The following is a 72,089-nucleotide window of genomic DNA, read 5'->3' on the forward strand; positions in this document are numbered from 1 at the left end:
GATTACATTTTGTATGATGAATTATGCAGAAAAAGTAGAATTGGGCTGAAAGATCTATCGCTTTATCACCTATTCAGGTTGTAAATCGTGTTTTTAAAAAGTAACTAAGTAACTAAGTAACTAAGTAATTGATTACTTTTGAAAATAAGTAATCAGTAAAGTAACGGGATTACTTTTTGGGGGAAGTAATCAGTAATTAGTAACTGATTACTTTTTTCAAGTAACTTGACCAACACTGCTAGTAACTATAATTGAATTACTTTTTCAAAGTAACTTTCCCAACACTGCTAATAAACCTAGGAGCTTAAGATGACACGATGAACTTGAACACAAACCATGAATATCAAAATATAAGGAAACTCAAAAAAACACTAGCTCACTCGACCCAGGACTGTGACAAATGGGAGGGAGAGCCTTCAGTTTTCAGGCCCCTCTTCTGTGGAACCAGCTTCCAGTTTGGATTCAGGAGACAGACACTATCTCTACTTTCAAGATTAGGCTTAAAACTTTCCTTTTTACTTTAAACATACTTAATTTTGGATCAGGTGACCCTGAATCCTACAATAGGTTTAGGCTGCTGTGGGATTCCCATGATGCATTGAGTTTTTCTTCTTCAGTCACCTTTCCCAATCAACATGTCTTAATAGACCTCTCTACATTGAATCATTACTTATTATTACTCCCTGGCTTTCTTCCGCAGCTGGTTGTGGCAGATGGCCGCCCCTCCCTGAGCCTGGTTCTGCCGGAGGTTTCTTCCTGTTAAGTTTTTTCTTCCCACTGTCAACAAAGTGCTGCTCATAGGGGATCATCATCAGTTATCAGGAGAGCAGACAGTCAAAGTACAAGAATTCAAACAAACACAGAGATTCTACTTACAGAGCAGACACAGCACAGATGTTTCCTTCATCGTCTTTCTCACTCATTTGAGCTTTTTTTCATTTCTGTCACTGACGCCAAGTAAAGCCCGCCCTCTTCCTCTGAGCACCAGCTTTTCTATTGGCTCAAACACAGAGGAGGTAACTCATGTTTTGCCTTGTCTAAAGATAGAAGTGAATAGAATTATTTAAATATACACTGCATCAGTGAAAAAGCTCAAGTGTAGTTTTTTTCCTGGAAATACTTTGAAATAAAATGCTGTGGCTTAAAGCTGCCACACCAACACACACGACCAGAAGATCATGAGTGTTTTAAGATCATCTGATTATATTTCATAACTGTGATGGAACATTTATTCTCCCAAATCATTTATATATATATATATATATATGGCCAGTAGAGGGCGGTGTTTGACCTTAAAGTCTATAAAGATACAAGCAAATTGTCAGTGATGCTTCTAGTTTGTTTTGCCTAGTTCTCATTAGCAGTCAGTTCCTTCATTTCTACATGTATTATATTGTATTACTTTTTAATTAGGTAATGGGGCTACATTAGAGAGCTTTTATTGTGAAAATGTTGCAGGTTGCACGATGATCCGATAGCAGACATGTAGATGAGGCTGATATAGAGAAATGATTTTAGAATATGTTCATGAAGTCTAATCAGGAGCTCTCCTATAGCAATTCATTGTTACGCTCCAGTACTTAAACACCACGTGCCTAACGATGACATCATCATCAAAACTGGAACCACTGGTTAGTCTAAGTTTTGAGATCAAACTCTGCTGAACTAAATTAAAAGAATTAAAAGAAAACATGTCATAAAAATGTTTTCAAAACTTTATTGTCGATAAACAGAGCCACAAAAAATAAATAAATTAATTAATTACTTAATCAATAACATTTGACCTGATTTTGAAATGTAAACTGCAGTAACAGAGATGCATTCATGGGATGAAAAGATCAGAAAAGATCAGAGAAAACATCTAAATCTGCAGTTACACTGAAAAATAACATAACACTGTACATTATAACACTGTACATTATAACATTCTTTCAGTTGAAGCTGATCAATAAATCCTAAACACTATCAGGCAGATCACTGATCATTTAAAATCCACAGTAATACATCTTTTCTTCACCACATACAGTGTTTATGGTGCAGGTTGGTTCAGTCAGTATCAATAATTATACTTTAACAGCTGATCTCTGCATGAGGATTAATTTGTGTTGTTCAAACCTCACAGAACCAGTTTGATCTCACAAACAGCTGAACCTGAAGATGAAACACACTCAGTGATTCTGTTATTGTAACATACAGGACACTGAACTGATAAATAATGGAGGGCAAACAAATGATGAACACAGCATGTTCTGCTGACAATCACAGATTTGTTTAAAATGAATTCACTCAGAAGCTGAATATTTTGTTTTGCAAACCTTGATCTTATTTGATGTGTATTTGTTTGATAATGTGACCTCCTGTGTGCTCCACATATGAAGTGAGGCTGAAATGAAAATAACTTGTTTTTTAAGACTTGAAACTCTTACACTGGGATCAGCATCTAACCTGATAAATTAAGTCACAGATTTCAATGCTGTAGGGTAATCATGTGAAATTTCATGTAACAGTCTAAACAAGTCTGATGGAAATCAGAGAAATGTGAAATCAAAGATAAATATGGACGTGTTTGATGTCCCTCTGATTGAGGTTCAGCATTATTAGTTTCTTTGTCTTAAAATCATCCTTCTTGATTTCAGTGAAACAGAATTTAGGACTGTGATGAGCAAGTAGATTCATAGTTCACCTTCTTAACCTTCTTGTGTTTTCGGTAGATCAAAACAGCAACAACAGCAACACACAGAAGAACAGCAGGAACTAACAGACCGATGATGACTCTCACAGACCATCCTGGCTGACCTGCAGGTGAGAAACAGGTGTGAGGTGTCAGCTGTCAGGTAGGTGATGAGTGAAGAACAGAACAGAATCCATTTCCTCTTCAAACTGCTGTCAGACATTATCTACTGCACTCTGATCACATCACTCAGACCAGCTGCTTTCTACAAAGTCTCATCAACAACATCTTTAGAAACAAACATCAACAACCAGGAAGCAGCTTCACCTCTGATCACACACACACTCAACTCTACTCACTCACCTGGAGGATCAACAACACTCAGGCTGATGATGAAGATGTGTTCATTGTGTGGTCCGCTCATGAAGACGTGACACTCGTATGTTCCAGTGTCATTAATCGTCACATTCTTCAGAATCAGAGACACGTCTCCATCCTTCATCTGTCTGTCCTGCAGATCCGACCGGTTCTTAAAAGATGGATGCTGGTTGGTGGTATCAAAGTGCCCGTCCCGGTACAAAAGGACTTGTTCAGGATTCTGTCTGTCAGGTTTGCTCCACTCTACAGCTGTGATGTTGTTGTTTGGAGCTCGACATGTCAGAGTGGCGTTCTGTCCAGACTCAGCTGTGATCGTTTTCTGGGCTGAAAGAGGAAACAACACAAAGCAGAGAGGTTAAAGGGGTCAATGTTTCTTTATTTGTTTGTTTTTTTTTTTTATTAACTTTTTAAACCTTAGATTGTTAATTGAAGAACTCTATTAATGATCCAAGTGTAGAGACTAAGCCGACGCTTGAATCCACTGAGGTGTTCGTTGGCGGGAGTTACACGATGTAACTAATATCCATGAACTTAATAAATTTGATATTGTCCAATAACTCCAGCCATACTTACCATAACAGCCCAGCGGTCACAAACTGTTTGCTTTCTCCTGATCAACAACACACCTGGGCAAATGAGTTTTCAGTTTTATTTGTCAGATGCAAGTTAGCACACGGTCAACATTGCAATGAAATGTATTTGAACAGAAGACAGTCACTCAGCAGAAAAAAAAGTAAAGAGAAAAAGAAAAAAGATTAACAGTTATCAGACTAAACATATCCATATATATGTGTGTGTGTGTGTGTGTGTGTGTGTGTGTGTGTGTATATATAAATATATATAAAACACTAGTGATTAAATAAAGAAAATCTTAAATAGGAATGTGACTACATTTTTCAGTGGCAGTTAGTGCAGTATTGCACTTTTTTAAAATCCTAATACCAATAAAGTGAAGTGACCAGTGCAGATTGTACAGAGCACTTGTGCAGCTGCAGGGCAGCTTCTGAGTGAGTCCTGTGCTGTGTGTGTTTAAGTGTTGTGGTTGAGGTGTCGTATGGCTTGATGGTAAAAACTGTTTTTAAGTCTTGTAGTCCGAGCAGACAGACTCCTGTAACGTCTGCCTGATGGTAACAAGGAGAAGAGCTGATGTGCTGGGTGGCTGTGGTCCTTGATGATGCTGTGTGCTTTCCAGAGGCATAGTTGAAGATGGATGTCCTGAATGGCAGGAAGCCTCGTGCCAGTGATGTGCTGGCAAATTATGTGTATCTACCTTAAAAACCTTCATATAAACACACCATACCAAAAAAAAAAAAACACTCAAAAGGTTACCTCTGGCAGCAGACATAAGGCACTAACCCAAAAATGACTCTTACACCAAGAAAAACACATCCTGATAATAAGTGAACATAATGTGTGAGAGAAAGCAGCCTCTCATTATAAGACACTGTGAGTCTCTGCATGCTGCCTTTATGGAGCTACAGCTGTTTGTATACACTGAACTAAAAGCTTTGTAGCTGTATACTGACTCCTGACACTACAACACATCACACTGACACACACATTACACTTCTTTGTCTCTGTCACAGGGCTGGATGTAATGAAATGTTCTTAGGGTGGCATGGAAATCAAATGGGCAAAATCAAAGTCATTTCTTTACACATATGCAGCTTTTACAATGTGTAATATGCCTTAAAATGTAACCAATGGTTCTGACCTTTTTGTACAACCATTTAAAACTCAGAGCAGATCTACAGAGGTGGCATGGAGTGGGTGGTGTCACCCCAAAATAATCTCTTGCCACTCCTTAATAAAGAACATTGTCATATACAAAACTATGGTGGCACTCGGTGTGGCAAGAGATTATATCAGTGTGACACATGCCACTCCATGCCACCTCTGTAGATCTGCTCCTGGCTGTATACTGACTCCTGAAACTACAACACATCACACTGACACACACATTATACTTCTTTGTCTCTGTGAGATCTGATCACAGCGCCATGTTACATCCACACAGGCTCCACCCAGCCTCGTGTCTCCGTCACAAACACGGAAAAACTGAATCAATATGAAAATAATTCTTCAGGAAATGTTGTTAACATGTAAAGCAGACTGATGCTTTTCCTCTCTGTCCCACAGAGTGAATCTCACCTGCAGAGACAAACACGAAGAGGCCGACAAACAGCAAAGTCGAGCAGAGCGACGCAGTCACAGCAGACATTTCCGTCTTCTTCAACTCCGACGCTTCGATTGTTCTAAATGTCTCAGGATGGTTTTAGTGAAATAACTGAACCTGAGTTTAAATCCTGACTACATGAGATTAAACTTAAGGTTTAAATGATCCTGAAAGTCTCTGACTGTGAGAACAGATCAGACTTTTTAGACACTCGTTCAAACTCAATACGTCCAATTCATCGTCTCTGAAGGAAGTAACGTCAGAGTCACGTGTGTTTACGCTGCTGTAGGGTGACCATAAATAAGTGCGTCATAACTAAAGCGGTGAAATCTAAAGCAGGTCTGAGTGTTTAACAGGTTCAGTTCTTGAACGATCTCCACAGAACAACACAAACATCTCATCATCAACCATCAGCTACATACTAAAGACCATCATCAGCCAAAGGACTTCAACATGACGTCACTGTATAAAATGTATATTGTACTATGGAGGAGGCAGCATTTAGCTGTAGCCTCCATCAAACCACAGAGAACTTTGTCCACCTTTGATTGTCTTTAAGTTGTGTTGGAGCCACAGAGAGCAAATCTTTGTTCTTTATGAACCAGTAAGGCTGTTTGGACTTTCCTATGAAATATTATGGCTGAAATATGTCATTTAACAAAACGCAAGTGACAAAGTCTCATCAACAACATCTTTAGAAACAAACATCAACAACCAGGAAGCAGCTTCACCTCTGATCACACACACACTCAACTCTACTCACTCACCTGGAGGATCAACAACACTCAGGTAGATGATGCTGACATGCTTCAAATTGTCTCCCTCTCTCTGCACGACAAGACACTCATATGTCCCATTATCAGCAGTCGTCACATCCTTCAGAATCAGAGACACGTCTCCATCCTTCATCTGTCTGTCCTTCAGATCCACCCGGTTCTTAAAAGATGGATGCTGTTGTTCTGGAACAAAGTGACCATCCCGGTAGAAAAAGAGATATTCATCTCCCAGGTCAGCTCTGCTCCACTCTACAGCTCTGATGTTGTTGTTTGGAGCTCGACATGTCAGAATGACGTTCTTCTGTCCAGACTTTGCTGTGATGGTTTCTGGCTCTGAAAGAGGAAATAACACAGAGCAGAGAGGTTAAAGGTCAAAGTTCAACTGTTCACTTCTACGGCAGCCAATCAGAATGAGGAGCTACAGAGAAAGATCATTGAGCTCACGCACACTTCAGTTTAATTCAGTTTTATTTACATAGCACCAATTCATAAGAATAGTGTTGTCAAGGTGTTTCATATTGTGATTTAAAGATCGTTCAATGCAAGAGACAAAACCCAAACAATGAGATAACTTCCTATAAGAAAACACCTGAACAGCCTTGCAGGGCGGGGCCTAACAGACACTGTGGCTCAGAGGAAATAAATATTGAAGTTAAGACAAACTGATAGTTTAGGTGTAAATTAGTGGATAATGTGTCATATAGAATTCATGCAGGTTATTGAGGGTGTGTTGAAAGATGATGTTGTGATTTGTTGCTATAGAAATAAAACTTAATTGAATCCAAATAAAATAAAGACTCTAACTTATTCAACACAATTTCCACTTCAGTTTATAGTTTATCTGATTGAAAATACACATTTGCTTGTTAAACTCTTTGACTTGATCCTTTCTTTTTTCAGAATAGCCAAAGTATCCAGAGTTGTTTACAATGAGGATGTAACACTGTAAACAAGATACCATGTTGGCACATGAAGAAGATAACAGTGGAGGAATTATATCATTAAACTTAGTTACAACATTTTCAAAAAGACATCGACTGTGATTAAATCTATTCCCCACTGCTGTGTAAGTTATTATTTTAAATTTAAATGTTATTTGGAAATGAAAAGACAAGAGACGGTTTTCAGGTAATAATGTTAATAATGCTGCCATTTTTAGTATCTACGTGGATGTTAAAATCAGCCACAATTATCATTTTATCTGATCTGAGCTCTAAATCAGATAAAAGTCTGAGAATCAGACAGAAACTGTGAGTAAGGCCCAGGTGGACGAGCAGCCCTCTCATTATAAGACACTGTGAGTCTCTGCATGCTGCCTTTATGTAGCTACAGCTGTTTGTATACACTGAACAAAAAGCTTTGTAGCTGTATACTGACTCCTGACACTACAACACATCACACTGACACACACATTACACTTCTTTGTCTCTGTCACAGGGCTGGATGTAATGAAATGTTCTTAGGGTGGCATGGAAATCAAATGGGCAAAATCAAAGTCAATAATTTACACATATGCAGCTTTTACAATGTGTAATATGCCTTAAAATGTAGCCAATGGTTCTGACCTTTTTGTACAACCATTTAAAACTCAGAGCAGATCTACAGAGGTGGCATGGAGTGGGTGGTGTCACCCCAAAATAATCTCTTGCCACACCGAGTGCCACCGTAGTTTTGTATATGACAATGTTCTTTATTAAGGAGGGACACATGCCACTCCATGCCACCTCTGTAGATCTGCTCCTGGCTGTATACTGACTCCTGAAACTACAACACATCACACTGACACACACATCACACTTCTTTGTCTCTGTGAGATCTGATCACACCGACATGTTAGGTCCACACAGACTCCACCCAGCCTCGTGTCTCCGTCACAAACACAGAAAAACTGAATCAATATGAAAATAATTCTTCAGGAAATGTTGTTAACATGTAAAGCAGACTGATGCTTTTCCTCTCTGTCCCACAGAGTGAATCTCACCTGCAGAGACAAACACGAAGAGGCCGACAAACAGCAAAGTCGAGCAGAGCGACGCAGTCACAGCAGACATTTCCGTCTTCTTGAACTCCGACGCTTCGATTGTTCTAAATGTCTCAGGATGGTTTTAGTGAAATAACTGAACCTGAGTTTAAATCCTGACTACATGAGATTAAATTTAAGGTTTAAATGATCCTGAAAGTCTCTGACTGTGAGAACAGATCTGACTTTTTAGACACTCGTTCAAACTCAATACGTCCAATTCATCGTCTCTGAAGGAAGTAACGTCAGAGTCACGTGTGTTTACGCTGCTGTAGGGTGACCATAAATAAGTGCGTCATAACTAAAGCGGTGAAATCTAAAGCAGGTCTGAGTGTTTAACAGGTTCAGTTCTTGAATGATCTCCACAGAACAACACAAACATCTCATCATCAACCATCAGCTACATACTAAAGACCATCATCAGCCAAAGGACTTCAACATGACGTCACTGTATAAATGTATATTGTACTATGGAGGAGGCAGCATTTAGCTGTAGCCTCCATCAAACCACAGAGAACTTTGTCCACCTTTGATTGTCTTTAAGTTGTGTTGGAGCCACAGAGAGCAAATCTTTGTTCTTTATGGAGAACCAGTGAGGCTGTTTGGACTTTACTATGAAACATCAGTGCAGGAGTCTCTCAGTACATCTGTTTACAGTGAGGACAAAGAAGCAGCAGAAACAGAGAAAACATGCATGACTGTAATCAGAGTACAGGACAGTAACTGAGTACACTTCCTGTTTGTGATTGACGTGATTTTCTTCTTTATATCATGTCAGATAAAGTCTGACAGCTTTTGGTTCTTCAGATGATAAAATACATTGAATTAATTTAATTTCATGTGTTTTTACAGAATAAACCAGGCAACAGTGAATCAAATGTTTTACACTAACATGACATGACGTTCATCTAACCAGCTGAACCAGTTAGTGGTTACAGTAACGGGTTAATCCACTAACGCTCACAGAGTTGAGTCAGCCTGTCAGATTACCTAGAAAACTGAAAGACGTCATTTTAAACACTTACTGTTGTTCTGAAGGATCTCTGAAACACTCAAACACTCTTCTGATCATCAGAGTGGAAAAAATAAAATTATCTACTGACAGATAAAAAAAACTGTGAGGTCAGTGTGTCCCATCAGTTTTTCAGTAGGTGAAAAGGAAGCTACTGAAGTTTTGTTACAAACAAGTGAAAAGTTGCTCAGATATAAATATTTGAGAAATAAAAAAAATCAAATCATAAAAAATGTAAAAGTTTAAAACCCCAAAGTAAAGGTATGTCTGTGTCAAACAGCTGCAGACTAAACTAACCTGTATTTTCTGTCAGCTGTTTTATATCAGACATCTGTGACCTGCGTCAACATTTTCACGCCCACCTTTGTTTGTCCTGTTTGAGCAGCTGCAAGTCCAGACATGTGACAAACAAATACCTCAAATTCAAAGGAAAAGAAAGAAGTATAAGAATGAGAACCGTTTTCCACTAACACAGGTAGAGATAAAGAGAAATTCCCACTCCACACTGTCTGTGAAATTACAGAAACTTGGTAAAATTATTACAAGCTCATGAACACTTACTGTTGATCTGAAGGGTCTCTGAAACCCCCAGACACTCTTCTGATCATCAGGATGGAAAAATTAAAATTATCCAGTGAAAGATGTTTTTTAAACTGTGTTAGGTCCATGTGCCCTGTTGTTGTTATTTGTGAGGTCAAGAGGAACTACCTTAACATTTTATCCTCACAATCAAAAATGTTTAAAAAATTAAAAATCTGAAAGTAAAGAGACGTCTGAATCAAACAGCCACCAACGAGGAAATGCACCTGTATTTCCTTGTTAACATGTTTTACAAGACAAATCTGAGTCAGCAGCATCACCATAGCAACCACATTGTCCTTCTTCTTATTGGCTGTTAGCTCATGTGTTTGACGAATCACAGTGAAAGCTCTTTCAGTGATCTTAGTTTGATCCAAACAAAAGAACTGGAAACGACAATCATACACAGTCCAGCAGCTGCTGTCAGCACATATTAATGATGATGATGATGATTTTTACTGTCAGGGCTCACAGACGCTCAGCAGTGAAGGTTTTAGTTGATATGGCTTTCAAAAGTCAAAGCTGTGTTTTCAGCAGAACTGTGTGGGTGGCAAAGAGGCGTGTGTGTGTCTCTGTCAGTATTCTGGACAAACTGGCTCAGCAGTGAGTGTCAGCACATGTTGCTCAGTACAGTTTCGTTTCTTATCTGTTGTTTCAGTTCATGAACTGATTAAATGATTTTATTCTAATCTCAGTGTAGCAAAAAGTCAAAGTCAAATTTGTTTAAATGGCACATTTAAAACAACAGGTGTTATTCTTATTATCTTATCCCAGTCCATTGTTTTTCTTCATTTTTGCTGCTGTAACTTGTGTGGGACTAATAAAGCTTATCTTATCTTACATGTGAGCTTTTAATGAAACCACAAAAGAGTTCAATGAGAAGATTCATTTTTACCAGTTCTCAGGAGGATGTGTGAATTAAGGAAATGGAAAAAAGACCATTCTGACCAGGTGGAGACCAGCAAACATTATAAAAAACTTAACAATAAACAATACAAGGTGTGTGGTTATCCAATGTTCCTTAGCAAAAAATTTAATTAAGGTGTGTGGCTGGCAAAGGAAGTAGCAGAGAGTTATTTTACAGTATTAAAATAGTTTTGTTTTTTTAAATTAAAACATTAGTCTGATTTATCATCATCATGTACAGGGGTTTAGACTTTTTAGTTCTTAGGGTTTGGACTGTGCTCCCTCTGTTTAGTGTCTGCCCGTGTGTTTCCTCTGTTCTCCGTCTGTACCGTGTCTTTAAATCCAGTCTGTTTTATGTCTTGTTTTACTCTGAAGGTCCGTGTCTGATGTCAGTGTGTTCCGTGCACCCTCCCTGTCTCATCATGTTAATTACGTTCAGCCGTGTCTCCCTCCTGTCTGCTATTTCTTCGTTTCCTTCTGTGGCTCTTTGTGCTCGTCCCTGGTCCGTCTGTGTTCCTTCATGCTGTGTTACGTCCCTGAGCTCCAACCGTGTCTTCTTGCAGATTCAGGCTTCAGTTCTGTTTTATTAGGTTTCACAGTTTTGAGTCTTTCTTTGTTCTGTTTCTTGCCACTCTCGCTTTTGGTCTTATGTCACCCTCCTGCAATAAAGCTCACTCACATCTGCCTGCGTTTTGGGTCCTTATCTGTCCTTCACACGGCTTGCCCAGAAAACCGTGACAGTGGGCGGGGCCAACTTTCACTTCTATCTAGTATGCCTTGTTAACGCCCCGCACTCAAACACAGGACTGAGACCGACAGTGATGACATGACCAGAGCAGATAGACTCAAACAAACAGAGACACAGAAACAGTTCGTTTCTTATTTTTTAAAAAAAAGCACATAAGGAATGTGTGATGTGTGTGTTTCCTTCATCTGGACCGAGATCTCTGAGAGATGTTTCAAGCATATTTTTGAATATATGACATGAAGAACTGAGGCAATTTTGAAGGTGGTCTAACTAGATGCACCTAAAGTGGCCAAAAGGGTCCATAAGCATATATGTAAACACATATTTGTGATTATATATTTTGTGAAAACATGTGTGACAGAGTTGGATTTTGTTTTTTTAAAGAAAGAAAGAAATAACTGAGCACCACTCAGCCTGTATGATGTCAGAAAATGAGTAGATTGGACCAGGTTGGTGTCTGGATGTGACACCACCTGAAATTAGCAGGTGTAAACTAATCTGTAAAAAGAATTTAAAGAAGACAATTTGTGAAGTTTCCTCCATATCAGATACATAAAGGCTGCTGCACATTCACAAAGTGGAGATTTTAAACTTTCAGTGGTGCAGACTCAGTTTGAGACCCTGTTGTTGCTCTTTAATGTCAGTAGATGGCAGCACCAGAGCAGAGGTTTAATCCCAGAAAGGTTGTACAACTAAGATTCATTTTCTAGTTTAATAAGCTTCTAAAAAAATGAAACTTAAAAAGCCTAACGTCACGCTATTATATTTCTGGTAGCAGGATTCACTTCTGGTGGAACCCCCCTGCAGCGCTGCCTGCTGACAGGACGCCTCCACATATAAACAATATCAATGAATACACTTTTTATAGTGCCGCGAATTTAAGTCCATGGAGGTTTGTGGTGCAGCTCATCCTGCATTAAAATCTGTGGGTCAGTGAAGAGAAACACTGAGCATGCGCAGTGGGCCACATATTCTAGAAACAGAAGCGCTGTTGAATCCGCTATCGAGGTTTGAACAGTGTTTATAGTCCAGTTCCACCAGAGGGCGCTTTAACACAATCAGATTTGTCTGTGATGCATTTACTGAGTTTTCATTTGATGACAGTTTCATCATTATGCTTAGAAGAAACTCCAACACATTGTACATAAAGGCAGTTTATAAATAAAGTTTCACCAAATCTTGATATGGATCTATTAAAATAAGAGTTTGACTTTGTTATGATCTATTCTGAGTCTCTTTATAAAGTTGCATCCTATGTTTTTTCTCTTACTTTATGGAAAGTTGTTGTTAAGCATTTTAGTCATAAAATAGTGTTACAAATGATGTTATATAATGAGTTATGATCCATCATGTAAATGCACATGAATGTCTTTCTGGGCTTTAAACTATTTTAGAGTTTAGCCCTGTCCATAAAATGAGTATAAAATCTGTAACGTTTGATAAGCAGATGACTCTCAGCTTTACTTGTCTGAAGTTATTTAACCATCAGTTTTTGGAAGTGGTCATTTGTTTCCAGTTTCCCTCAGACTGGATAAGGACAGATGTCAAAGATGCTCTGTTTATGACCCCTGAAAGATGACCAGCTATCAAACTGCACAGTAACTAAGTTTCATGTCTGCTTTTGATCTGTGGCTGAGATTTAGTTTGTTATCTGCTCTGAAGAGGACTGAAGTGTGTTTGTGTTCACCACAACAACTCAGTGTTTCCATAAGACATCTTGGTGAAACCCACAGAACCACACGAGAAGATCAGGTCAGACCAAAGTTTATTGACCCTGCAGAGAAACCAGATCACTGCTGTGGAGACGACAGCACACTTATAAAGTGGTGGTGAAGTTACCATAAATAAAATCTTTATGGTGCCATTCTTTTTATGCATCTTTATATAAAATAAAAACCTCTCCATTTGAATGTTCTGCCCCTGAGTGAGGGTAACTTTATGAGGAGAACAAAGACAATATAAACTAGTGTGTTTTACAGTTAATTTGTAGACCAGTTAGAAAACAGCAGCTGTATTCCAGAGGTTGGACTGGTGCACCACTTCAGTGATTAGATGACATTTGGCTCTGCCAAAAACAAAACAAGAAAAACACACACACACACACACACACACACACACACACACACACACACACACACACACACACACACACACACACACACACACACACACAGGAGGAGAATATGAGCACAAAGCCAAGCTTAGTTCTTCTGTTTATAAACAGCAAAGAATGAGGACATGTCAGTGAACGCATCACAGTTAAAATAATTTAACGTTCTGCTTTTGATCATGTAACGTATTTAACTTTTTTACATATTTTCTGGTGGTGTTTCAGATCACAGCATCTGCATCTGCATAGACATGCAGTGTTATTTTCATACATTTTAACCACAAGATAAAAATAAACGAATTAACATTCAATTAAATTGCACCATTTTAAGACAGTTTACAGTCACCAGAATGTTTACTCACTGCAAAAACTCAAAATATTACCAAATATATTTCTCTCATTTCTAGTCAAAAATATCTCTTTACACTAAGACGTAACATTTCAGTAAGATACAGCGGGATGCAAAAGTTTGGGCAGCCTTGTTAATAGTCATTATTTTCCTGCCTAAATCGATGGGTGTTAAATATATCGTATAGGAGACACACACGGTGATATTTGAGAAGTGAAATTAAGTTTATTGGATTTACAGAAAGTGTGCAATAATTGCTTAAACAAAGTCAGGCAGGTGCATAAATTGGGGCACTGTTGTCATTTTATTGATTCCAAAACCTTTAGAATAATTATTGGAACTCAAATTGGCTTTATTATTTAGTTATGAGTATTTAAGGGGTCAAGTGTAAGTTTCCCTTCTCTTTTAATTTTCTCTGAAGAGTAGCAACATGGGGGTCTCACAACAACTCTCAAAGGACCTGAAGACAAAGATTGTTCACCATCATAGTTTAGGGGAAGGATACAGAAAGCTGTCTCAGAGATTTAAGCTGTCTGTTTCCACAGTTAGGAACATATTGACAAAATGGAAGACCACAGGCTCAGTTCAAGTTAAGGCTCGAAGTGGCAGACCAAGAAAAATCTCAGAAAGACAGAAGTGACGAATGGTGAGAACAGTCAGAGTCAACCAACAGACCAGCACCAAAGACCTACAACATCATCTTGCAGCAGATGGAGTCACAGTGCATTGTTCAACCATTCGACGCACTTTACACAAGGAGATGCTGTATGTGAGAGTGATGCAGAGGAAGCCTTTTCTCCGCCCACAATACAAACAGAGCTGCTAAAGCACATTTGGACAAGCCAGCTTCATTCTGGAATAAGGGCATAACAAGGGGTGTTATGCATGGAGGAAAAAGAACACAGCATTCCAAGAAAAAAACCTGCTACCTACAGTAAAATATGGTGGTGGTTCCATCATGCTGTGGGGCTGTGTGGCCAGTGCAGGGACTGGGAATCTGGTCAAAGTTGAGGGACACATGGATTCCAGTCAGTATCAGCAGATTCTGGAGACCAATGTCCAGGAATCAGTGACAAAGCTGAAGCTGTGCCGGGGCTGGATCTTTCAACAAGACAATGACCCGAAACACTGCTCAAAGTCCACTAAGGCATTCATGCAGAGGAACAAGTACAACGTTCTGGAACGGCCATCTCAGTCGCCAGACCTGAATATTACTGAAAATCTGTGGTGTGAGTTAAAGAGAGCTGTCCATGCTCAGAAGCCATCAAACCTGAATGAACTAGAGATGTTTTGTACAGAGGAATGGTCCAAAATACCTTCAACCACAATCCAGACTCTCATTGGAACCTACAGGAAGCATTTAGAGGCTGTAATTTCTGCAAAAGGTGGATCTACTAAATATTGATTTCATTTCTTTTTTTGTGGTGCCCAAATTTTGCACCTGCCTGATTTTGTTTAAACAATTATTGCACACTTTCTGTAAATCCAATAAACTTCATTTCACTTTTCAAATATCATTGTGTTTGTCTCTCCTATATGATGTATTTACCTGACAGGAAAATGATGACTATTAACAAGGCTGCCCAAACGTTTGCATCCCACTGCATATTAACTTGTTTTAAGACAGTGAATCTAGTGAATGTCAACCTAAAATATCTTGTATTAAGTGAAAAAAATCTGCCATGGAAACAAGTGAAAATTCTCTAGTTTCAAGATTCACTGTCTTGAAACAAGTTTCTGTATCTTACAGAAATGTTGCTCTGTAGCTGATTGTGTCTTATTTTAAGTGTAATTAGATAATTTTGACATGAATATTTCCAAGCTTCAAAAGAAAAGAACTGTTCTGTTTCCTCTGGATGGCTAAAGGTTACTACAGAACATTTTGTAATAACTTCTGCTTTGAATGGCCTGATATGGTCTATTTGTCTTAAGGTAGAGTATAATATGATAATTGTATGAACATCACAATGAAAATCATCCTCCAATCTCATATATAACATATAACATGCTGATACTGTTTTCTGTAAAAATGCAAAGTATGTTTATCTGGAATAATTTCAACAATTAGGGCCAGAGTGTAAGAGTGAGTTATTAATTCCCTTCTCTCTTTTTTTAAGACATTTGGATGCTAGGGGGCAGTTAGTTTTGAGTGACTCCATTTATACAGAAAGGCATTCTCAGGCGTGTCACTTGAAAAGTTTGTTGACCTTGTTATCTACAACACTTATGTCAGAAATAATCATGTGAGGCTGGAGTACTAATGCTGAAATATTAATGAGGGGAAGATGTCAGTTTAAACAATAAAAAGAAGCAGTGGCAAGGTGATTACATGCTTTGCAGTTCAATCAGCACCCCCAGTTTCAACTTTTTGGATTCACAAGCTCCCAGTTAAAGGTTTATAAGTGTGAAGTGAGCTTTTATCTGATATAGAGCATGAGTCATGCTGTGGTTTGATTAGCTTAGGTTAGCATGATGGCTGGAAAAAAGGGTGAGCAGCTTGCTTGTCTCTGTCCATAGTCCAAGATAAGGAGAACCTGGGCCTTCTTGTTCTGATGGTTGTTTGTCCATAACCGACGTCTTCAGTTCTCACTGCTGAGTAGATCACAGCTGAATCACACTCTGAGAATGAAACATGTTAGATTAATGCATTATTTGTTTACCATGATGCACTGTGAAGAGATTAACTGATCATTTTATAAACCACAGCAGCTTTTCAGTGTTCCTAACACCTCTAATGACACAGCTTAAACAACAGAGAAGTGGGGGTGTTTCTGTGGAAAAGAAAACTGGACGACCACAAAGCTGCCACCTGCTTTCAGTGCAGATTGACTCTCTTTACTATACAGCACATAGCAAACACGTGTCGCAGCCTGAACAATATTTTAAAATTAAAATTTACTTTGGCTGAATTTCTGTGTGCAGGATTTAGAGAAATGCTTTTCCAGATCATGTCTCCATGTCCTTGGAGATATCTTTTTAAAATGAACAGCTCTGTGTTGAAACACCTGCAGCTGAAGTGTTTTCTTTCTATCAGAAACAGGATGCTGGACGACTGCAGAGCTGTTAGCTTCAGTTAACCACAGACCACAAACACACAGTCCAGCTCACAGTGAACAACACTCAGTAAGCACAGAGTGAAAGACTAAGTTTGCACATTTTACATAATGCGATTTCATAACAAAAGTATCAAGTGAAATATGTGATTTGCATCAAATCAGGAAATTATTTGTTTTACTGTAACAACAATCCACATTTCTACAGTTCTGATCATCCCTCACCTGCTCCGCAATGTGCTCATAATGCATCACATCATTAAAGTCAGCAACAGTCATTGTGAACTTAGTATGAAGGTTATTTCTTCATACAAATCTCAGTCTGAGACATTTGAAGAGGAAATATTCTCATCGATAAAATGATCCATATAATGTGTATTGCTATGAAAACATCTTCTCCTACCTTCCCTTTCAAAATTTTTTAGACATTTCTTATTTCCCTTTTTTATTATACAGTTAGAAAATTTTCAAAATCCAAAATATTGCGATAGTTCTTGTTGTCTTTCAATCAGTGAATTGCCACCATACTGTGGTGTTTGTGTGTCCCAGTGATCCCACAGACTGTGTTGTCAAGGACTGTTAGGGTTTCCTAAGACTGACTGGACCAGAGTGTGTGTTCATACAAAGAGCAATTCAAATGACCCCTATAAGAAGCAATAAACCAAAGGACCAGTTTACCCTTCCTGGGATTAGTTTACTATAGGGCCCACCCTGGAGCCAAGCCTGGGGAGGATGCTTGAGGGAGCACCTGGTGGCTGGGCCATAGGCCATGAGGGCCAGCTTCAACATATGTGCCATTTTTCTGTCAGTCCTCCACCCACAGAAACTGTCATAGGAGTGAGGTCTAATGTGTGGTGCAGTGAAGTGTGGCTGTATACTCAGCTATTAAGTCTTGCAACTGTTACATGTAACTTCACCTCATGGAATATTGTCCAATGCTACAACCACTTCAGTCCATGTAAAACAGTTAGAATAGCTCAGTCTATTCATTCTCCATGGGTCTAGTATCCTTTGTCACAGATGCTCTTCATAACTAAGGGCTTCATCAGGTGGTGTACTCAGTTCACAGCCAAGAGGGGAATAAGATTTAGCGCCTCTAAGTCTGAGGCCATGGTCCTCAGGTAAGGAGGAGAGTTCCTGCCCAAATGGAAGAATTTAAGTCTTGTTTACGAGGGTTAACCTACTATTATGATATCCAAAGATGTCTTAGAATATTTACAAATATCCTGACATAATAAAGTTTGAAACATTGCATTACCTTGAGTTTTTTTGATTGGTTGTTGCTGACACTTGGATATGTTGATGACACTGCACTTGATGTCAGTGATGATGTCATCTTCTCCATCATCTTGATCAGATAAAAATTAAACATTAATATAAATTATGTAAACAGAGATTACATGTAAGAAAGTTGTTACTGTGATCATAATGAATGTGAACTTTCAACTAAACAGATGAAAGATCAGGAAGTCTGAGTCTCACCTTCAGGTTTCCTGTGAATACATCGTCTCACCAGCAGAACCAGTAGCACCAGTAGAACCACAACACACACTGATCCAACACATGACAACACAGAGAGAACAGGAGGAGAGAGTGATGGAGGAAGAGTGATGGAGGTGGAACCAGGAGGAGGTGTGGATGTAGGTGGAGGTGTGGTGGTGTGTTTGTCTAAAATAAAGCAAACACAGTCATTAAGTTGTCGTCACATTGTGAATGTTGAAAGCTGCAGAAACACAGACAGGTGAGTGTGTCACCTGTGACAGTGATCCAGCTGGATGGAGACTCTCCATGACCGCTGATGTCACACTTGTAGAGGCCTTCATCAGACCTGGAAACATGCTGGATGGTCATGTGACCTGTAGGCTGCTTCCTGATGAGGGAGCCATCTTTATAGAAAGCAGCTGGGAGGTTGGAGGGAGTGGTCTTTGTTTTACAGAGCAGAGTGACGTCATCTCCCTCCATCACAGGGAGGACAGGACTCTGCAGGATCACTGATCCACCTCAACACAGAGACAAACTACAGCATTTCATCCATTTACACACAGCTTCATCAACACTAACTCCACACACTCAGCTTACCAGTGACTGTCAGGTTAACCATGTTACTGATGGGACCCTCTCTGGACTCACACCAGTAAACTCCAATGTCCCATGGATAAACATTGATGTCACAGGAAGAACCAACTGCCTCCCCCCACCCATCTCCACACGGACTCATCTGTTGTTTGCTTGTGTTTCTCCTCAGAGTCCATCCAGCAGAGCTGTCGTCCTCCTCACAGCTCAGAGACACAAAGTCTCCTCTAAAGAACTGAGAGCTGCTGGGACTCACAGTCAGACGAGCTGTGAGGGTTAAAATGAAAAAACAATTATCTGTTTATTTTACTCAAATGTGACACAAGTGTTAACATGTTTTGCTTAATCAGTTGTCTCATCAGTTTTATATCTTAGATCCATTCTGGAAGCATCAACTTAAGTTAAAAGCAATAAGAATATATATATATATATATAAAAAAGAAGAAGTTTGCAATACATAAAACCATTAATAACAGAGGATTACCAGCAGGTAAAATAAGTAAAAATAAGTAAAATAATTTTCTCAGTAAATTTTTTTCTAAGGGTGCTACTGACACCAGATGGAAGTGACAACCCATCCAATCCACACACAAAGAAATCAAACCGTAGAAATCCATAAATTGTGTGAAATAAAGAGAAATGACACAGGAAAGGGAGAGAGAGAGGTAGAAAGGCATGGGCAGTCATTTTGTAAATAAAGCTCACTCTCATCATCTGCGTTTGGGCACTTTTCCTTTCAACCCCGCACAACTGCCGCCACAGCTGTGACAGGCACACTTGTGTAATTGAAGGAAGGATAATGGAAAAATGTACAGAGCAATTCTTTATTAAAAAAAAAAATCTTTTGCCATCTACCAGAGTGATGAAGATGAAGCGAGGGTCAACAGAGTCAAGCAAGACAATGATTGCAAAAACACACCCAAGGAAACTCAGCTGGTTTCACAAAAATGACAAAGCTACTAGAATGGTTCAGCCAATCACCTGAATCCAACTGAAAAATTATGGAAAGAATCCCAAAAGGCTGATTTTGTTCATCTGAACATAATGTTTTCAGTGGGGGAAACTTTTTGTAACTCATTCAAGTGACTTCTTCAGTCTCAGCTGGCTGCAGGTTTATAAACAGTACATTTGCATAATGAGTGAAACCAGCCCACTGAAGGAACAATGAGCTGTGAGGTTCCTTCACCATAATGATGCAAATTCTCATGACCATTGATCAACAATCACTGACCAAAACCCACTGATCAACAATCACTGATCAATGGCCATGAGTACCATTCACAGAGAGTTGGGGAATGGCTGCAATCACAGCATTGTAAGATGGTGACAGATGTACCCTTAGGCCCCCTCCTCGATTCACAGATGGTCTTTCCCTCTTCATGTAAATGGCCTCCTTGACTCCGCGCTCCAACCAGCGTTCCTCCCTGTCCAGGATGTGTACATCCTCATCATTGAAAGAGTGTCCACTGGCCTGTAGGTGTGAATAGACTGCAGAGTCCTGGCCTGACGAGGTTGCTCTTCTGTGTTGTGCCATCCGCTTCGCCAGAGGTTGTTTGGTTTCCCCGATGTATAAATCCTGGCAATCCTCCTGGCACTTAACAGCGAAACGATGTTACTAGTTTGTGTCGGTGGACCCGATTTTTGGCTTCCCTTCATTGGCTTAAAGCACCTTGAGGCGACTTTTGTTGTGATTTGGCGCTATATAAATAAAATTGAATTGAATTGAATTGATCTGATCCTTGGGGTGGACGAATATTCGTGAAGTGTGTTTTAGGGTTTGTAAGCCACAGAGACCTGGTGTTTAGAGATAGGATATTGTTTACAAAGGGTTGAATTTAGGATGAGAGGTATTGTTTTTATATGCAGTTTCTTAAGTACAGGTGTTATACAAGCTGATTTGAAAGGTGAAGGAAAACTGAATAATATCAGTTATTATGGTGAACACAGGGTAAGTTTTAAGAGGGTCAAACTGACGAGTGGATTACTTGAATTTTTGAATAAGGTGAATAATAAGAAAGGTGTTTAGAGATAGAGTATTAGTTACAAAGGGTTGAATGTAGGATAAGAATTATTGAGAAAGTTTGTTTTTATATGCAGTTTCTTAAGTAGAGGTAAAAGCTGGTTTGAAAGGTGAGGGAGAACTGAATGATATCAGTTAAATTTTTAATAAGGTTAGAAATTGTAGAAACAGCAAAAAGTTTAACATTTCAAAGTATGCAAGTGAACGGTCATGAGGGAAGTGGTTAAGGCAAAGTGTAGCAGGTGTTAGTGGTTAGATGTTGGTGAAACTTGTCAACTTTAGTGTTTAAAATTTACACTGATATATTAAATGATAAATAGAACAGGATTACAGATTAGATGAGAGAAGAAGGTTACTGACCTTGGTTTGTTGAGCAGCTCAGCAGTGAGATCAGAACTGAAGAGAAATGACACTCAGGTTGATTTGAGGTGAACATAAAGAACAACTCCACACAAACAGCTGACAAACACACAAACTCACTGAAAGATAAAATACTGGAAAAATGTGTAAAACTAAAAAAAAGGGGGAAAACAAACAGAACCATGTATCCATTCTGCTGCTTGTCCACTTTAGACTCTATCACAGCTGTTATAAGATGAGTACAGGTCATCAGTCCATTACAGGCATTCACACCTGCAGCCACTTTAGATTCATCAGTTAGTCTAACATGTCTTTGGACTGTGAGAGGAAACCTACACAGACACTAACCACTGCACATCTGTCACGCCTGTACTTTTTAATTTACATATTTTTAAATTCTGTTTTTATTAACATGTGTTGAGGTTTATCCTCCAGTTATTGACAAGTAATGATGTAATTTTGTACTGTTCTCACAGTTTATATCTTGAAAGCAGCTTTTTATGTGCATTGGCTTTAATGTGAGTATAAATGATCAACTACTTTTAAAGTCATGTGTCCACTGTGCAGCTGTGTTGATATAATGAGTGAATGATTTGAGCTTTTCACTGCCTGCTGTGTTTCCTCGACTCCTGAGCAAAGATAAAGAGTCAGTTCAGACCTGCAGTTGGTCCTCGTGGTGTTTTGAACTTGAATTCAGCCTGATTTGTTTTTCATGTCTTCTCCTCCATCATCAGTTATCAGGAGAGCAGACAGTCAAAGTACAAGAACTCAAACAAACACAGAGATTCTACTTACAGAGCAGACACAGCACAGATGTTTCCTTCATCGTCCTTCTCACTCATTTCAGCTTTTTTTCATTTCTGTCACTGACACCAAGTAAAGCCCGCCCTCTTCCTCTGAGCACCAGCTTTTTTATTGGTTAAAAGACAGTGAGTGGGAGACTGACTTTATTGTCTAAAGATAGAAGTGAATACAATTATTTAAATATACTGTTCACCAGTGAAAAACCTGAAGTGTATTTTTTAAATACTTTGAATTAAAACACTGACTTAGATCTGACACACAAACAACAACACCAAGAGATGACGAGTTTATCATTAAATGCTAAAAACATGCAGAAAAAACAAGTGTTTTAAAATAATCTGATTATGTTCAATAACTACAACGTTTCATTAATCCTCCTAAACAATTGTTTATGACCACTAGAGGGCGATGTTTGACTTTAAACACCACATGAATACAAAACATTGATTCTTTTACAGGTCGTTATAATAAGTGAATAAATAACAAGCTCAGCATATCCTGCTCTTAATGAAAAAGCTTTATTTTCTTTAACTGTTGATACAAATTACATTCATTTGTAGATGTGAATGGAGGTTTGTTGTGTGTTTGTTCAGGACAATAATAAAAGAAGGTCTCTGGACTATGTAGTGTAGAGATCAGACACCAAAATAATGTTGTTGAAAAAGATCAAAGTTAAATAGACCAAAACTCATCACAATGATATTGGTGCTGTTCTGTCGTCACACAAATACTGTATTTTATCTAAAAGTGTGTGTTACTACCATGTGTGGTGATTTATATACATGCACATTGTTGTTGTGCTCCAGTAAGACCTTACTCCTAATGATGACATCATCATCAAGAGATTTGAGTTGAAGCTCAGCTGAACTCAGATTTATGGTTTGTAAAAGTACTTGAGAAATATGTACTCATCCTTTACTGCCATACTTCAGTGGAATTTCAAATGTTCTTAAAAGTATCTGCTCCAGTTCTCATTTCTACCTCAAAGAATGTTTTGTATGTTATAAAGTTCGTTTTATGTCTCTATTTTACCCGTCTTACTTTTTCATTGAATTTTATGTTGTGCTTTAGTTCGTGGCGTGGTTTGTGATCAAGGTGATGCTGTAACAATATCAACCCTAAGATTTTACAACACACATTAAAGCCAACTTGAGAAGAGATGCAGTGACACTCAGAGAGCAGGTTTGCGATCAGGTTTAATTTGAGTGGGTTTTTTCAGTTCCACCTGTTCTTCATATCTGCTCAGTGATTTGGATTGATTTGATTTCAGCTCAGATAAAATTTGCATGAACTGGCCAGAAAGGTTTGTTGCAGCCACTGAAAATAAATGAGTAAAGACTGAATTAAAGACAAAAATTAAAGAAAAACTACTAATGTTTTCAAGACTTTATTAGCAATGAACAAAAAAAGTCACAGCATAAAAAAAAAATGAATGAATCAATAATGTGCAACCTTGGACTTGAAATGCTAAAACTGCAGTAACAGACTCAAGAGTTTCCTTCATGAGAGAAAAGGGTCACAGTTTCAAAATTGTGCAGCCCTACACTGAATTTAGAAAAGCATAACAAGACTCACAGTTCAGCTACATGCTTTGGAACCTTCTTGCATTTTCAGTAGATCAAAACAGCCACAATAAAAAGCACAACAGGAACTAACAGACCGACAATGAGTGAAGAACAGAACAGAATCCATTTCCTCTTCAAACTGCTGTCAGACATTATCAAGCAGTTATGCTGTTTTCTGCAGAGGATGATGATGAAATGGTTCATTGTCAAATATTAGAGTGAAATCGTGGATCCTTCTGAAGAGTTGGTGACAGGTGTCTCTTTTCAGATCATTTGTCTTTGTGTTCAGCAGCAGAAGATTCAGACTTCAGACATTTCAGTCTTTGGTTCTGCATTGGAACAATGTGAATCCTGACTCTGTTATTTACGTTCTCTGCAGTTCACAACAACAACAATAACAACAGCAATGACAACAAAAACAAAAACTATCAGACCAACTATCAGTCCACCACTCTTCTTCCCTGTGTCTCCTGCTGTCTGACCTGCAGGTGAGAAACAGGTGTGAGGTGTCAGCTGTCAGGTAGGTGATGAGTGAAGAACAGAACAGAATCCATTTCCTCTTCAAACTGCTGTCAGACATTATCTACTGCACTCTGATCACATCACTCAGACCAGCTGCTTTCTACAAAGTCTCATCAACAACATCTTTAGAAACAAACATCAACAACCAGGAAGCAGCTTCACCTCTGATCACACACACACTCAACTCTACTCACTCACCTGGAGGATCAACAACACTCAGGGTGATGTTGCTGATGAGCTTCAAACTGTCTCCGTATTTCTGGACATGACACTCGTATGTCCCATTATCAGCAGTCGTCACATTGTTCAGAATCAAAGACACGTTTCCATTCTTCATCTCTCTGTCCTGCAGATCCACCCGGTTCTTAAAAGATGGATGCTGGTGCTCCTGATCCGACTGCACATCCCAGTACAGAAGGACTCCCAGGTCAGCTCTGCTCCACTTTACAACTGTGATGTTGTTGTTTGGTGCTTGACAAGGCAGAGTGACGTTTTGTCCAGGCTCAGCTGTGATGGTTTCTGGGTCTGAAAGAGGAAACAAAACAGAGCAGAAAGGTTAAGGGTCAAAGTCCAACTGTTCACTTTCAAAGCAGCCAATCAGAGTGAGGAGCTACAGAGACGGAGATCACTGAGCTCACACATACTACAGTTTAATTCAGTTTTATTTAGCACCAAGTCATAACTTCCTATTAAAAAACACCTGAACAGCCTTGCAGGGCGGGGCCTAACAGACACTGTGGCTCAGAGGAAATAAATATTGAAGTTAAGACAAACTGATAGTTTAGATGTAAATTAGTAGATAATGTGTCATATAGAATTCATTCAGGTTATTGAGGGTGTGTTGAAAGATGATGTTGTGATTTGTTGCTATAGAAATAAAACTGAATTGAATCCAAAAAAATGAAGATTTTCAAACGTATTCAACACAATTTCAGGTTAGAATATATCTGATTGAAAATACAACTTTGCGAGTTAAACTCTCTGACTTGATCCTTTCCTTTTTTTAGAATAGCCACAATATCCAGAGTTGTTGCAGTGAGGATGTAGCACTCTTAACAAGATGCCATGTTGGCACATGAAGAAGATAACAGTGGAGGAATTATATCGTTAAACTTAGTTACAACAGGTTCAAAAATACATCTACTGTGATTAAATGTATTGCCCGCTGTTGTGTAAGTTATTATTTTAAATTTAAATCTTATTTGGAAATGAAAAGAGCAAAAAAAGGGTTTTCAGGAAGTTAAAAACACATGTTACACTTCTTTGTCTCTGTGAGATCTGATCACACCGACATGTTACATCCACACAGACTCCACCCAGCCTCGTGTCTCCATCACAAACACGGAAAAACTGAATCAATATGAAAATAAATCTTCAGGAAATATTGTTAACATGTAAAGCAGACTGATGCTTTTTCTCTCTGTCCCACAGAGTGAATCTCACCTGCAGAGACAAACACGAAGAGGCTGAAAAACAGCAAAGTCGAGCAGAGCGACGCAGTCACAGCAGACATTTCCGTCTTCTTGAACTCCGACGCTTTGATTGTTCTAAATGTGTCAGGATGGTAGTGATGTGAGGTTCTCTATCGAGGCTTCAAAGTTTGTGTCGAGTAGTTGAGGGGGCGTTTCCGCGATGCGCGTAATGAGGCTTCATTTATGAGAGGAGCTGAAAATGATGACGTCCGAAGCCTCGCTGCCTGGCTGTACCACGCGACTGGTTCATGAAGCGGTTCGAACTTTGCCGCGAGCTATGACAGCGATATAAACCCCTCAGACTTCATTCATAATTTGGGTGTTTGATGGAGAGTTGTGGTTAGTGAGTTTGGAGACGGTTTGGAGCTTTATGAGAGTGAGGAGAGAAAGTCAGGAGAGGATGGAGCCAGCTAAGAAGAGGAGGATGTCCTCCCCTGTGTGGAAACATTTTGATCTTATTCCTCCGAACAAGGTATGTAAATTTCTACAGAAGATGTATTTTCATAATACTGATGGTGCAATACAATTTATGTTAAGCGGCTTTACTTTTGTACAAGGTGAAGTGTTTGCTATGTGCCAGGGAGCTGGGATATAACAACAACACCTCATCCATGCTCAGGCACTACAGAGCTTTGCATGAGAATAAGGGGGACACCGATTGTTGAGCAAGACCAGGTGACCATCAAATGCCATGATAATATAGCATGCAGTAATGTTACTAAGTGATATAACAATATTATACAACTGTAATAAGTTACGTGTGTGATATTTATATTTGTGCTTTGTTTTTATTGTCTTTCCTCAGGAGAACAATCTCAAATAGCTGAAGACCTGGTTAGCATGGTGATTGAGGACTCCCAGCCATTTAGCATTGTGGAGGACAAAGGATTTAAAAGATCTGTTCAATCATTAAATCCTAGATATCCATGCATGAGACTGTGACAGCACTGAGCAGCTCCTTCAGTGGGAGACTGCGGCACCCACGGTGTGGGACGGAGAGATTTCGCAGGTCTTTCCTCCCCACTGCTGTCAGACTCCACAACAAAGCATTTAACTGATCAAACACACACATCCACAAATGTGCAATAACACAAATGTGCAATAATCTTTCTGGCAACCGTTGTATTTTTCACTCTGTTGTATATAGCATTTGTATTCTATTTTTATCCTATTGTATATTTTACTCTATTCTACTGTATATAGTATTCTATTTTTATTCTATTCTGTACAGTTGTGTACTGTATTTATTCTTATTTTATTTTTTTCTAATTGTCCTTCATAACTTTTGCACTGTCCACTTCCTGCTGTGACAAAACAAATTTCCCACGTGTGGGACTAATAAAGGTTATCTTATCTTATCTTATATGTTCTCCCCACTAAAAAGGTCATAAAAGCAGTGAAAATCTAGTTTTTACAGAATAAAATGTGAAGAGGCAGACAGTGTGTAGCTGTCCATACCTCAACGTTACAAAAGCACAACCACTGTTTACACCCCAACCACACCTCACAGTAAATGATCATTTCCATTTTAAGCATTTCCAAATAATCATGTTCCATACTGCCAGTATAAATATACACAGTATACTGCCATCACTACAATATAGATGTTTTACACACTCCTATTGTTGTTGACATTTACAGGCTGTGTGCAAAATGCCACTCTCTTCAAATTCATGCCAACTAATATTTTTACATCCAGTAGACCTACTAGAGCAAATGAAGCTTCAAGAAGCTTTGCGCTGGAGTGAACCAATTGGATGAAAAGCTTCAGTGCTTCATGAAGGTTCATCTGCCCATCACTACAGGATGGTTTTATTGAATAATTTTTATTGAAATAACTGAACCTGAGTTTAAATTCTGACTACATGAGATTAAATTTGAGGTTTAAATGAGAAGTCTCTGAAAGTCTCTGACTGTGAGAACAGATCTGACTTTTTAGACACTCGTTCAAACTCAATACGTCCAATTCATCGTCTCTGAAAGAAGTCACGTTAGAGTCACGTGTGTTTACGCTGCTGTAGGGTGACCATAAATAAGTGCATCATAACTAAAGCGGTGAAATTTAAAGCAGGTCTGAGTGTTTAACAGGTTCAGTTCTTGAATGATCTCCACAGAACAACACAAACATCTCATCATCAATCATCAGCTACATACTAAAGACCATCATCAGCCAAAGGACTTCAACATGACGTCACTGTATAAATGTATATTGTACTATGGAGGAGGCAGCATTTAGCTGTAGCCTCCATCAAACCACAGAGAACTTTGTCCACCTTTGATTGTCTTTAAGTTGTGTTGGAGCCACAGAGAGCAAATCTTTGTTCTTTATGGAGAACCAGTGAGGCTGTTTGGACTTTGCTATGAAACATCAGTGCAGGAGTCTCTCAGTACATCTGTTTACAGTGAGGATGAAGAAGCAGCACAAACACAGAAAACATACATGACTGTAATCAGAGTACAGGAGAGTAACGGAGTACACTTCCTGTTTGTGATTGAGGAAATTTTCTTCTTTATATTGTGTCAGATAAAGTCTGACAGCTTTTAGTTCTTCAGCTGATAAAACACATCAAATTCATTTAATTCAATGTGTTTTCACAGACGAAATTGGCCAACAGTGAATCAAATGTTTTACACTAACGTGACATGATGTTCATCTAACCAGCTGAACCAGTTAGTGGTTACAGTAACGGGTTAATCCACTAATGCTCACAGGCTTCAGTCAGCCTGTCAAATTACCTATAAAACTGAAAGACGTCTTTTAAACACTTACTGTTGTTCTGAAGGATCTCCGAAACACTCAAACACTCTTCTGATCATCAGAGTGGAAAAAATAAAATTATCTACTGACAGATGAAAAACTGTGAGGTCAGTATGTCCCATCGGTGTTTCAGCAGGTGAAATAGAAGCAACTGAAGTTTTGTTACAAAGAAGTAAAAAGTTACTTAGGTGTAAATATTTGACAAATAAAAAAATCAAAAATCGATTTCCGCCAGGGGCATCTGTATCCAGTAAGGGTCCTAAGGCTAGACCCCCTATGCTAAGCGAGCCTACCGCAGATATGAGCGAGACAGATAAATATGAAGGCATGGCGGCTCGGACGTCACCCGGACCAACAAGGTCCGCGTCAGGTGTTGAGGAACCAGCGCACCCTGACGAGAAGTGGGCTACTGGAACAAGAAGGCAACAGTGGGTAAGAGACAAAAACAGGGCGTTGTTGGAATGCTACTACGTAAGTAACCCTGGCGGAAGGGGTTACATGAATAGGATGAGGGACCTATGGATTCATCGATACCCAACATCCACATTGATGGCGAAGCAACTAGTAGCTCAGTGTTCCAACATTTGAAAGAAGGGACTGCTCTCACGGCTAGAGATTGACGAGGTACAACATAAATGCTACAGCAAGGGGAGCCAGGACGCCAGGTCAGGGGGGAGATATCATCACCCCCACCCGAGATTGGGTACCAAGCCCCAAGTGCGATAGGAGAAGGATCGTTGAGTGCGAGAGGAACTGACCTGAAAGATAGGATCGTGGCCAAGCTTGAAACCTGGACCCCCCGTAGCCGGTTACCAAGATTATGTGAAGTACTCTCAGAAAGTCTGCTAGATGATGTTAATGCAGCACTACGGATGATACCTACAGCCAATGTTCCCTCTAATTCTTCATGTGAGTGAGCGAACACACAAACTCCCTGAGCGATCCCTTGGACCACTGTGAGCGACATCAGACGTGTCCACTGTGGTCACGCCAGCATCGAATCCATCCAAATTACAGGGTTTATTAAAATAATCAAATTACAGCATTTACATTTATGTTAGACTACTTTTAAATAACTGCTTTAGCCCACTTACAATGAAAATTAAAAAAAAATCTTGTTCATGACCTGTGTAGTATGTTAACACTATTGGAAGTAAAAATAACTTGAACTCCAATTTTGAAAAAACAATTTTATTTATTTATTTTTTTTTATAAAGCTCTGACTTGTATTATGAGTATAAGTCTGTGGTCTGGGAGAGAGTCCTGTAACTCTCTGTCTGCAAAATACAGCATATAATGACCAATGTTGGGCAATTAATTATATAGTTACTTCTTCAAAAAAGTAACTCAGTTTGGCAAACAACAAAGTTTTTTGCAGCTTTTTTTTAAATGCAGCCAAGGCGTTTTTTAAATAAACATTTCAAACTATTTACAGAACAATCAGCTGTTCTGCATCAAATCTGATGCCACACAAATTATTTGTGCCACTCCAAAAAATCATTTCTGTCCACTATGAGATAAAGGAGAACAACAGCCTGATACCTGCAGGCCTGACAACAGGAGATGTTTCACTCCTGTAACACCTGTAACACTCAGCAGTCACCTCACTGTTCTGACACAAACAACGAAACTATTGACTACACTACACACTAACTACACAAGATTTGCGCTAAACGTCTCAAATCTCTCACATCTCAAAACACCGCCGTCACTCCTAAAACTTCCCCCCGTTTCTTAACAACTTGATTCCACGTTGCCATATCATTTTTTGATTGGTCAACATGGTACTTTTTTGGATGAATAGGAAAGGAAGAGGGGGTGGGGTTTGTTTTTGCTCACAGGTGGAGAGTGTTTAGAGCCTTTTTCCTTATAAAATGCCGTTTTTACCGTTTCTTCCCGCAGTAAATATAAACAACGACAGTTTTCAGGAAGAAAACCAAACATTGCAGATATTTTTATCATAACTCTGGTTTTACGTGGCCTATCAACACAATTTAAAAACTGGTATAAAGTGCACACTTTTCCCGTCAATTGTTCGTCTGTCCTGCTCACATCTCCAATGGTTGTACACGTTGTCATTAACGTGGCTTCACTCCACATCAGCCACGCCGCTTTGCTAGCTCAAACTCCGGTGTCGGCACATAAGGACGCTGTCATAGCCTGTCAACGATGTTAATTGGCTACGTATATACGCATTATTGGCTGGACTATGGGATAAGGTGGCATCGTTCTAATCCCATATGGGAGCAGCCAATCACTTACTGACTAGCACTGCAAAACAGAATTGTTAAAGTATTAATTTTAATTTCAATTCAGGTTAGATTTTTTTTTGTGCGCAACACAGATTTTCTGTGCGCAGAGACCGTGCCAGGAGTGCGCAATTGCGCACGTGCGCAGCTTAGAGGGAACATTGCCTACAGCCATGATTACCGAGACTAACAAGCTGATCTACAATACGGCAGCAGTGATCAGTGAGATGCTTGGCTACAAGTTGAATAGCCACAAGGGGCAGTAACCTCCATGGAGAAGGAGGCTAGAGGCTAAAATCAAGGTAGCACGGAGGGAGGTTAGCCAACTAATGGAATTGCAGAAAGGTGCAACAAAGAAGGTGCATAAACAATACAGCAAGCTGTCCATACCTGAGGCCTTGGAAACTGCCAAGCAAAGACTCACAGCCTTGGCCAGCCACTTGAGGAGGTACACCAGAGAGATAGAAGGCAGGAGAATAAACCAGCTGTTCTCCACAGAACCAGCAAAGGTGTACTCTCAGTGGCAAGGGAACAATAACAGAACAGCACCACCAAGGCTGGAGACGGAGCAATACTTGAGAAGCATATGGGAGAAGGACGCAACCCATAATGGCAATGCTCAGTGGTTAGTGGATCTCAGGGCAGACCATAGCAACCTCCCTGAACAGGGTCCAGTAACCATCACAGTAGCAGACATCCAAGAAAGGGTCTCCAGTATGAAGAGTTGGAGAGCACCAGGGCCCGACATGGTTCACGCCTACTGGCTGAAGAAGCTGACTGCACTCCACGAGCGTCTGGCAGCACAAATGAACCAGCTGCTAGTTAACGAGAGATACGCAGAATGGCTAACCGAAGGTCGGACAGTCCTGATCCCCAAGGACCCCAAGAAGGGACCGGTCCCATCCAACTACAGACCAATAACCTGCCTCAGTACTACATGGAAGCTCCTGTCAGGCATCATATCGGCTAAGATGAACAGGCACATGGGTCAATACATGAGCGGGGCTAAGAAAGGGATTGGAAAGAATACCAGAGGCGCAAAACACCAGCTACTGGTAGACAGAACAGTCAGCCGAGACTGCAAGACCAGACTGACCAACCTGTGCACAGCCTGGATTAATTACAAGAAGGCCTATGACTCAATGCCCCACAGCTGGATACTGGAATGCCTAGAATTGTACAAGATCAACAGGACCCTAAGAGCCTTCATCAGGAACTCAATGGGGATGTGGCGTACAACACTAGAGGCCAACTCCAAGCCCATAGCACAAGTCACCACCAAGTGTGGGATCTACCAAGGAGATGCTCTGTCCCCACTGCTGTTCTGCATAGGCCTGAACCCCCTCAGTGAGATCATTAACAGGACTGGCTACGGATACCGACTACGGAACGGAGCAGTTGTCAGCCACCTCCTGTACATGGATGACATCAAGCTGTATGCCAAGAGTGAACGAGACATCGATTCACTAATACACACCACCAGGATATACAGCAATGACATCGGGATGTCATTCGGGCTGGAGAAGTGTAGTCGGATGATAACAAAGAGAGGGAAGGTAGTCAGAACTGAGGGGATTGAACTACCAGAAGGCAACATTGCAGACATAGAGGACAGTTACAAGTACCTGGGGATCCCACAGGTGAATGGGAACCATGAAGAGGCCGCTAGGAAAGCTGCAACCACCAAGTACCTGCAGAGGGTCAGGCAAGTCCTGAGGAGTCAGCTGAACGGTAAGAACAAGATCCGGGCCATCAACACCTACGCCCTGCCCGTGATCAGGTACCCTGCTGGTATAATAAGTTGGCCAAAGGAGGCGATAGAAGCCACTGACATAAAGACAAGAAAGCTCCTGAAATACAGACAATTTATCTCTTTGCTCTTAAAGTTAACAAATATGTTTTTATATTTATCAATAAAAAATAAACATTTAGTCTGATTTGATGTTACAATTTAAAAAGTGTTTGTGTTTTTATCTGAAGAATTTGTAAATATCTGGTTTCCACTGTATATTTGATGAATGTCAGCACAAAGAGGGAGAGAGAGGAGAATGAGGACAGAACAGAGATGGAACAAGAGCAGGTGAGACACATATGTTAGCCAAATGGTTGCTTACTAAAAGTATCACCGTATCATAGGTACTCATGTATCTCGTACCTATTGTTTCTTTTTAGGTTTGTTATTTATCATTTATGGCTATAGTGAATAGCCGGCCATTAACAGTAGAGATCCTAAATGATCCAAATTTAGAGCATCCTACACCAAATCATATTCTCATGATGACGTCCAGTCTTATTCTACCTCCTCCTCGTGAATTTGTGAGCATGAACCTGTACTTAAGAAGGAGAAGGCGCCAAGTTCAATTTTTAGCAACTGAATTCTGGACAAGGTGGAAGAAAGGAATACCTTCTAAATCTTCAACAGAGACAAATTCGGCAAAAAGATAAAAGGAGTGCAAAGGTAAATGACATTATTCTTCAAGAGAACAATTCTCCAAGGAACAAGTAGAAACTAGCAAGAGTAACAGAGGTATATCCAAGCACAAATGGAAGACTCTTGTTAAATCCCACTCATACTGAATTTCTGACCATTACTGCCCACTCTCACTGTCCATCTCTGTCACTCCTGTCTGTTCCCCAAACCTACCTCCACCCTCAGACTCATTGATATCCATGGTTTTAATGCGATGTCAGAACTACTGCCACCACCATGCTTCACTGTGGGGACGCTGGTCTCAAGCAAAGAGCAAGTGGGACACGCCCATGTCTTTGAGTTTAACTCAACCAAAAGGACAGATAGTTGCTTTGCTATCAGCATTTATTTAGCGCTGTCAGAAGGCCGTAGAGTATGACAGCCACATGTAAGCAAACCTCTCCTAACCTTCCTGTATTTGGCATGATGCCACCTCAGATTTATTGAAGCCGGTGTTATTAATGATTCTTATTGCTCTTTGTTGGAATATATATATTGGTTGGAAATGCTCTTCATTAAGGACGACATCTGTCACTGGTTTAATATACCTGTCACTGGTTTAATATCATGCAGTTCCTCACTGTGACAACCTGAGTGCAGTATCTCTCTGCTGACTGTGTTTCTATCAGTTTAATAATATCAATGTTCACATGTAGAGCGTCATTATCACACTGATGAACATTAGTGCTGAAATGCTGCAGTGAATGTGTCCTAATGTCATTATTATTGTATGTGGAGAGTTATAGTTACTGACAGTGACTACTGGAGGAAATGGAAATCGCTCCACAGAAACAGTCTGACGAGTCAGTCATAGCCCCAAGCACCAGGTATAACATTTGCTAAACATCCACCTTTGTTGTAGTGTTCGTGTCGCACACAATGAACTAATCCGAGTAGGGAAAAGAGTTATTAGTGACTGATGACATCCCAAAATCTCTGTTATAAAATAAAGGGTGTCCCAGTTTGAATACAAATACAAAACAAAACATTGTAACACACATATGACACACAATAATACTTCAATAATTTCCATGGTCCAATAATTTTATCAGCTGCCTTCTCTAAAGCAAGCCTTTATCTTCACCTTCAGCACCATCAGCATCCAGACTCTGTGGGAGTCTAATCATCAAATAGCTTCACGAATTTGTGTATCCCAATAAATCAGGTTTAGTTTTTCCACACCATCTCTCCTTATTGAATTATTTCACAGATTGTTTCAATAAGTATATAAAAATATTCATGAGAGGAAACATTAAGATGATCATTACATTTGAATGAAAAACACACATTTACTGACAAAAAAGCAAGTTCTACATCACTGATATGCAGTTATTAACAAAGACTACCAAAGAAAAGCCCAAAGCCTTAAACTGAAAAGAAGGTATCTGCTTAATACCTGAAGCATGAAATCATTAACACCAAGTATTACAGACACAAATCAAGGCTGTGACATGTCACTCAGGATATCAACATATTTGAAAATGCTTCAAAAATTGGGCTTGTGAATGATTCCAACAGCTTCATGTGTCTGTTAAACTTAGCTGAAAAACAAAACATTGAACAGGTTTGACAGAAATACAATAATAGAAGCTACAGTAGTTAAAGACAAGCATTTTAGCAATGCGACGGTGGATTATATGGGGGCCAGAAGCCACAGGAAAGATGATCCCTGAACTTCCCAAACTGTAGAATGGATTTGGTCTCCATGGTATCAGCTCCGTTTGCACTGCACAAGCTCCGCCCTCATGGAGGCAGACTTGTCTCAGTGTGCGGGCTTATGTTTCATTTGTCAAGCTTCAATAAACTGCTTCTGGAGGAGGAATAAGTGTGCTCCCTTAAAAGAGCACCACTTATGGTCCATTCATTGTTTTGACACAAACAGAGAAAATGAGCACCGTCACAGCAATTTTAATAGCTTGACTTAATAAAAGCTGCATTAAAAACTTTTGAGCCAATCTATTTTCAGCTTATATGGCTGAAACATTTTCAAATGACGAGCTTCCAACAATGAGTGAAACAGTAAGAGCATGTGGAGAGTTTGGAAAAATCACATTGAGAAAGATAAATCAAAGATTTGGATTCATTTCAATGAGCTCAGACTTGTTGAAAATGCAGGGGAGCTGGTTGTGAACTGAGCTTCAGAGAAACACAACATACTGATATTCACTGTGAAGCTTTGAGTGGAAAAAGACAGAAAAACAACATGTGGATCCTGGAATAATGGGAGCTTCCATCTTTAAAGGACTGAAGAGGAAGAAGTTTACAAGGAATCATTTAGAACAGTTTAAAGCATCAACTGATTGAATCCATGAATCTGAAAACGTGTTTGTGAGTGAAAGAGACAGACATGTACAGACTGAACTATCCCTTCAACACTCAGCACAGGGACACTGAGGAACCAGGAGACAAGACACTAAAGCCAGGATAAAGAGTTTCAGTAAATGTGGTGTTGAAGGTGTGGAGGTGGATCAGAGTGTCAGAGGAGACTCTGTAGAAGGACAGAGTGCCAGCAGGACAGTCCACATACACTGCTACTCTGTTAGAGACAGAGGAGGAGATGCATGTTACTCTCTTATTGTGCCAGACAGATGGAGGACCATCACCAGAGCAGATGAGACTCCAGGACTGATCATTCCATCCAAACAAACAGTCACCACTGCCTCCTTTCCTTCTGATTCTTCCATAACTCACTGATATAAAAACTCTTCCTCTCCATTCGACCTCCCAGTAACAGCGACCAGTCAGACCATCTCTACACAGCAGCTGTTTACAAACATCAAATCTGTCTGGATGATCAGGATATGATTGAACCTCCTCAGCATGTGTCACCTTCCTGTTGTTGTCAGACAGTTTGAGGTTTGTGTGTACTGTGTTTGTGTCGATTGTGAGTTGACAGCAATCTGATGGAGAGAACAAACACAATCCAGCTGCAGTTATTGATCCATCATCTGTTCATTGATTGACACTTTGATGATGACTCCTGACATCAGAGATGTGAATGAGTGATGTGACAGTTTGAAGATGGCTGAATGTGTGCTGCTTTGTTTTCATGAATCACATAAAAACACACTTACACTTCCTCAGACCTGGTCTCAACCATCGGACTCCAGCAGGCTCCACCCTGAAAGGAGGAGGAGGTTTAGACCAGCACAGTCTCTTTCAGCATGCACACATGGACATTACAAGGCTCTCATACACAGACTGTTAGACACTGATAAAGGAGCAGTTCAACATTGCATTTAGGCCAATAAACGCTCTCTTTGGTCACTTCCTTCCTGTCTCTCTATCTTCCACCTGGGTCATCTCTAAATGTATTTATTATTCTTTTTTTTTTCCTTAGTTCCATTATTTTATAGATTATATTGGCTTTTCAAAGCACATTGTGACTTTTGTCTATGAAAAGCAATAAAATACATAAATACATTTCTGCAGGGCTGAACTGTTAACTATACTGAGATATCTACAAATTTTTCCTGGAGAAGCTCTCCCTGTCCCGGTGGTCATACCACGGCGGGCCTCATTTGCCCACCCCACAAAGACAATGGGGCCCTGTCTGGCAAGCATGGTTTGTCAAACTCTCACCCCGGTCTGCATCTGCGTCCGGAAAGCCTCGCCCTGGTCGACAGGGCATGCATACGTGCATACATAATAAATAAAATAAAAGCATGTATGTGGAAATATGTGTATGTATGGATGGATGGATGGATGGATGGATGGGTGTATCCGCATGTCTGCAGGTGTATGTATAACTTGTAAATGTCTTTCTTGTGTAAATGTAAAATTGTCTGTGTTATTTTATAAATACTTACGCTATTGTATATTTCACACACAAGGAGAGATGATAAAATGCCTTTCACTGTTCTTGTAATAGTGACAATAAAGAGCTATTCATACTTGAGAGTGTCCAGTCTCCAGCGTGGATCGTTCAGTCCAGCCGACAGCAGCTTTATTCCTGAGTCTCCTGGATGATTGTAGCTCAGGTCCAGCTCTCTCAGATATGAAGGGTTTAAGGTCAGAGCTGAGGCCAGAGACGTACAGCCTTCCTCTGTGATCAGACAGCCTGACAGACTGCAAAAACACAAAACAACAATTCATCTGTGAACAATAATTGTCTGTTTGTCAGAAAGAATAACATCCATCTTCTTCCGCTTATCTGGGGCTGGGTCGTGGGGGCAGCAGCCTAAGCAGAGAAGCCCAAACCTCCCTCTCCCGGAGGAACACCAAGGCTTTTCCAGGCCAACTGAGAGATATAATGTCTCCAGCGTGTCTTGGGTCTGCCCCGGGGCCTCCTTCCGGTGGGACGTGCCCGGAACACCTCACCAAGGAGGGCGCCCAAAAGGCATCCTTGTCAGATGCTCGAACCATCTCAACTGGCTCCTTTCGATGTGGAGGAGCAGCGGCTCTACTCTGACCTCCCTTCTCCCGTCACTCGTGAACAAAACGCCAAGATACTTAAACTCCCTGACTCGGAGTGGGCACTCCACCCTTTTCCGGCTGAGGACCAATTAGAATAGAGAAGTGACGGTTGTTAGTAGTGTGGGGAGGGGGAGCAGGTTATATTAGGCATACACGATCTGTAATGCTTTAGACCTTTTGATGCTTGCTAGCGTCTACAGCTCTCCTTTTTCGGAAATGTAGAATAAAGATGATTTTTAAGCTCTGACCACTCTTGAGTCTGTTTTTTCTCGGTCCAGTTAAAAGAATAAAAAAATCTGGTATAATAATATGCGCATCCACTGCTGTCCCAGGTTTGAATGGTCGTCAAAATGGAGAGATTTGACAGTTACGAAAAGAAAAGCATGAGAGACAAATGAGGCAAGCGCCGATAACAAGCCAAAAAATAAGCCTCATAAGAAGCTCATACTCCCCGCAGATTTAGATACAGTGTTAACCATGCTCAATGAGATGAGTGCTGAAAAATTAAAGGCCGTCCCCATCTCAAATGACACAGTTTCAAGGCACACATGTGATATTTCATTTGACATTGAAGAACAAGTCATTGACGCGCTGAAGGAAAAACTGCTGGTACAAGTAAAATGCTAACATGAGTCTTTGAGCTCAGAGAAGAAATTCAGATGGTTTTATAGGAGAAAGGCATGCATAAAGTTGCAAGCAAGTTTAATGATGAAGACTTCCTGATGAAGCTAGCCTATTGCATCGATTTTTTGAAAAGCTTAATGACTTGAATCTTCAGTTTCAAGGCAGCTGCAAACATCCAGGCAGACAAAATCAGTGCATTCACTTGAGATGTACAGCAGGCAACTTGATGAAGCAAATGTTGATTCCTTTGAGAATCTGATCAACTTTGCCAAACCCAGTGAGGTGGGAGCTAGCAAAGCGATCCTGTGTTTTAAAGAGCACATCTCTTCCCTGAGAGCATTTTTTCCGAAATTCTTCCCAGACAACAGTGCTCAGTATGCCTGAGGGAGAGATCCATTTAATGCATCTGTACCTGCTGATTTTACTTATGCTGAAGAAGACCAGCTCATTGAGATCAACTTTGACTCCACACTTAGGCTGAGGTTTGCAGCACAAACACTAAGTGAATTCTGGCTTGGTGTGGAGAGGGAGTATCCACACAGGACAGAGAGCTGTGGGCATTCAACTTCTGTTTGCTGCGTCCCATCTATGTGAGGTGGGTTTTTCTGATCTTGCCTCATTGAAAACCAAGTTGAACATTGAACATGACTTTAGAGTGGCAGTATCAAGCCTGCAGCCACGTTTTGAAAAGCTCTGCAGTCAAAAACAGGCTCACTGCAGCCTCCAAGAGTGAAAAGTATTAAGCTCTCACTAAATGTTTTTTTTTCCCCATCTCTGTTCACAAATGTTTTTCTGTTTTTATAAGACTAAGACTAAACTTTATTTTTGCATTTCGGGCAAAGTTCACATCCTGTTTAACTTGTTGCTTTTTTGAATATGTGGTGCAGACTAATGAAGCAGTCTAGTGACATAAGTCCCAAATAGTTGTTTGAAAAGAAACAAAAAGTATAAAAGAGGTCACTTAACAACTTTGTTAAGGTTAGATATTTGTGCAATATTAAAAAATCACATTTTAAATGATTATTTAAAATCCTGACCTGAGAGTTTCAAGTTTACAGTGTGGACTCTCAACTAAAGCAGACAGAAGCTTCACTCCTGAATCCTGCAGGTCGTTGTTACTCAGGTCCAGCTCTCTCAGACTACAGGACTGCAAGGTGAGAACTGCGGACAGAGCTTCACAGCTTCTCTTTGAGAGGTTACAGTAGGTCAGTCTAAGGGAAACAAAAAACAAAAGTGAAAAACGTATCTGTGATCAGTTGAAATCGCCTTGATGGTTAAATAATCACCAGTGATGCAAACAGGCTGGAAGTGATTCACAAGCCAAAAAAACCTTAATGATATCTGATGACTTCAATTAAATACAGACAAAATAACTTCTGGCGATGTTAAGCAGGTGATGAACCTTCAGGTAAGCTACTGAAGAGACAACCAATGAGAGCTGCCTGACCTGCTGGTAAATACATTAGCTGGTCACTTAGGCAACAGGAGCTTGGAATATCTGCATGTAACCAGCTGGCAGCATCAAAGCATCAAAGGAGATATTTCCGAGCTTTTATGGAGATGTCTATATGTTTGTGAGCCAGATTTTACATGTTTTAGTATAGATTTGATTTGGATGAGGAAAAAGGAAAAAGTTGCTATGAATGAATCCATAGATTTGATTCTGAGCTGATAATCAATCCACCATGTCCAGTAGTTGTCTTTGTTCTTACATGAATGGCAGATTATTAAAACTGTCATATTACATATAAAAACAGTGAATGAAACAAACTGGCTCTGCTCTGAACTTTGATAACCACTTTATGAATGAGGACATAAAAGCGAGCGTCAAATGACTGATTGAGGTGCAGCTGGAGGGGAGAAGTCAAAACTAAGAGTTTGTTGAGGAAAACCCGCTAGCGAGCAGGTCAACTTCACAGAGTCTGTTAGCAAGTTTAACTTAACTCTTGTGGAACAAAAAGCCTGGACTTTGTCTCACCTGAGGTTTTACAAAATCAGAGTTTGTAGCTAATACTGCTTTCTGGCCCTGAAAAGGGAAACCTAAAAGGAATGTATGTGTTTGAATTTGCCAGAAACTGAAGAGCATCTGTGATACGGTACTCTCCTGAGAACTGAGGAAACAACTATCTTTCAGTTCAATTTCTTTTGGTAATGTACTGCCTCTTTGGAGCTAAAAGACGCAACTCAAACACATGCGATATCACTGGAAATGCCAGGATGTCCTCTCTTGAGTAAAACAGGAATCGATGGGATAGCTGGAAAAAGACATATACCAAAAACAATTGTCCACTAAAGAGGACATAAATGAGTAGGCTTGTTCTCGGGAGGATATACATTGACTGTATACGTGATGTACCCATAATTGAATTATATCTTCAGCTGAGATTTTATTGAGCTCAGAGGGAGATGAGTAACACTGACAGCCGTGGCTCAGAGGTTAAAACTTGGAGCTTTTCTGCCTGACGATGCACTGGGTTCTCCTAAAAATGTTAAATGCTGCCTTCTGTGCCAAGGACACACTCACAAAAAAATCTCATGTTTCATTTTCTAATAAATAAAAAACATTAAACGATTGTGTGGAAAGGTAATCCAGGTTAGGGTCACCTAGATAAACTGTAAATTAAGTAAATCTAAATTTTTGAGCACACGTTTACTTACAGAGCTTTGTTGGAGGCTTTGACCACTGGCAGCAGCCTCAGAAGAGCCTCCTCTGAAGCAGAGTATTTCTTCAGGTCAAACACATCCAGATCTTTTTCTGATGACAGTAAGATGAAGACCAGAGCTGACCACTGAGCAGAAGAAAATTCATCTGTGGGGAGACTTCTTAATCTCATGTACCACTGAATATCCTCCACTAGAGAACGGTCATTCAGTTCATTCAGACAGTGGAACAGATTGATGCTTTTCTCTGTAGACAGATTCTCACTGAGCTTCTCCTTGATGTACTGGACTGTTTCCTGGTTGGTCTGTGAGCTACTTCCTGTCTGTGTCAGCAGGCCTCGTAGAAGAGTCTGATTGGTCTGCAGTGAAAGACCCAGGAGGAAGCGAAGGAACAAGTCCAGGTGTCCATTTGGACTCTGTAAGGCCTTGTCCACAGCATTCTGGTAGAAGTGAATCTCTGCAGATTCTCTTGTTTCAGATTTCTGGGATGTTGTTTGTTGTTCTTCCAGCAGATTGAGTCCAGAGTTGATGGAGGTCAGATGGACATGAAGAGCAGCCAGAAACTCCTGAACACTCAGATGGATGAAGCAGAACACCTTGTCCTGGTACAGTCCTCTTTCCTCTTTAAAGATCTGTGTGAACACTCCTGAGTACACTGAGGCTGCTCTGATATCGATGCCACACTCTGTCAGGTCTGATTCATAGAAGATCAGGTTTCCTTTCTGCAGCTGATCAAAAGCCAGTTTTCCCAGAGACTCAATCATCTTCCTGTTCTCTGGACTCCAGTGTTGATCTGTCTCAGATCCTCCATCATACTTGCCCTTCTTCACTTTGGCCTGAACCACCAGGAAGTGGATGTACATCTCAGTCAGGGTCTTGGGCAGCTGTCCTCCATCTCCAGCTTTCAGCACATCCTCCAGAACTGTAGCAGTGATCCAGCAGAAGACTGGGATGTGGCACATGATGTGGAGGCTTCGTGATGTCTTGATGTGGGAGATGATCCTGCAGGCCTGCTCCTCATCTCTGAATCTCTTCCTGAAGTACTCCTCCTTCTGTGGGTCAATGAACCCTCTGACCTCTGTCACCATGTCAACACATTCAGGAGGGATCTGATTGGCTGCTGCAGGTCGTGTGGTTATCCAGAGATGAGCAGAGGGAAGCAGTTTCCCCCTGATGAGGTTTATCAGCAGCACATCCACTGAGGTGGACTCTGTAACATCAGTCAGGATCATAGTTTTGTGGAAGTCCAGAGGAAGTCAACACTCATCCAGACCATCAAAGATGAACACAACCTGGAAGTCTTCAAAGCTGCAGATTCCTGCTTCTTTGGTTTCAGTAAAGAAGTGATGAACAAGTTCCACCAAGCTGAACTTTACCTCTTTCAGCACATTCAGCTCTCTGAAAGTTAACGGAAATATGAACTGGATGTCCTGGTTGGCTTTGTCTTCAGCCCAGTCCAGGGTGTATTTCTGTGTTAAGATTGTTTTCCACATGCCAGCCACTCCCTTGGTCAGCACTGTTCTGATTGGTTCATCTCTTCCAGGTGAGCCTTTAAAGATGTCTTCTTGTCTGATTGTTGTTTCTGGTCTGTCTGGTTTCCTGGATGCTGTTTCAATCTGTCTGACCTCATGTTCATCATTGACCTCTGCAGTCCCTCCCTCTGTGATGTAGAGCTCTGTGTAGATCTGATTCAGAAGGGTTGTGTTTCCTGCTTTAGCGATCCCCTCAAACACACACTGGAACTTCTTCTTCAGAGTAGATTTAAGGTTACGTTGACAAACTGCAGGGTTTTCTAAATAAATGTAGAATATCACTTTTAAGTGGAAATAAAGACTTAACTTCTAAAATAATGAATCTTTAAAACATGTTGCTTCATCTCTTGAGACATTAGTAAATGTTTCATGCATCTGGCAGTTTAAATCTTTAGAGGATTCCTCTTACTGCTCTGCAGACTCTCAGCCAGCTCCTCCTGCTTCATTTTCTTCCACTGTGATCTTCACAAATGCCTTTCTGCTGCTCCTCTCCTTATCATCCTCTCTCCGACTCTCAAAGCATTCTGGGTAATCTGGACTCAGAACCTTCTTGATCTTCTTCAGCTGTAAACAGATAAATAAAAGTAATTGTTGTACATGTAGAGACCATAAATATGGAGTCCAGGTGTGTTTGATGCTGCAGGGCAGACTGACCACTGGGAACCTCTTCTAGATGCTTCTAGTGTGTAGTTTATCCCGTCAGTATAATTTAATATGTATACACACACACACACACACACACATACACATATATATATATATATATATATATATATACACATATATGTATATGTAAAGTTTTAACATATTTTTGAACATGTAGAAACTTAAAATACCTGTTTGATTAACACAGAAATAACAGTGAACAGCACCTCTAGATTCAGAGCACACGTGTGTTACTGACATATTAAAAGTCTGCTGATTATTTAATATTTATTTCAGTACAGTTATTTGTCAACTTCTCAGATTACTCCAGAGTAAATTAATGAACACATTAGTCCAGTATTTACTGCAGTTTGTCCTAATTTCTCATTGAAGCCCGTTTTTATATTAACAGGACTTTTATTTTCTGTTATTTTTCTGCTTTTTAGCTTAAATGCTTGAAAATACCTATTTTAAAACGACTTTTTTTCACCCTTGTTTTTAAGAGCTGTGACAGGTGTGTAAATATTAATCACAGTGACAGTAAAAGAGGTAAAGGCTATAAAACATAAATAAAATAAATAATAAAATAGAAAAAATAGAAATAAAATAAAGTAAAAATAAATAAAACATAACAAAAACACTGCAGCTGTGCTGTTGCGTCATCACGTACGCTGCGTCCTCTGTGGACTCTGAGTGAACTCACAAAGTACGTTAGCCAGGAAAACATTGCACACTGGCTTTAATGGAGAGAACGGAAATAAAAACACACACACTTTGTTGTGTGAAGAAATCCAACATGAGTTGAACAAACAGTAAATTTCCTAAAGACAAACTGTTAAAGGAGGAAACTTACAGTTTCTTCACACACACCAACAACAAGCTCCACTCTACACTAAAGACGGACATACAGGTGAGCTGCTTCCAGGAAGGAGGCGGGACTTCATCTGAAGCAGGACAGGTGGGTAGGGGGGGAGGAGGCATATTTTCACAATAAGAGCACGTTGTCTTTGAATGAATGTAGCGTCACACTGATGGTTTGTGAATGTGATTTTGTCGGAAACCATCAGTAACGTGGTCTCATTTCACCAGGTTTCAGATTCAGGCATTATTAAAATGAATATATTTATCAACAAAATGATTAAAGTGTTTATCATTTGTACAGGACTGTAATGGAGCATAAATAAAGTTTTTACAGCTGAAAGAAACATTTAGAGGATTTTAAAAGTTTCTTCAGCTGTTTTCTCCTCCCACCTTTTCAACAGACTCAAGGTAATCACACATTTCTATCACAGCTGTTTCACAGACAGATGTAGGACGCCCTGATCTCCTGTGAAAGCAGCTCTGAATGAAACAGACAGTCAGATTCATTATAGAGAGAGCAGGAACATCAGGAGAGGACACGTCAACAGTTTGGTCCATTCACAGAAGAAAAGACCAGAGAAAGGCCTGGACGTCCACAGAAGACACGTGTGGATGATCCAGGATCCTTTCATGGTAAAGAAAAAGCCTTCATCACAACATCAGTCAGGTGAGGAAGACTCTCCAGGAGGAAGACAATCATTACCCAAGTCTTTTATAAAGAGAAGAGTTGTTAGGAGAGGTTCAGGAACGTAATCAGAGCAGCTCTGAGCTACAACTGTGACCTCAGTGAGGAGGTTTGCTCCACCATGTTGGAGGTGTAATGCTTTCTTTCTAAAGCTGTTATTGGCCTATTAAACACCAGGAAGTGAATCAGTCGTAGTATTTTAGTGTCTGTGCACCTCCTCGCTCTTTCATGCATCTCCTCCTTACATTTCTTGTTCACAGGTTGGTTTCTGGCTGCCCAAAGCACATCCACCATAAACAGAGGGAACCACTGTGTTCCTGTAATCTGTCCAGCTGCCTCCACTCTCTGTAGTAGGGTGGATGGTTTCCAGCACAGTTACAACACCAACATCCTTAGTCTGACCTTGTATGAACTCATGGTTCTCTCCACATTTACCTTCTGTTTCCTGCACACTGGTGCTACATGTCCAAAGCACTTACACTTACATATACCAGCCTATCAATCAACCAAAGATCCAGACAGACTTTTAATTCATTTGAAAGCCTGATGCTTAGCCTCGTCCACCCCAGCTGTAAAACTCAGAAACCAGTCTTACTTGTTATCATATATCGTCCGCCTGGGCCTTACACAGAGTTTCTCTCTGATTTCTCAGACTTTTTATCTGAGTTAGTGCTCAGCTCAGATAAAATAATTATTGTGGGTGATTTTAACATCCATGTAGATGCTAAAAATGACAGCATCAACATCGCATTTAATCTGTTATTAGACTCAATTGGCTTCTCTCAAAATGTAAAAGAACCCACCCACCACTTTAATCACATTCTTGATCTTGTTTTAACATATGGCATAGAAACTGAACATTTAACAGTGTTTCCTGAAAACCCTCTGCTGTCTGATCATTTCCTGATAACATTTACATTTACAATAATTGATTACACAGCAGTGGGGAGTAGACTTCATCACAGTAGATGTCTTTCTGAAACTGGATACCTTCCTGTCACATCAGACAAACATGAACTCTGATCCTTCAAAAAACAACTTCAGAGTCAAGCTGGAGTCCAGCGTCTGAAGCAGGTTCTCATATCAAGACTCCAGTTTGATGGTTTGACTGTCAGCCTGTTCAGAGTCCCCATGAACACTGAGTGTGACTAAACATCACAGCACAGTCACACTTCCTCTGTTAAAGAGGATCAAACAGTGGCAGATGTGTGAGGAACATTTCATGATGTTGGTATCGACCTGCAGCACAGTCTGATGAAGACGGCCACAAAGACTGTCAGTCTGATGTGATGTGAGGAGAACAAATCTGCACACTCTGTTTGAAAGGCTCTGAGCTGGATGTTGGAGACTTTTGTTGTTGCTTTGGAGTCTCCTACCCCTACGTGTTTCATCAAGTAGGGGCGGGACTTGAATAAAAAAAAATTGTAAAAATCAAAGGCGGTCCAAACCTCTTCTCACTCTCCCCTTGCAAAATACCTTAAGTCCTTAAGCGTGAGTCAAACATATTAGGTACACTGTCTGGCCCCCAAAACAAATTCGCCACCAAATTTGTCACAACGAACTTGCATTGATGATGAGTCTAATGTTCATAATTCATTACTCAAGTCAAGTTAAAAGGAGATTTTGCATGAAGTAATAAGTGCATTTCAAGAAAACAAAATGTCAGAATAAATGAAACAGAAATTGAAGTTCCCAGTGCAGAACAAGCTGAAAGGCAAGTGGATAAAACCTGTTTGGAGAGAGTGCAAGTAGAGCAACACAGAAGTGAAAGGCCTCGCATGCTCACAGAAAAGAGAAAAGAATTCCATAAAGAAAGATTACAGGGGCTGCAACATTGCTTTGACACTATTTATGACAGATGAAAAGCAATAATCAGGGTTGCAAAAATATCCGTTATAAAAGGAGATCCGCTTGACATTCTTGAAGGTAACATGAACATTGTACAAAGACAAGTAGCTGAGCTTAATGATATTTATGATGAATATAGAGCAATAGATGGACCACCTCATGATATGAGTTCCAAGCTAGACAAATGCACATCAGTGACTACAGTAGTTTTGCAAAACATCCAATGTCAAAGGAGAAAATCAAGAGATTATATGGTCTGATGCCAGCTCTGTATTTACTGCACATCCTCTACTTCCTCCACTGTACTCTGTTAGTGCCTCAGTTCATAGTCTGATTAAGGTCAATACAGTTATCTCTAATGGCTCATCTGCCAAAAGACAAGAAGCTGCAGCAGAGTATGAAGCCAAAAAGGCTGTGCTTCAAATAATGATGGAACAAGAGAAATACTGAGAAAGAATGCAAATGCCTGAAGAAGAAGACAAATGCATATCCGCAGAGCAAGAAACTGCTGCAATGTCACAACGTCTCCTAGAGGAAAAGGAGGAAACTGAGCACAAGCTACAAAGAGAAAAAGAGAAAGCAGCTGTGATGAAGAGACAAGAAGAGGAAAGTGCTGCAAAGAGAAAGTCAGCTGAGGACTTAAGAAGAGAAAATGAAAGATTGGAAAATTTGAAAGGATTCAAGGCAACAAAGGCAAAACTACAAGTTTATGAGGAAGACTACGTTTCAGTGAAGCAAGAAAGAGTCACTCTAAACCAAGGGCGTAGATTTGGTTTTGGCATTGGTGGGGACGGATGATTCAACCACCGAACCCTGCGCTGTTTCTTTTTTTTTTCCTTTTTTTCTTTGCTTCTTGATAAAAAAAAAAGGAGAAATATACTTGCCTACATATGCTGTTCTACATGCTTTTAAACCATTTAAAATTACAATTCATAGTTTTATATGTGAATTATATAATGTTAAATGTACTATTAAATAAATGACTGATTTTAGACTTCAGTTTACTTCAGCCATATTCCATATAAATCAGGTATCATACAAAAATAAAAAAAAGCTTCAAATAAAGTCATGACAATAAAAGAATATGACTTTAAGGACTTAACAACATTACTTCAGTTATAGTACACCAACATCTCTGATACATTAGCACTAAGGGAACACTGAATGACCTGGTGGGTTTTGGCCATAAAACTACTCCTCTAAGATGACCACAAAGTAAAAGATCTCTCAGCAAAATTATGCAACATTTTAGGCACTATTGCCCCGATCAAATCAGTGAGCTGGGATTTTTTATTCTAAACATGAACTACTGTTACAGCAACAGACATGGACTACTGGTGCCCCACACAACAACTCAATGTCCACTATGTGAAGGAGTCTATGCTATACTGTCTATACTATACTGTCCTGGTGGACATGGCAACACTTTTTTCATGGTTACATACAGTTTTAGACTGATGTGGGCCAAAGCCTAGCACATACTTGCCAACCTTGAGACCTCAGAATTAGGGAGACATTCAAAGGGGTTTTTACAGTGTTTACTTATCGGAAAAAAATAAGTTAAATGTCACCGGCCTGTTCCGGGGGTGTCCAAATTCAGAGGCTGCGTCCACCTGAGGACCCGGCCTTCGCGGTCTAAGTGGGCCGGGTCCTCCGAAAGCCAGGTAGACCGGAAATGAGCGACTGTGAAATTGGGGGGTCTAGCCTTCATAATTACGTCACCTCTGCCGTCTGCTCCTTGCTGTCTAAATAAAATATAACCGGACGCTTGCGTAGATTCTCGACCATCCACAATTCTGTTTAATCAGTTTTCTGTTTGACATTTATTCAGCTGTGTGAAAACCCCGGAGGAACCCTCCCGAGGGATTAATAAAGTTTTATTTATTCTAATCTAATCTAATAATTTTAATCTCAGCCAAACCGATTTACTCACGAACAAATAAAACACTGAAAAAGGCCAAACAATAACATGTTTAAGTTATTTGAAGTTCACACACCTACAATCTCGCCTGAAAATATGTTAAAAGTTTATTTCGCGACCCAGAAAGAGTAATAAGAGTAATATTAATACTAAGTAGCTGCAGTAGTAGTAGCCATTGTTGGAAACTGGAATTGGCTGAGCCAATCTAGGATATGGTTTTTCAATTTTGTTGTCCGGGTGGAAAATCGGGAGAATTTGGGGAGAATGGTGGCTCTGGGAGATTTTCGGGAGGGGCACTGAAATTCGGGATTCTCCCGGAAAAATCGGAAGGGTTGGCATGTGTGGTCTGGTATTGCCTGTAACGCTATTATGACGGACACATTTTATGAGTGAACTTGACTTTAAGTGACTTACAGGTTTCTTTGAAAAATACTTTCTTATATCCAGGTTCTTCCTTTTTGCTGCCATCCTCCTCTCCTCCTTGCAGGTCCTCGCAGCGCAGGATTGCCGCTGCTAAAACTAAACAGAGCTCCCTGAAAGGCACAGCCAATCACATTGGCCATATTTGTCACATGAGGTAGGGCTCCAGTAGAGAACGTAATTTAACTCTTTCTGCACCGCTGGCTGAATGAGACGTTGACAGATCGTTTTTTTTCTTTCTATCGGGTTTGTTTTTCTTTACTCGAAGAGATCAAATTATTGGTGGGGACAATTCAATAATCGCTGGATATTGGTGGGGACATGTCCCTTCCGTCCATGCCAAATCGACGCCCTTGCTCTAAACCATGCAAACTTACAGGTAACAGAGTCCAAAAATGCTGCTTATCAAACCTCACAACCACAAAGAGAGTGCACAACGAGAGCACAGCACAGGTGGTCTTGTAGAGGTTGTGGCAGAAGGTATTTAGTGGGGATTCACTTAAGTTTAAGCACTGGAAAGCATCTTTTCAGACTCTAATAGTCAGAAATAATATTCCCACTGCAGAAAATATATTTTTCCTACAGAAGTATGTTGGTGGTTCTGTTAAAGAAGCCTTAGATATCTATTTTCTGATTGGCTCTGAAGATTCAAATGAGGCAGCATAGAATATGCTCAATGAATGTTATGGAGAGCCTTTTGTCATTGCTAAGGCCTTTGGAGACAAGTTACACACCTGCCAAAGGTCACAGGAAAGGATAGTGCAGAGGTAAGAAAGTTTGTGAATTTTTCACAAAGCTGCCAATCTGCAATGACTAATAACAAGAATCTGAACATTGTCTATGATGGTGATGAGAATCAAAGACTTGCTGCTAAACTACCAGACTGGTTAAATAAGAGGTGGAACCAAAAGGCTACAGAGTACCAGCTGGAGCACAAAAGGTTCCCACGTTTCAGTTTCTTTGTAATGTTCCTATTAATGGAGGCAAGTATTCCATGTAATCCGATTACATCATACCAAGTCATAAGACAAAGTGACTTTGACAAACAGAAGACAAAACGTCAACCTACACCCATTCATAAGAGACAAGATACAGTGAAAATCTTCACAACTATCTCTACCGAAAGACGCATGGTCTCTTGTGTGTTTTGTAAAAGAGCAGGACACGGCTTACACGACTGTCGTAAGCTCACCGAGAAACAACTCGCTGAGAGAGTGAAATTCATTCAAGGTGAAAAATTATGTTTTGGTTCTTTAAATAGTGGCCATCTGTCCAGGAACTGCAGCAACAAACATCTGCAATAGTCCCAGTTTATGTATCCACAGAAAATGAGCCAAGTAAAGAAGTACTGATCTATGCTCTGCTGGACACACAGAGTGATTCTTCATTTATTCTTAATGAAGTAGCGAATAACTTGGTCACAACCAAAACCCAAGTTCAGCTCAAACTATCTACGTTGTCCTCCAGGAAAACCAGTGAACCATGCACCAAACTTGAAGCTCTACAAATAAGAGGACAGTTTTCCAAGAAGAAACTCACTGTTGTTACACACGTGATTTTATACCCGCTAGTCGCATCATATACCTACTCTAGACACTGCAAGGGCATGGCTATATTTGGATCATCTCACTGAACAACTGAACACATTACCCCCCACCTCGACCCCCACTGGACTGTGAAGTAGGACTCCTGTTAGTGTACAACTGCACACAATGCCTAGAGAGGTTGTATGTGGTGAAGAAAACCAGCCGTACACTCAGAAAACAGTTTGGGGGTGCAGAGGTGGAAATAAAATATCAGCTGAATATTTTATTTGTTTTTTGTCAAATTTTAATTGTTAATTTCAAAGAAAAAGTTTCCAAATTTCCCTGTAACTAACACAATGCATTTATGTGAATAAGAGATTAAATGCAGAAGATTTATTATCCTAAAATATGTACTATAATACAGTGATTGATCTGTTCTCAAGGTAGACAGTCTCAGAGAGCAGCTTTACTATCTGGTTTAATTTGGGTTTTTCAGTTTCACCTGTTCTTCATACCTGCTCAGTGATTTGGACTGATTTCAGAAAACTCTTTTACATCCACAGAAAGAGAGGATTTTGAGAAAATCCTGTTAATAATGCTGCCATTTTTAATATCTACATGGATGTTGAAATCACTGACAACTATCACTTTATGTGAACTGAGCTCTAAATCAGATAAAAGTCTGAGATTTAGACAGAAACTGTGAGTAAGGCCCAGGTGGACGAGCAGCCCTCTCATTATAAGACACTGTGAGTCTCTGCATGCTGCCTTTCTGTAGCTACAGCTGTTTGTGTACACTGAACAAAAAGCTTTGTAGCACAGACTCCACCCTGCCTCGTGTCTCCGTCACACAAGGCTGGGTGAGCAAATCTTTGTTCTTTATGGAAAACCAGTGAGGCTGTTTGGATTTTCCTACGAAACATCAGGGCTGAAAGACGTCATTTTAAACACTTACTGTTGTTCTGAAGGATCCCTGAAACCTTCAAACACTCTTCTGATCATCAGGATGGAAAAATGAAATTATCCAATGAAAGGTCAAATACTTAAACTGTAAGATCCATGTGCACTGTGTTTGTTTTTAAACAGGTTAAAAGGAACATCCTTAAGTTGCATTCCACAGAAGTAAAACAGTTTTTCTAAGTAAAGGGTTAAAAAAATAAAAAGATGAAATTTAACAAGTTAAAACTCTAAAAGTAAAGAGACCACTGTACCAAGAAGAAGATTTCCCTGGCTTTCCTTGTTAAACTGATTTACCAGACAAATTTTAAGAGTCATGTGACAGCAGCGTCACCATTGCAAATCCTTTTTTCTCCCACCACTTGGCATTACTTGTTTGACACACAAGTCACTGAGATTATTAATCTCTGTCTCTCTTCCACAGCATGTCTTTATCCTGTTTTCCTTCTCTCACTCCAACCGGTCGCAGCAGACGGCCCCGCCCCTCCCTGAGCCTGGTTCTGCCGGAGGTTTCTTCCTGTTAAAAGGGAGTTTTTCCTTCCCACTGTCGCCAAAGTGTTGCTCATAGGGGGTCATATAATTGTTCATATGACCCCATATGAACAATCATATCATATGTATTATTGTAGGGTCTACCTTATAGTATAAAGCGCCTTGAGGCGACTGTTGTTATGATTTGGTGCTACATACATAAACTTGAGAGAGAGATATTTGTATGACCTTTATCTGATCCCAAACAAAAAACCTCAAAACAACAACAAAGCATATGTTATTATATTCTTATTGTCAGCAGTGAAGATTTAAACCTGTTTCATTTGTATTAACAACACCAATCTGTTAATTCATTAATGAGTGCCTGTCTCTGAGTGTGGATTTCCATGGAGATTATGCTAGTTTGCTTTATAATAATCAGTTTTCACATGTAAATTGTGCTGTCATTTTCAAAATTAAAAATTTTGTGTTCAGTTTTTCAGTCACTACAGATGTGATGATTTGTCACCTCTGATTACAGATTATTCCAACAATCTATTTGATTTTTATTGATTTAGTCAAACTGGATCATTACACTCACAGCTTTTCAGGGACACACTGATTGTTTCATACATGACCACCAGAGGGAGAAAATTGTCTTTAAGTACTTCTTGAATACAAGCAGGTCATCAGTGATGCTTCCATAGTTTATTACAATAAATGAGAGGCTGAGGTTGTGCTGTTCCTATTAAAATTGATGTATTTCATTCATCTGTCAGTAAATAGTACCTTCACTTTAACATGTACCATGAATGTGGGTGTTGAAGAGTGTCAAGAGTGTCCAACGCTGCACAAAGGAATCCACACACTAACATGCAAGGTATGAGGGAAGCTACTAATTGGCATGCAAACAATGCAGCTGAACCTAATTAAACATGAGGCAACAGGGAGGAAGCAAAACAGAATACATGGGCATAATGCTCATTTATGTTGAAAGTGATAGCAGAGCTGTATGTTTGAATTTTTCTGAAATCTCTCAGTCAGATAATGCTATGTCATGTTTAGGTGGAGACTAGCGAGCTAACTCCCTGCTAACTTCTAACTCTGTTAAATTTAATAAATTCTGTTTTCATAGAATCCTGGATGTTAAACTCAATTGTTACACCTGGTAAAGCAGCAACACTGATCATTTTATTAAAGATGAAAGAATTTAGACAGTTTTTAACTCACAAGGATGCTGCAGTGTTTGTTTGACTTTGGGACCTGAAGCAGAGTTTGGACCCTTAAACAGCTAATGACATCAGACTTACACCAGGACTGTATGGTTTACTGAAGATACATAAACAGGTCATCATTTTGTCTGTATGATCAACTCGTCACATCTCTAAGTTTCTGCCTCAATCCTCAACCTGTTGTTGGGCAGCTCTGAACACCACACGTTGGATTTTGTTGAGAAGGTGAGAGAAGTCATTATGAAGGCAAATGAAACCATGGTCTTGTACGATGTTACATCCGTCTTTACTAGTATCCCAGTCTCTGAAGTGTTGGAGGTAGTTTGTAAGAGATGTAGGTACAGCAGCTCTCAACAGACAAACCGAATGATCATTTAACCAAATGATCTACAACATGTAATGCGTTAATACTGAGGTATTAAATGATGCTATTTGTAGTTCATAGTGAAACAGATAGCTGTATAAAGCTTACAGGCAAACACTGAGTCCTGAGGTCAAGGCTTTTTTTTGTTCTTTGTACTTTACCAACAGAACCACAAAAGCAAAAGAAGACCCAATGAGACAAAGGTTATTGATCCTGCAGAGACACCAGATCGCTGCTGTGGTGATAACAGGAGGTTTCACACCTCCGACTGGTTGTCCGCCTCAGTGAGGTGATTCGTGCTTCTTTTAAATTTCCAAAGCACCGCAAAACCAAGAACAGCGACACCGACAGCAGCAGCAAGAATGGCAGGAACTTTCAGAGTGGTGGAAGTTTCCACCTCTAATGTGTCATCTACATCTCTCTGTGCCTCTTCTTCTTTCACACCATCCAGCTCCCACATGCTTTCATGTGTTTCGCCTGCAGAGAAAATGGCAGCTGTCAGAGCAAAGCCCTTTACACACCAGCACAGCAGGAAACTAACAGGTGTGAGTTGTGCAAGTGAACAGCTTCAGTTTCTAAGCAGTTTCAGCTTAGACACAGAAAGCATCTAAACATCAAGGCAGCTGTGGGTGAAGCGTTTTAGCTCAGCACCTATTGGATGTTCATGTGTTAAATCACAAGTGCAGCAAACTCTAGCAGAGCTGTAAACATGGGCGGTGCTGCAGTTTCTCAGAGGTGACAAACTCACCTGTGACTGTGAGGTTGATGAAATGACTGATCTCAGTGTGAGCTCTTTTACTTTTCCCAGATTTCCTCACTGCTACGTGACACTCATAAATCCCAGTGTCATTAAACGTGACGTTCTTCAGGATCAGAGAAACGTCTCCATCCTTCATCTCCGGGTCCCTCAGCTTCACTCGGCCATGAAAAGATGGATGTTGGTAGTTTTCATAGGAGCGTTTGTTCCTGTAGAAGTAGACGTAGCCGTCTGTGTTCAGGTCAGCTCTGCTCCACTTCAGCACTGAGATTATTTCATCTGTGGAAATCTGACACTGGAGAGTGACGTCATCTCCAACTCTCCCCTGAACATCCTGCTGAAGAGCTGAAGCAAAAAGAAGTGATATTTTTAATATTTAACACACCTCAGTGACCTGAACTCACAGGAACATTTAACATAAACCATGTGGTCTCAGGTGAGAAAACACCAGAAACATTTTTAGTGAGTCAAACAAACGTGCTTCTTTTAATCCGCCCACACTGGTGAAGAACAAAGTTCAGTAAGGTATGTAAGCACACTCATGATTCAGTGTCTTGATAGGAATGCCCTACATTTTTTCTGTATAACATCATCGTCTCTGTGGAGGAATTTTGGGCAACTCTTCTCTACAGTGTTACTTCACTTCATTTTTTCAGACTATTTGCTGTAGATTTGCTGCCTGGAAACACAAAAAACTTTTCTCTGATGTCAAAGGGATATTTGACTCTTGGAAACAAAAGTCTGGTCCTTCAGATCAGGTAAACATTTGTGTTAATCATGATCAAATTCCCTCATGACATATCAAGTTTCGAGTTTCCTTCACCAGCTTTCCAAGGTAGATTTAAAACACCTGGAATGATCTCTGCCCAGATAATGAACCAGTGTTGCTCTCTGACACCAGACCCGAGCAGATGTGATCACAGCTGTATCCATTTACTCAGACACTTGTCTCCTTTGAATTATCTCCTGGCCGTCAGATAGTGACTTCAGACTCATGTTAATGACTTTCACATAACAGTCAGTGATTAAACCTTCATGGAAATGCTTTTCATTTCTTATGTCATATATTTTTAATTTCTAGGTAAACGCATGTTTAGGGCCAACATGTTAAATATGATTTGTTTGAACAGATATGGTTACAAACCCTTCACACCTCCCTTCATGTGAGGTTTAAGTTTCTTTTATTTGAGTAGTTGTTCGACTAGTGTTGTAAAACCTTTTGGTCACTAATTCTGCCTGATGTGTTACCATGAAACAGTCCAACTCATCACATGATGCTCAGTAATGAGTCCCTTCTTCTCAAGTGGTCTCACATTATAGTCATACTTCAGGCAGGATTTAATTTAAAAAATCCCCCTTAAAGGCAGGTGAGCCTGTGGAGGGAAAGCTAAAATGACTTCCAAGCAGAGGACACTTTGAGTTGTGTCAGAGCATTTTTTCTTTGACTTGACCTTTTCTGTTGCTCTTAAAGCTCCGTGGTCGTCGGTTTTCTGCATCTCGTGATGTTAGCTTCAGGTGCTGAGGGGCTTCTATTGAACTCTAACTGTAATAAAGTGTTTTTGTGTTGTTTTTAAACAGGGAATATGATTCTGCATAGGGTTAGGGGTTATTTTTTACTTTACTTTTATATTGGATGATCGGGAGGTAGAGCAGGTCATCTACCCATTGGAAGGTTGGTAGTTTGATCTCTGGCTGCTCCAGTTGCCATGCTAAATATCCTTGGGCAAGATAATAACTCCAAGTTTCCCTCCTACGCAGCCTTCAGAGTGTGAATGTTAGACAGAAAGCGCTTAAGCATAGAAAACAGTGCTTGTATGAAAGGGCTTGAATGGCTCAGGTAGGGTATAAAAGCACTATACCCACTGAGCAAAATGGTTTTTTTATAAATCATATTTGGACGCACGGTTTCGGTCCACTGAAGTTGTTTTGTAACACCAGGCAACACCTTTTTTTGTCTACTGAACTTTTAGGGTTGACGTTTGTAGGAACTCCATGTTCGGGCTATTTATAGTCCAAATGTGGTCATTGTTGACGACTTTTCAACGTCAAACTTCAAACTCATTTTAGATATGGAGTTCAGTATGTTTTTCTAAATCCTTTAATCATTATTATTTTATATTTAAATACATTTTAATAAATTACTGTATTAATTAAGATTAATCCAAATAAATAAACCAGTTAAAGAAAAGTGTAAAATAAGAAAGAAAAAACCTGAATAAATCAACAGGCTAACACGTAATAAATTGTGTTTGTTTATAAATTATCATATTTATCATGTTGATAACAATGTTGCTAATTATAAATAAAAAGAATATTTGATCTATTAATCATTCAAATTCTCTGCACCTGTCATGAACGTCCGCATGAGGCTCCCCCCCAAAAAATTACCCAGTGCGAAGTCAAAATTTTCAAGATCATATTGACGTCGAGGTTGGGTCACAGTTCATATCAAATTCGGACGTCGTATAGATGTTCAGAATTGGTCATGGTCGTCAGAGGTCCTATGTTTCAGTCTGTTCAGTCACTTAATATATATAATATATAATGTTCTTCTTCTCTCCCCTTTTGCACAGTCGAGGAGCGTGTCAGGTTACATTTCACTGCGTGTTGTACTTGTATAACTATGCATGTGACCAATAAAGAATCTTGAGTCTTGTTTCTCACTTATCCAGAACGGCTGAATTTGAGGCTTTTTCCTGATCAAATATCTCCACTCCTTTAAAAAAAATCTTCAAAACACCTTCAAACCAGAGACAACACTATTCCACAGTTTGTACTGTTAACAACAGCTACCGTCTCATTATTAGCTGTTGTAATCTCCATCAAGGTGATTAAACAGTGATTTGAAGACCAAAAATGTTATATTTTTGACTATTTCACTGCAACATTTACTGCTCCAAACAAAACCCTGAAATCATCTTTCAAAGACAGTGAAAGAAATTACTCAGAATGATACAGATTAAACATTACAAAAAGCGCTATACAAATACAGGCCATTTACCATTTACCATTACTTACAATTAGAAATAATCTGTTTTCTGGTTTAACTCACCGGCAGATGCTGAAATCAAACACAAAGACAGGAGCACGCTGAGAGAAGCCATCCATGACAGCAGGGTAGAAACTGAGAGAGGAAAGTGGTGATTTAAAAGAAACAGAGCAGCTTTACCAAAAAGCACAAGATGAGAAGTTCACACCTCTCTCAGTCACGAGTGCGCATTTAATAAGTACACTAGTATAAAGGTGTAGACAGAAACCACAGACAGCTCTGGGAAGCCTCTGTGTTTCACTGCAGGTTGTAAGAGTCATTTATTCCTTTGTTGGTAGTTTGTGTTGTTACACATTTGGAAACTTCAAGGGCTGTTACCTCCTCAGGTACACACAGGGTCACATGTAAGGACCAAATAGGGAAGTCAAATAGAGGTGGGTGAGGATATTTCTCCTGTGGATGGTGCGTCGAATGTAAAGGCAGTTTGCATCTGCACGCATTAAAGCAGAAACTGGGACAGCTGCTCTGGTAGAGAAGCACGAGATGGAGAAACAGGATCAATGACTGAGGAGGAAAAGTGAGTAGGTTGTGTTTTTGACACTGAAATAACTGCATCATCGGCCACAGTGCATCTGGAAAGGAAGACTCAGCAACCTGCAGTTTCTAACACCCTTCACTTCGTGGCAAAGGAATATGATCCATTTACAGAGTCTGTTAGAGGAAGGAATCATTTTCACTTTTAGGATGCTGTAAGGAAAGAGGCAGGTCATATTCAGTTAAGTCAAAATATTTGTGATTTTCTTCATGGGCTTCATGTGCATGAAAAACAGCGAGCACCATCAGTTCTCTCATAAGGATTAATGCAAACTATGCAGCCAAAAGTCGAGGAGGAAGCACCTGAAGGCATTTTCAATATAAAGCAAAAACAGATCACAGCAGCTGTCATTCATCATCTTTGCCTGTGTGAGACGTGCTGATGGAAACTCACTTGAGTACAGAGTTTTTATACTGGCTTTTGAGCGTGGAGGGAAGCAGAGTCAGAATTAAATTAGAGTAAAATTAATCTCATTTTGGTGGAGTGTGTGAACGCATCATTTTAAATCAGCAGACCCGGGATGATGATGGGCATCATACAGTTTTCTGTGAAGTGGAAGCCATACTGAACGGCTCCTGGAGTGTTGCACACAATGGTCCCAACGATTATTAACTGTCTTTAAAAAGGCTGAATGGCTGCTGAAAAGCTTAAATACACACAACAGGTAACGAGGGAAAAGGAAACGGGTTGGAGTGCAGTTGATAATAATCACAGGATAAGGAGACATGGCATGTAGAATTAAACTCAAGAACACAAGGCACCAGAATGTGAGAATAGAACAGGAACAAGAGAAACTTAGAAGCAGAACATAAGGGAACAAATAGACTGAACTTAAAAAAAAAAAGCCACATCTCAAAGTCCAAAAACGGAAACGCAAAATGCTGTGTCAAAGGCCCAGGAACCGTGACAGCGTGATTATTAAAGTATTAAATGCAAAGAAGGGAAAAAATGAACAAAAGAGGAAAAGATGTGGCTGTGAAGACAGACTTCAGAATCCAGCAGGAATAAATATTAACAAAACGCTGACTGATGCACATCTGTGACTGTGTTGAATACTGGCCCGTATATAAACAATATTTACACTGACTTCCTGAGTAAATAACTAATTTACATATATGATAGGCCATAAAAATACAAAATCATTTATGTGAAAAGACTTTAAAACAATTTAAAAATCAGCTGTCACTCTGTGGCCAATGAAAGGAGGAAGTGATTTATAATGTGATGAAGGTTTTCGGATAAATCACGGGGTGAGAAACAGGAAATACCAACTGTTTCTTCTTCTCACTGTGTGTGAAGTTTCCCCGATACTTTCGTGACACATGTTGGGGACAGCCGATGAGATGCACTGGGAAATGTGACATATGTAATATAATGTTCCTTGTTTTATTTTTTTCGCACACCATGTGTCAAAAAAAATCTTCTCTTTTTAAAGTATTTTAATGATAAAGATATGTTACACACGGGTGCATTAGGCATAGTGCATAGTACACAAAGTACATAACATTTCTTATTTCTTGTCTTTATTTAGTGTTCCTTTCTTTGCTCTGTTTTATGAGTATATTTGTATGTATATTTAAAGACAGACAAAATCAGCATGCAAACGTTCACAGATCGTTCAAGCCAAGTTCAAAATACATTCATTGTCACAGAGCAGCTTCCACCTCATCTTACAAACAGCATCAGTCTGAATGACTTTGCTTCATCGTGATGGTTCAAACAATAATATTTTCAAACAATAACTTAGTGTTGATACGAAAACAACGGTTACTAGAAAATTCAACAGCTCTTATAACTGAAATAACAATTTTGAGCAGCAATAAACAAAAATATTGAAGTTTTGACTTTCATCAATGTTACAAACTTATCTATTCCTATTTATTTCCCAGGGTGGGATCATTCAGTGCACATTTGTTTGCATTGTTTAATTCATGTTTGGTTTAGTTCACAGTGAGCTTCAACAATCCCTCTAAATATTATAACTCCAGGTTGCATCATGACAACAACTGTTTTCATTTCATTGTGAAGATGTTGCACAATTATCGTGTCTAAAATATACAGTCTCCATTGGACCCTCTCATAACATATAATAAAAGAAACAGTGTTTAAAAAAAGAACAGAAATCTTGATGAAACACAGATATCTAAATAAAATTACCTCACATTTTAACGGTATTTTTCATATTAAATGTGCTTTAGTGTTTACAGTAGACCTGCAAATATGCAAATGTAAACTCTTTATCATTCAGGCAGTTTGTGTTGATGCAGAAAAGCTTTTAACTTCCTGGTTTGCACTTCTGTGTAGTGACGCTGCCATCAGCACATCCAGAAGGTTCTGATTTTTAAAGTCATTCATTAAACCAGATCAGAGATATTCGCTGTTAGTTTCATCACTTATTTTACCCAGTGCACAATATATGTCTTTGATTGCTTATTTAAGTTGATTGGTGTTGATTAAATGTACAGTTTTTCATGCCTCTGCCCTCAAGCTTTGGGACATTTCAGTCTTACCTCAGCTAAATTTAAGCAGCCTTTAAACGAAAAGTTGTAAGAAATAAAGCCTTGAACCGATCACTATAATCAGTATCAATACTACACAGCCAAAAGAAAGGTGCTAATCCCACAGATTCTCATTTAAGAATAAAGGTCTGGACTCTGTGGTGGGCAGTCTGTGTGTGACAACCATGAATCCAAGCTTTTAAACTAAACCTTTTTAACTAAAGGTCAGGGCTGCACTTAATTCTGGTCATCTGTAAGTTTTTCAACAAACTTTTGCCGTCTGGGTTTTTCCTCAAAAGTTTGTAAAATTAATCCAAAAATAAAAAACACAAACAGAAGGGAAGAATAAGAAAAAAAATATGGATGAAAAATGATTTCACTCAAACCAAAAAAAGACTAAAAGTGAAGTAGACTGGAGATGGTGGCCTGCAGTGTGTGAATGCATCTACATTCCCAGTATTAGATGTGAGTGTTCTGAACGTGCATTCAGTGACTGTGGTCCTATTCTTGTATTTGTACACAGCTTAACAAACATATTAGAATTTAGTCATCATTTATTTTATGCTTCTGTCCACCAGAAACAGACTGGTGTCTTTCTCCACCAGCGTGAGCAAGTTCTTTATTCAAAATTATATTATATATATATCTTCTTGATGCATTCTCAATCATCCAGGAAAGTAAATCTCCAAAAGTTGAATCTGTTCATCTGGACGAAACGTTTCATCACTCATCCAAGTGACTTCTTTAGTCTCCACAAAGTGATTGAAGAAGTCACTTGGATGAGTGACGAAATGTTTCTCCTACAAAAACGTTACATCCAGATGGACATATTCAACTTTTGGAGATATATTATATGTATGATATTAGTCAAGAACTCACTGAAGAGCCCGTATTAAAGCAGTTTGTGACGCTGGGTGCACTTTCTCGGTTTATGATGATGATCTAATAATTTGTTAAAAGTTGCATAAAAATAAATGTAATCAAATGTGTTCATGCTGTAACAGCGTGCATGTCAGTGCTTTAGTTATATCTGTAGCAGCTTCATTACACTTCAGCTGGGTCCTCAGTAGGAAGCTTGACTGGACGTTGCTCCTTATGTTGACAAGTTCGTCGGTGTACCACAAAACCAATGGCAACAACAACAACAGCAAGAACAACAACAACAACAACAGGAATAATGGCCTGCTGAGTCAGAGCTCCGACCCTTTTAGCATCATGCATGTTTCCATCTTCTTTTTCCATCACTTGTTTCTCCGACACGCTTTCATGTCTTTCAGCTGCAGAGAAAGCAGAAGTCACAGGTGGAGAGAATTCTAACAAGATCATAAAGCTGGGAGGAAGTTTTTAATTTACATTTGATGAGCTCCACAAACTCACCTGTGACTGTGAGGTTAATGAAGCGACTGATCTCTGTGTGAACTCTTTTACTTCTCACAGGGTTCCTCACTGCTACGTGACACTCATAAATCCCAGTGTCATTAAACGTGACGTTCTTCAGGATCAGAGAAACGTCTCCATCCTTCATCTCCGGGTCCCTCAGCTTCACTCGGCCATGAAAAGATGGATGTTGGTAGTTTTCATAGGAGCGCTTGTTCCTGTAGAAGTAGACGTAGCCGTCTGTGTTCAGGTCTGCTCTGCTCCACTTCAGCACTGAGATTATTTCTTCTGTTGAAATCTGACACTGGAGAGTGACATCATCTCCAACTCTCCCCTGAACATCCTGCTGAAGAGCTGAATACATGAAAATAATGTGTTTTTCCCCTGTTTTTATCATTTCACTTCAAAACACTTTTTATTAATTATTAATCCCGAAGGTAATTAATTAATAAGGCTTAACAGCTGCTCCCATTCACACTAAAATAAAACATTCACTCAGACAGAATAAGGCAGGGGTGTCAAACTCAAACACACAGTGGGCCAAAATTCAAAACTGGAACAAAGTTGAGGGCTAACATTAATATTTATTGAAAAAAAAATCTTCCTCCAGAAATGAGAATAAATCTTTTCTTATGGACTCAAACAATATAATATTGTTTAATATAGAGAAACACAATCACAGTCTCCAAAAACTAATCTGTAGAGACCTTTTACAAAGATGCCAAACTCAACAGGAAGGAAAAGTCCCAGAGTGTCCAGTTTCCACTGATCCTCCCACATAATCAATTTTATTCATATAGCACCAAATCACAACAGCAGTTGCCTCAAGGCGCTTTATATTGTACATTAGATCGTACAAGAGCCCAACAATCATATGACCCCCTATGAGCAAGCACTTTGGCGACAGTGGGAAGGAAAAACTCCCTTTTAACAGGAAGAAACCTCCGGCAGAACCAGGCTCAGGGAGGGGCGGGGCCATCTGCTGCGACCGGTTGGGGTGAGAGAAGGAAAACAGGATAAAGACATGCTGTGGAAGAGAGACAGAGATTAATAACAGACATGATTCGATGCAGAGAGGTCTGTTAACACATAGTGAGTGAGAAAGGTGACTGGAAAGGAAAAACTCAATGCATCATGGGAATGATGCATTGATAGAATACTATGGTCATCAGTATTGAACACTGCACTAAGGACCATACTCCACATGGACGACAGGTCGGGGGGAGATATAATCACCCCCACCCAAGACTGGGTGCCAAGCCCCAAGTTCGATAGAAGAAGAAGTGTTGAGTGCGAGAGGAACTGACCTGAGAGACCAAATCATGGCGAAGCTTGAAACCTCGATCCTCAGTAGCCAGTTACCAAGACTACCTGAAACACCCTCAGAAAATCTACAGGACCAGGATTGGCAAGAATACCAGAGGCACAAAACACCAGCTATTGGTAGACCAAGCCATCGCCCAAGACTGTAAAACCAGGCTGACCAACGTGTGCACTTTGTGGATTGATTACAAGAAGGCCACATGCAACATACATGGAACCACATAACCAAGTGTCCAGCATAGTATACAGAAACATCTGTGCTGAATACAGCCTGGAAGTCCCGGGGTCAAAATGGGAGACGCCCCCTAGGGTGGTGGAGATTGACCGAGCTAAGATCCTGTGGGACTTCCAGAGATAGATGAACAAAATGGTGATGGCTAACCAACCAGACATAGTGGTGGTAGGCAAACAGAAGAAGAAGGAGGCCAGAAGAGCGCAGTCCTAGGAACAGCTAAGATACTGCGCAGAACCCTCAAGCTCCCAGGCCTATACACACATATATATATATATACATACATATATACATACATATAGATAGATAGATAGATAGATAGATAGATAGATAGATAGATAGATAGATAGATAGATAGATAGAGAACTTGTAGAAGTAAAAATATAAACACGTTACTCACCTGTTAACTCAGAAATTAGAAAACAAATCAGAAGGATTTTAAAATATCCCATGTTTAACAGGAGCATGAATACCACAGAGCAGCAGAGTCCAGAGTGAAACAGAAAGAGACTTCCTGGTAAATGATACTGACTGATTAAACTGTGGGTGGAGGATTTAAAGGAATATGAGTCAGTGGCATTCTGTTTAAAAGCACTCACCAAATTAAATGTAAGAAACAAAAAAAACAAATTAAGACTTCATAGAGATGTAAAATAGAGATATATATTCTCTGCTTAAAGAATTCATGTGCATCTGTTGAGTTTCACGTTACTGACACCAGCAAAAAAGCCAAGGGGTAAAGTTTCAGCAGCACAAGCTGCGTGTCACATTGCATGTTGTTTGTGCTGCAGAGAGTACCTGTCATCCATGTGTACAGAGTCTTCAGGGTCAGACCTGAAGTCACTGAACAGCCTGTAATAAGTCCAGTTTAAAGTCTAAATCTCAGATCTGACATTAAAATCATGTCATCTTTCTTCCATATTTGTATATTTATTGAACAACCCAGCAGCAGAAATGAAGCTGACAATAACAAAAACATTTAAATTTAATCATGAAGAAATCTGAAAGGGTTTTAAATATGTTTAACTTTGTTTTAAAGCTCTCTGGCATGCATTTACACACACACAGCTATTGGTATGTGTCAATGCCTGTGAGCGTGAGTCAGCTCCCCAGTCTGTGGCTGTTGGTCACTGTGGGCTCAGGGGTGGTGAAACTCAGTGTGCTGCATCTGTTCTTGGCACTGAAACAAAGACCTCCAGAGGAACCACGCCTGGCGAACAGAGGAATATTTGCAGAGACCCAAAAGGAATTTGTATCAGCTCAGTTTCAGTTTCACAAAAGTCAACGTCATGACTCACGCTGCGTTCACTGAACCAGTGGAGTGTAGAAGTGCCAAGAGGGCGTAACCACACACAGACTTCATGCTGACTGAGGAACCGGGAACAAACTGCTTCACTGAACCTCTGCAGAGCAGGTTTTTATGTTAACAATCACAACTCAGCAACTTATTAACTTAAAAAATATAAACTGTTTTAAACATGACCAAATGATTTTGTGACTTTTCTCAATAAATAACCAAAAGCTGTGCCTGCAGTAAGCTGTTGGTTTCCTGTTTGTCTTTTATCTTTTAAAATGTTATCTTGGTTTATTTGTGACTCTGAGAACGTCGAGGTAACAGGAAGATGTTTTATTTGCACTGAAATGAGTTTTACACTTGTGTTCACTGCAGACTGTCAGGATCTGCTTCACAGTGTATTGTTTATATTCTGTGTTTGAATGGAGGGATTCAGAGACCTGTATGATCTCCTCCTGCAGCTCCTCACTCTGATTGGCTGCTGTAGTAGTGAACCGTTTACCTTTGACCTCTTTAACCTCGCTGCTCTTAGTTGTTTCCTCTTTTAGAAAACTAAAAGAGCCGAGCGTCGACAGGCGGTGTCTTTGACTGGATGTTACCTCGCTGTGAACACACATGGTTCATATTTGAAGATAGGAACCAACCAAATATTTGTTTTTTCAGACTGTAGAATCTGAATTTTGTGTGAACAACAAGGAGCCATGGATCCAGCCTGCCTTAGTACCAGCTGAGCATCACAGCCTACCTCAGTGTTCTTGCTGACCATCTCCGTCTCTTTCAGACCACATCTGCTGAAGGCTGCTTCCAGCAGGATAACACACCACTGATTTCAAACTTTTTCTTTAACATTATAAATTCACTGCAATCAGACGACCGCCACAGTCACCCTATGAAACACAAACCTTCAGGATGTTCTGGAAATCTTCAGTAACTTTGGGTATCATGTCAGTTTGGACTAAAATATCTGAGAAATGTTTCCAGTACGCTACAGGTCCATCAGGTCGAAGACAAACAGACTCAACAGAAGTTTTTACCCACAGGCTGTCAAACATGCCCTACCTCCACCCTGATTGGAGGATAACTGCACTGCCAACACTCATGGACATTACACCTTATTTATAAATCGTATTTCTGTTTATACTACAATGCAAACAACACCCCTACCTCTTTAAACTGTATTTATTATAACATTATTTAGTATAGTTCCAACAGCACCCCCCACCCCCACCCTCACTCAATGTGCAATATCATCCCCCCGCCACACACTCAATGTGCAATATCACTGATCACACTGCACCTCTCAATGCACCTGCTAGTTAGATGGCATGTATGTGTATGTATATAGATGTAAGCGTGTATGTGGAAATATGTGTGTGTATGCATGTACGGATGCAAATATGTATATATACATATATGTATGTATGTGCGTGTATGTTTGCAGGTGTATGTATAACTTGTACATATCTTTCTTGTGTAAATGTAAATTTGTCATTGTGTAAATACTTACGCTATTGTGTGCTTCACACACATGGAGAGATGCCAAACTGCCTTTCACTGTTCTTGTAACAGTGACAATAAAAAGCTATTCTATTCTATTCTATTCTATTCAGTATATTTTTTTTTAAATCTATGACATGAAGAAGTGTATTCATAACCTTGCCCCTCCTGATCTCTGTGATCTGCTTCATATCACCACTGTTTCCTGCTCTCTCAGATCTTCATCTTGTTGCTCCTTCTCTCTCCTTATCACTGTGGGGCACAGAGCTTTCAGTCGCTCTGCTCCTCGGCTCTGAAACTCAATTCCTTCAGTCCTAAGAAATATTGATTCCCTTCCCTTTTTTAAGTCACAACTCAAAACCTACTTGTTTAAACTGGCTTCCTCACTTTAATACTGATTTTAATTGATGTCAAATCTTGTTTATTTTTTTGTGTGTTTTGTTTTTATTTGTTGTTTTTTTTGTATTTTAATTTATTAGAGTATATTTTAATCTACTGTTTTATTGACATCTTTGTCTCTTTTTAAAGTGACCTTGGGTTTTAGAAATGCACCCTAAAATAAAATGCATTATTATTAGTAGTAGTAGTATTTTTTATTAGTATTAGAAGTGAAGCAGTTCCAAAGGCAAAAGGGGAGTTCAACTTGATACTTGACAGGTGTTCCTAATAAAGTGGCCAGTGTGTGTATAACACCATGACTAAATCAACAATATGGCCACATATTCTAGGGGTTGAGCAGGTGACCCATAGTTTATATATGTTAGTGTGACGTTTGCTCCATATCAGAAACAAAACAGCTGCTGCTCATTCACAAAGTGGATTTTTAAAATTTTGAGTGCTGCAGACTCAGTTTGAGAGCCTGTTGTTGCAGGTTAATGTCAGTAGATGGCACCACTGGAGCATGATTTAATGTTGGAACAGCAGCCAACAAAAACTCACTTTCTCATTAAATCAGCTTCTTATAAAAAAGAATCATCACTGAAAATAAATATCAGATGATAGTGTAGCTGATACTTATTTAAAATTATTATTAAGCAGATTTAACGGAAAAGTGAGTTACACCTCTTATTCATCATGCTGTAATGTTCCTGGAAGCAGTGGTCACCTCTGTGAAAACAATCTCCCCACTGCTGACAGAACACCTGCAGACATAAACAATATCAATAAATACACTGATTATAGTCTCGTGAATTTAAGTACATGGATGTTTGTAAAAGCTCCTCAGAGCCCTCAAATGTTTTGTTTTTGTTTGCTTTGTTTGTTTGTTTTTTGTATGGCCACCTGAATTAAAACCTGTGGGTCAGTGAAGACAAACACTGAGTGATCCACATATTACAGTCAGAACTGTTGAGTCTATTACCGAGGTCTCCAAACGAATGTTTAAGGTCCAGTGTTTAATAGACTTCCACCAGAGGGCGCTTTAACACAATCAGATGTGTCTGTGATGCATTCACTGAGCTTTCTTTTGAACACAGTTTCATCAGCATGATTAGAAGAAACTCCAACACACTGTATATGCAGGCAGTTTATTAATGGAGTTTCCTTCATATCCCCAAATTTTAATGTATCTATTAAAAAAAAAAGAGTTTGACTTTGTTACGATCTATTCTGAGTCTCCTTATAGAGTTGCCCCGTGTTTTTTCTTCCTTCATTGAAACTTGCTGTTGAGCATTTTAGTTATAAAATAAGGTTAAAAATCATGTTTTATAATGAACTACGATCCATCGTGTAGATACAGAAGCTGAGTCCAGCTGTGTCTGAGATTTATTTTTTCTATTAAATGAGTTACAATCAACTGTGTAATGTCTGATAAGCAGACGACTCTCAGCTCTGCTGTCAACAGACATGAAACTTCACAGTAACTAAGACTCTTGTGTGAAAGTGTTCCTGCTGCTTTAAGTCTGTGGCTCACATGAACTTTGTTATCTGCTCTGAAGAGGACTGAAGTGTGTTTGTGTTCACCACAACAACTCACGTTTCCCATCAGACATCTTTGTGAAACCCACAGAAGCACACGAGGAGATCAAGTGAGACCAAAGTTTATTGAACCTGCAGAGAAACCAGATCACTGCTGTGGAGACGACAGCACACTTAGAAATAACATAAATAACAGCAAAGTTACTGAAGACATGAAAACATGGATTACATCTACATTTTAGTCACATAAGATTTATTACTGTTTATGTATAAATGATGTCTTGGTCATACTTTTATTCTGAAAGGTTTGGTAAAGAAAATGTTATCTTTTTAATATAAAAAGTTTGGGAAAGTCAGCTTCCCAGCTTCTTTATAAAAGAAAGGAATAATAACTGTCCTGTTTGAACTTTCTGCCCTCAGCGGTTGTGTGAGGTTTCCTTCATGAGGAGAACAAACAGAATATAAACCAGTGTGTTTACAGTGAATGTGTCAGGTCTGAGCTGCTGTGTGGACCAGTTAGAGAGCAGCAGCTGGATTCCAGTGGTTGGACTGGTGGACGACTTCAGTGAGGAGTCGATGACATTTGGCTCTGGTAGAAACTCTGCACACACAAACACACAGGAGGAGAATATCAGCACAAAGCAGAGCCTCTCTGTTCTCTTTATATACAGCAAAGCATGAGGACATGTCAGTGAACGCATCACAGTTACAATAATGTAACTTATTGAACTTTGACACATTTTGTGCTGGTGTGTCAGATCACACAGCATCTGCAGAGACACACAATCTTGTTTTGACACATTTTAACTGCAGGATGAAAAATAAACTGATTAAATAAGATTAAATTGCTCCATCTTAACAGTTTACTGGCACCAGAATATTTACTGGAACTGGTGCTTGTGTCCCAGTCAGTGTGTACATCCTGAGATGCTGCAGGCACAAACCTGTTCACTGTTCCCAGCTCACACTTAAAGACGACTGAATGTTTGCTGTGAGGACTCCTCCATCCTGGGATGACCTGCCTGAAGAAATCTGGCTCGCCTCATCAGCGTCTTCTTTTAAATCATTGTTAAAGTCTTGTTTATATCATAAGGCTTTTTTTAAATTGTATTTTATATTTTCAAATTTAGATAGTATTTGGATAGATATGTGTGTAAGTTTAACTCAATATTATTCTTTCAGCTGTTGAATGTTAAGTTAATATCAAGTAATTTACTACATTGTATTCCACTACAGAATACATGCCCCAAAATGTTTTTTGTAACATATTCTGTTAAGTTACTCAATGAAAGTAACGTATTCTGAATACTTTGGACTCGCATACTTGAGTATTGAGAAACAGTCTGCAGTCTATGAACTAACCTCAGCTAATGGCAGCTAACAATGCATTCCTGCCCATGCACTGCCCTGTCGGACCCTGCACGTTGTGCCGGCTCTGGATCCATTGTGTAACTGACGCCACCAACATTAACAGAGCACTTACATTAGAGCCTCTTATTGTGTGTTTTATTTGGATTTGCAGCAATCAGAAAAGGAGAAACTGTATTAGTCTCAGATGAATATTGGGTAAAAAAAATTAATAAATAAAGGGGCCGCGAGTCATACTTGTACCTGGGCCGGCCGCTCTCAGCCGTGTGATATGACTACATGCTCATCCAACTGAGCCAAACCTGTGCCTGTCTGCATTAAAGCACCAAAATTGGAGAAGGCATAGAGAGGGCATACTGTTTTCTATTTATTTCAACACAGTAACTGTATTCTGATTACCACCTATTTAAATGTTAACTGTAATGGAATACAGTTACTCATATTTGTATTTTAAATGTGTAATGTCGGTACATGTATTCTGTTACTCCCCAGCACTGTTGTTGGTTTAGTTCTTTGTTGCACTGCAGCATGTGACAGTCATAAAAGCTGCACTTCAGTGCCTAAAAGCCCACATGGACACACGATGTGATCTGCACCTATCAGGCGATCAGTCCACAGAGGGACAGATGTTACGTGTAGTTTTAGATATTTGACATTTAAATCCTGCATAAATGATCAGTATTCAGGTTCAGATGTACTTAATTGTAAAATAGTTTTACATGAGGTCAGATTGCTTCATACTTGTTTGTGGCACCTGAGTTCTCAAAGGTTACACACAAATCATTGCACACATTTCTAAGTCTTGGTTTACGCTTATGAATAATATACTCGTTTGCAATTCTTCTGAGGTAAATTCTCTCCATACTTTTTCATAGCTTTGTCTCAGCCTTTCAGCTCCACTTTTCTGGGTGAGCGTACAGCAAAGGTAGAGAAGGAGCCGGTCACATTAAGACAGTTGATTATGCAATACAGTGTCAGAAATGAAAATCAACAAATGGGCTGCTGCTATTGCTTGCACAGCTGGTGCACAGTGAAAAAACCTGGTTTGTTAGATTGAGTTTTTGTTGATAAACTCAATTCTTAGGAAATAGATTCATGTCTTCGTACTAAAAGAAGAGCAGTTGTACCTTTCAGCCTCTCTTCTCTTTGGTGATCATTCATCCATATCAGCTCACATCTTCTGTTTTCACTGCAGCTCATCACTCTCTGCACAATAAAAGCCACAAAAAAATCAATCAGGTTGGAAAAAATAACCAAAAGGAAGAGTTTCATTAATAATGAGGTCTTTATTTCCTGTGTAGAATTACAAAAATATTTCTTGGAAACTAACTGGCAGAAGGTCTCAGCAGCGCTGTGGCCCACTGTGGATATTCTGGACAAACTCACGGCCATATTTGTTATTAGCAACAGAAGAATTAGGAAAGACACTTTGCCAAAAAATACAAAATAGAGCTATATATTTGCTGTATACTGTCTCATGTAAGATCCCAGAATCAGGTCTGAGGAACAGTCAGGAGATCAGGGGTCAGTTATGACTATACATGTGTGATATGTGTGAGAATTCAATAGTGTGCTCCAAAGATCAAATGACATCCACCTCTGATTCATTAAGTTCAACACAGTGTAATTAGACACATTCAAACACACGGAAACACAAAGACCCATGCATCATCATCGACTGGAAGCTTGGTGATTTGATCACAGGCTGCCCCAGTCTGCATCCCAAAGTATCCAATTTATTGATTCATAAATAAACAAGGAGCTCCAGGCTCCAAGATCAAGTTTAGGCACACCGATCAACAGAAACACAGTCCGACATCAGAAGACAGAAACAAAAAGGTGGAAAAGAAGTATGAAGGACTGACCATGGGTACAGGCTAACTCCTGGTCTCACTACACAACTGAAGTACAGATTATTTCATGAGCTTTTCCTCTTTTGAACACTAATGTATTGAAAGCTGAGCGTGCTGATGGAGGAGGCTGTTGTTGGACTGACGGAGCACAGAGCTGCTGGATGGTTAACGCAGCAGAATGTCACACAAACTATAAAATCATTAACTTCATAAAGTTTAAATATAAAAGGAATAGAATAGAATAGAATACCTTTATTGCCACTAAACAGATGTACAATGAGATACAGAGCATCTCCTACTCAGTGCAAACATGTAGAGGTGGGGTGGGGACTGCACAGTTACTGCAGCACTATATACATATAGTGGATGGATGATGGTAGAGGCTCCTATGGACCCAGCAGGGTGACAACAACACCCCATCAAAGGGACAAAGATACTGAGCAGGATGCAAAGAAGTCCACTCACTATAAACATCATGTAACATAAAACACGCAGCTGGAAACACTTCCCGCAAGTCGAGCTGCCCAAGATTCACAGAATTTACAGAAAATGTTACATTTTTGTGATTTATATCGTTATCGGGATGATAGAATTCTTATATTGGGATATGAGATTTTGGTCAGCTCCATCAATGGGATCATTGATGGAGCTGGACTGTTGTCAGAGTGCAGCTTAGAGGAGATTCTGAGTAAGGTTTCCTGTTAACACTACATGTGAACAATTAATAATGTTAATGTTAATAAGGTTTAATAATGTTCTCTATCCAATTCAAACTGTTTAACTTGTGAATGTTATAAGGTAAATAAACACCTTGTAAATAAGCACAGTTACAATATTATATGATGTATTTTTTGTCCCCTTAGGGAAATTTGTTGTGGACTCAAGTACTGCCACAAATGCAGCCTTCACAGAGTCAATAAACATTAAAGAAATAAGAAAGAAATAGATGCTTTTGAAAAATAAAATGTTTTATCTATAATTACAAACATACTAGTTAGTATATACTCATATTGCAAATAACTTTAAAAACTGCTATTTAAAAGTTTGATTGCTGTTGTAAAAAAGGAATTTTTAAAGCGATTCAGATGCATTTCGGGACTCTGTATCTTCCAGAAAGAAAAAAGCTCATACTGACAGAACTCTGTACCTGTGTGA

General features: G+C 39.7%; 1 protein-coding gene and 4 long non-coding RNA genes across 5 annotated transcripts; all 5 read right to left on the bottom strand.

Moving 5' to 3' along the window:
* Positions 1–3,061: 3,061 nt before the first annotated feature.
* LOC112844601 (uncharacterized) lies at positions 3,062–5,847 on the bottom strand. The gene is made up of 3 exons (XR_003217341.1): positions 5,201–5,847; positions 3,623–3,675; positions 3,062–3,373 (listed from the first exon to the last, which is right to left on the bottom strand). It is a non-coding gene; the product is annotated as an uncharacterized LOC112844601 (long non-coding RNA).
* Positions 5,848–8,112: 2,265 nt separating this feature from the next.
* LOC112844600 (uncharacterized) lies at positions 8,113–9,587 on the bottom strand. Its single transcript, XR_003217340.1, has 2 exons — positions 9,047–9,587; positions 8,113–8,668 (listed from the first exon to the last, which is right to left on the bottom strand). It is a non-coding gene; the product is annotated as an uncharacterized LOC112844600 (long non-coding RNA).
* A 27,921-nt stretch (positions 9,588–37,508) lies between these two features.
* Positions 37,509–41,080, bottom strand: LOC112844602 (ribonuclease inhibitor-like). Its single transcript, XM_025904227.1, has 2 exons — positions 40,770–41,080; positions 37,509–39,322 (listed from the first exon to the last, which is right to left on the bottom strand). Exons 1-2 carry the CDS (start codon positions 40,943–40,945, stop codon positions 39,136–39,138), a joined length of 363 nt encoding a protein of 120 aa, XP_025760012.1. The 5' UTR covers positions 40,946–41,080; the 3' UTR covers positions 37,509–39,135.
* Positions 41,081–42,400: 1,320 nt separating this feature from the next.
* LOC106097332 (uncharacterized) lies at positions 42,401–43,842 on the bottom strand. Its single transcript, XR_001223601.3, has 3 exons — positions 43,803–43,842; positions 42,714–42,868; positions 42,401–42,564 (listed from the first exon to the last, which is right to left on the bottom strand). It is a non-coding gene; the product is annotated as an uncharacterized LOC106097332 (long non-coding RNA).
* Positions 43,843–67,819: 23,977 nt separating this feature from the next.
* LOC109200212 (uncharacterized) lies at positions 67,820–70,332 on the bottom strand. The gene is made up of 2 exons (XR_002060405.2): positions 70,209–70,332; positions 67,820–68,314 (listed from the first exon to the last, which is right to left on the bottom strand). It is a non-coding gene; the product is annotated as an uncharacterized LOC109200212 (long non-coding RNA).
* Between the last annotated feature and the right edge of the window lie 1,757 nt (positions 70,333–72,089).

The sequence above is a fragment of the Oreochromis niloticus genome, unplaced genomic scaffold (assembly GCF_001858045.2).
Source record: "Oreochromis niloticus isolate F11D_XX unplaced genomic scaffold, O_niloticus_UMD_NMBU tig00000409_pilon, whole genome shotgun sequence".
Classification (NCBI taxonomy): Eukaryota; Metazoa; Chordata; class Actinopteri; order Cichliformes; family Cichlidae; genus Oreochromis; species Oreochromis niloticus.

Coding starts and splice junctions, on each gene's coding strand:
- LOC112844602 (XM_025904227.1), bottom strand. CDS start 40,945: ATGAGATTAAGAAGTCTCCCCACAGATGAATTTTCTTCTGCTCAGTGG. Junction 39,323..40,769: donor AAAGCCTCCAACAAAGCTCT/GTAAGTAAACGT, acceptor TGTTTCCCTTAG/ACTGACCTACTGTAACCTCT.